Below are 58,738 nucleotides of genomic sequence, written 5' to 3'. Positions count from 1 at the left end.
GGGCTCACAATCATATTGCTTGGAACAAAAACGTAGTGAGACCTCACATCATGTATTGCATGGCTTTTAGCGCGTCCATCTCCATCAACACATAGATAGGCATAGTGTGGTTTAATCAGGCTAGCAAAAGACAAGAAGGTGGGCAATGATTTACTGAGGTGTGTTTTGCAATACATAAAAATAGAATCTACCTATTTTATTTCTATGTTGCAGTACTACACACACCAAGGCTTCTACTCTATATTCCTGAACCACCATTGAAGGCCTGCAGTTCTCTGTTTGGTCTGTGTCAAGGGAGGCAATTACTTGGCGTTATTAAATAGCTCATCAGTGTAGATGAGGCAGTGATTGAGTAGCCTGGTTCTATCTGTAGTCTACATGCTTTAGCCATTCATTGTACGCTACCACAGTGATAGTCATGGTTGCATATACAGATCTAAGACCAGGCTAATATTGACCAAGCAGAACAGAAGGTCTGATACTACAACGTTAGCAGAACAGTAGGTCTGATACTACAATGTTGCTACAACGATTTCTCATTGGTAACGCATAGTAGTTGAAAATATGAATATTCTACTGAAGGAAATAGCAAAATGGGGATATTTAAGTGCTATGCCTGTGGGATTCTTCCTCAGTAATACACAAATGATACACATTGGGTTTAACATTGGGTTACCATGACTGTATATGAAGCCGTCAACCCTGTGCACATGCATCGCAATGTCCTTCTGTTGTAAGAGTAAAGCCCTATTGTTTCTGAGGCGACTGAGCTGATGGTAGTGGATTAATAATGCACAGTTATGTCGATAAAGAGGATACATTACCCATTTTAAAAAACAACATGTTTTTCCTGTGGTGAGTTCCCATACAGTACGTACAGTAGAATATATAGTTAATGTGACATCTAGTGATATATAGGCACAAAACACATCCATATCACACAACTTTCAGACACCCTGTCTGAGCTACAGTATATGTTGAATTTCCAGGCAGACTACATTGCAGATGCATGCCAGATCTCACAACGCCTGGGTAGGTGTTTAACACATCAGCTAACCACATTATATAATATAGCAATCTGATGCCTGACTGCCCAGTTGATGACGTGACACATAACCATTGATTGATGCAATGCAACATCAGCAATGTAGTCGCCCTGGAACTCGACCTTTGACCCTGAACAAACGCTGTGATTATTAAACCTTCACAAGGACAACAGACACCAACCCATACCATGACTTTTGACTTGTGCTAGCACTGCAGAGGGCAAACTGTCTCTATACAAACTGGTTGACTTATCATAAACTGCATGTATAGATGTATATTGGTTTCAATGACTTAATACTGTAAAGTATGTGTCTACGATCCAAATCTGTATTATTATTGTACATTATTAATACAACTGCATCCATTACATTATTTTTGTATCTGCATGATCAGTAAATGACCATCGGAAATAATGTTAATGTGATTTCAGAGGAATGTGTATACATTTATGAAAGATTAAGACATCTAGACTAAAGGAATGACTTCTTCACTTCACTGGTAAGAGGCCTTAAGACAAAGGTGGTGGTCATTAACATAAAGCCAGCCCTCTATGGAAACCGGTAAACTCTTGAGTGTTCATTGGTTTTTGGCAGTGTGGAGAAGGCAGTGTGAATGTACTGAGAAGGCTGGTTATAAAATCTGAAGAAGAACAGTGTGTGTACGTGTGTGTTTCAAAGGTCAAATAGCAAGGCCATTGTTGGTATACTGGGCCACACCACCATCCATAGTATACACTACCGGTCAAAAGATTTAGAACACCTACTCATTCAAGGGTTTTTCTTTATGTTTTACTATTTTCTACATTGTAGAATAATAGTGAGGACATCAAAACTATGAAATAACACATTGAATCATGTAGTAACCAAAAATGTAGCCAATAGCCCCCCTTTGCCTTGATGACAGCTTTGCACACATTCTTGGCATTCTCTCTTTATGAGGTAGTCACCTGGAATGCATCTTTCTGTCTCTCTCTTTCTCTCTTTTCTCTCCTCTCGGAGGACCTGAGCCTGATGACTCCTTGCTATACCCAGTCCACCTGGTCGTGCTGGTGCTCCACTTTCAACTGTTCTGCCTGCGGCTACAAAACCCTGACCTGTTCACTGGACGTGCTACCTTGTCCCAGACCTGCTGTTTTTGACTCTCTCTCTACCGCACCTTCTGTCTCTAACTCTGAATTATCGGCTATGAATATCCAACTGACATTTACTCCTGAGGTGCTGACCTGTTGCACCCTATACAACCACTGTGATTATTATTATTTGACCCTGCTAGTCATCTATGAGCGTTTGAACATCTTGGCCATGTTCTGATATAATCTCCACCTGGCACAGCCAGATTTCTTCCTAGGTTCTAGCCTTTCTAGGGAGTTTTTCCTAGCCACAGTGCTTCTACATTTGCATTGCTTGCCGTTTGTGGTTTTAGGCTGGGTTTCTGTACAGCACTTTGTGACATCGGCTGATGTAATAAGGGCTTTATAAATACATTTGATTGATTGATTAACAGGTGTGCCTTCTTAAAAGTTTATTTGTGGAATTTCTTTCCTTCTTAGTGTGTTTGAGCCAATCAGTTGTGTTGTGACAAGGTAGGAGGGTATATAGAAGATAGACCTATTTGGTAAAAGTCCATATTATGGCACTTTTACCACTTTTACTATTTGGATAGTCCATATTATGGCAAAAAACAGCTCAAATAAGCAAAGAGAAATGAGAGTTCATCATTACTTTAAGACATGAAGGTCAGTCGATACGGAATATTTCAGGAACTTTGAAAGTTTCTTCAAGTGCAGTCTCAAAAACCATCAAGCGCTATGATGAAACTGGATCTCATGAGGACCGCCACAGGAATGGAAGACCCAGAGTTACCTCTGCCGCAGAGGACAAGTTCATTAGAGTTACCAGCCTCAGAAATTGCAGCCCAAATAAATGCTTCACAGAGTTCAAGTAACAGACACATCTCAACATCAACTGTTCAGAGGACTGTGTGAATCAGGTCTTCATGGTCGAATTGCTGCAAAGAAACCACTACTAAAGGACACCAGTAAGAAGAAGAGACTTGGTTGGGCCAAGAAACACGAGCAATGCGGTGTGGGTGAACAGACGATTTCCGCAAGTGTAATTCCCACTGTAAAGCATGGAGGAGGTGTTATGGTGTGGGGGTGCTTTGCTGGTGACACTGTCTGTGATTTATTTAGAATTCACACTTACCCAGAATGGCCACCACAGCATTCTGCAGCGATACGCCATCCCATCTGGTTTAGGCAAAGTGGGACTATCACTATGTATTTGTTTTTCAACAGAACAATGACCCAACACACCTCCAGACTGTGTAAGGGCTATTTTACCAAGAAGGAAAATGATGGAGTGCTGCATCAGATGACCTGGCCTCCACAATCCCCCGACCTCAACCAAATTGAGATGGTTTGGGATGAGTCCGACCGCAGAGTGAAGAAAAAGCAGCCAACAAGTGCTCAGCATATGTGGGAACTCCATCAAGACTGTTGGAAAAGCATTCCAGGTGAAGCTGGTTGAGTGAATGCCAAGCGTGTGCAAAGATGTCATCAAGGCTATTAGAAGAATCTCATTTGTTTAACACTTTTTTGGTTACTACATGATTCCATATGTGTTATTTCATAGTTTTGATATCTTCACTATTATACAATGCAGACAATAGTGAAAATAAAGAAAAACCCTTGAATGAGTAGGTGATCTAAGACTTTTGTCCGGTAGTGTATGTATACTGTATATTACAGAGTCACCTGACAACAAACAAACAGAATATTTCTCGTTCATATAGGGGGTGTATTTAAATCCCTGATGTCACTTTAACAACAAACGTAACTTTACATTCATGTAATATTATCCAGTTATTCTTTTGGGGATAAAACATGATTAGTTATGTTAATTCAAACGTCACCAAATAAAGCACTATCAAACTACTTTGAAGAGTAGATGTGTAGATGTGTATTCATCTACAAAAATACAGAATTTTCTCATTACTGATAGACATTAATAATAGACATTTACATCAACACCAGCACGCCACTGCTGTTGATTTACCCTGCAGTAAGCTTAGCTACACATACAATTCAACTTCTGACAATTTCCTCCCAGGGCGTTGACATATGAGTGTGTGTTTGTGTGCATGCGAGTGTGTGTGTCCGTGTCTCTATAGGTGTAAGAACTGTAGTCGGCTTGTTAGTCTGTGCTTCTCGTCTTTTAAATCATCAGACTGTTCATTTGTAGAGTTGATTGTCTGCCTTTAATGAAATCTTCCTCGGGTATGCAGTAAACGCACTGAGTCAACCTGGAATATTCAAAATGGCCATTTCTTTGTTTTTTTCATCAACATGATTAAAAAAAAAAAAAATCTCTTTAAAAATCTCTGGATACAATAACCTGTCAATGATAACAATTACATACCAATACCTAAGGCACCGAACCAGATCCCTCATAGGCTCTTAAAAGTATACCTTCACTGTTGCAAAAAAGAAAAGAAAAAGAAGACCGAAAAGTTATAGAACATAAAAAAACGAATATAATAACAATGACACGTGATATAAACAATTACAACAATTATAAAAAACATTTTGGAATCAAAGACAGTATTTAGTGTATTTGAAACAGAACATTCAAAGAATTCATCTGAATTTGATGGTTTTGATAAAGGAATACAGCTTTGGTGCGTTTTCAGTAAGACAAGGCAAATTCTATTCAAAATGTGGCAAAAAAGAAACAAAACACAAATGCAATGCTGATGATGAATCTGCCACAGTACAGTACGAGTACTTTAAAATGGCCAGCGCTCTCTCACTCATGGAGTGTTCAGGGAGTGTGTGGAGGAAGATGAGGAGGATGGGAAAAAAAGAGTAGTTAAGGGGGTAAATGAAAGGATTAGAGGATGAAAAGATGAGTGTGTATCTGTGAGGATGTCAGGTTGGATATGTCTTCTGCAATAAGCAGCGTTGAAAGGTGGCACACTGATGACCGGATATAGGTCTATATAGGTCTCCTCCTCCTCTCCTCTATTTGGCACAACATTGGTGATTGAAATAAAGATACAATCAGACTGGTGAACACATAAAAACCGTGTGTGTCACTAAGAGTAAGAGTCTATGAGTGTTAACTCCTCTCTCTGCCATAATGATATACCTGAAACTCTGACTCTACCTCAATAAGAGTGTGTTTCTCTGTGTCTGTGTGTGTGTGTGTGTGTGTGTGTGTGTGTGTGTGTGTGTGTGTGTGTGTGTGTTGAGGAGTTGGTGGGCGGTGGTGGTGTGTGGGGGGGGGCTATTAAAGGTGTGTGTTTAGCAGTCTGCAGACTTTTGTGTCTCCCCATCGTCTTGCGAGAGAGGAGCCTGGGACTCCTTCAGCTCCTCGCCCTCCTCCCCGTTCCCTGCTCCCTTCGTTTCCCCTGGATACACCACCACACAGAACTTCTGGCCCAGGTAGGTCATCTTGGCTGAAGAGAGAGAAGAGGAGCGGTTAGGACACTAGAGTAGACTCCAAAACTAGTCAGTGGATCCATAGTAGAAATAGAGGGAAACAAGAGGATGACAAAAGACCGCAAACGTATGTATAGTGAATGCAAAGTTGATATAGAGAGAGAGACAAAGAAGTTTATAAGTATCACATCATAAACACAGTGCAATAGAGCCTTGGCACATGTAACAGGAAAATACACAGGGTTAGATAGTTAGATTAGTAACTGTGGCCTTGTCTGAATACCCGGACTTGCGCTCTAAATAGTAGGAATTTTGGGTTTGGGAAAATAGAATGTTTTATGGTAAGTGGAATTTTGAAAATCTAGTATGCCAGGATGTCATACTCATTTTGGCTTTTCATCTAGCAGAATTCTCTGCACACTAATGAGGCAGAGAATCGTCTTTTGAGACCTCCGTGTGATTACTACACAGTACAGACTAAATGATACGCAAGTTGATTAGTGCACAGTGTGTTGTTTTAGTAAGCAGTAGGCAACACATATTTCGGACACATAGTCTATCATAACAGCCTTAACATTGCCGATTTGGTTGTGGCTACTGAGATTAGTAGTGACACGCTGTGAATCAACATGCGTAACATAACGTCAAGTGACCAGAGACAGTTGAGTTAATAAAAACAACAACGATTTTAAAGGTTGAATAATGTTGAATTCATCTGAAGGAAGTTCCAGTTTATTGTAAATACGAAGTTATTCTTAATTGACTTGCCTGGTTAAATAGAGGTTAAATAAAGAAATAAAGTTGCCGTACCAACGAAGCTGTTGAAGCATTCAGGCTTGTTGTCCCAGTAGACACCCAGGAAGTAGACCGGCACTCCAGTCAGCATGATAGCCATGCCGAGGCCACACACAATGGGCTCAGAGTACAGGGAGAAGATAAGCAGGAAGGCCCAGAACAATAGGTAGATGACCGGCCATACCAGACTGATCTGGAGGGGGAGAGAGAGAGGGAGTGGGTGAGGAAATGGGAGGGGGAGAAAGAGAGAGAGAGAGAGAGAGAGAGAGAGAGATCGGTGGAGTCATAATGCAAAAACACAATGAGAATAGGCCCTCAAATACCTAGTCAGATTTACCAAAATCTTTGCACTAGCTATAAAATTAGCCCATACTTTCAAAAGGGAATTAAACACTGTGAAACAAACTAGATGGTACTTTTACATTAAGTAAACTTGTGGGACATGATTTAGCTCTTTAAAAGTATTCTTGTGGTAGTGGAGGAAGTGTTCTGATTTCAGATTTAAATAGCAGAGAAGTAGACCAGGATGTCATAATGTGACACCCCTATGCGACACTCGTCCCTCAACTGATCTGTCTTGTAGGACGTGGAACTCGTCTCTAAAAAAAAAATCTAGATTTTTGCTCATCGATCTAACACTAGTTCCTAAATTTAAAAAAATCGCAGTAGCTATGACGCACTGGCTACTACGGCAAACTCATCATCTGAGCAAACTTGCTCTAGCTAGCAGCCTAGTGGAAGCTTGTTTGAATGGCCTTTAGGTAGCTTGTTTGCCAGCTTGTTGATGAAGTTGAACGGCACCAAAGTTATTTGACTGTAATCAGAAATCAGCACGTACAGTATCTGACTGACAGCTGGCACTGTGCCTTCGCTACTTTATAACATTTGTTATAATGATGATAATGTCGCAGAGGACAGTCAGCTGTGCTGTAGAACTGGGCGCACTATTACGGCAGAACGGATATATTGAAAACATATTTGTGCATTAGCTACATCTTCACTACACTACCTAGCTAGGAAAGGTGGTTCAGTGGACGATGTCACCTTGGTAACATTTTCGAACGTTAGAACAGCCAAATTTGTTTTTAGCTATCCTGTGAGTGCGCGTTATCAGACAGATCAGTGCAGACGGTCGTCACGCTATCTAACATGAGACAACGGGGGAAGTGGTCAATGTAGCTGATTTGTGTCAAAAAATTACAGTGTTGACAGTGAATAGAATGTTTGAAGTCACAGAAGTTTATAACAATGGGATTTTTAGAAGGTTTTAGAAATCCCATTCAAGTGGAGGATTACATTTTTTAAGGACAAAAAGCGTAATAGGTTAAAAAGTACAAATATTATCAAAAAGTTGTATGCAAGCAACTTAATCCAGACCAGTCTACACATTTTAAAGTTTGAATGTAATTTCTAGCTTAAATGGTGTAAGAGGAGTAACGTAAACTCACCCCATTCCGTACAAATGTGCTGCAACCGCAACATTCAAACGAGGCGACAAAGAAAACTGATGGGACTGTAGCGACTGTGTTGACGTCAAAATCGGGGGTGTGAACTAGGTTTCTATTCAAGCGTTGATCGACATGGTAATGGCCCTATAGTATTGGAGAAAAGTTGAAAAAACTGACCCTCTTGACGTGTCATGTCGTAACGTACAGCACGCATAAAGCATCTATTTCTGTCTTACAATCTCTCTCCACCAGGTGTAGCACTTCTGTCCTCCTTTAAAAACAAGAAATGGACAGTGACAGGGGTAATGGGGGATACCTAGTAATTTTTTTGCGTCCTCATTGCATGCGATCATCATTCTCAAAGCTGTTGGACAGATCGAGTGAAAAAAAGCAATTTTCCCACACAACATCTCTCCTTCTCACTATCACGCATTAGTTTCTCTTCCCCACCCGCCATTTTTAAAAAGACCTGACGGGGCTCATTGCCTGCTTGAATTATGCAGAAACGGGCAGCGTTTAGGTCATGTAATTGATTCTGTTGGAAAGGGGAGAAATTGTGCTTTACAATGGTATTGACAGTACAGTTGATCTGGAAGTATTACGTTTTTGGGGAGCTAAAATAAGGGCAATTGTACGGACCAAGGCGATGTACGAGTTTACATGAGTTTACGTTAGTGTACTAAACAATCATATAAATATAGATGTATGACAAAGATTTAAAGTGGGACGTCCAATTAAAAAGTATATATAAAGTGTATCCTAAATGAAGATTTGTTGGAAACGTTTAGTAAGTATAGCCTCAAGAACCCAGTGCCAAGAAAATGTCTTCTTTGAAATTCACCCTGATTGGTCGGTGCATGTCGGGTGCCTTGATGCGCAGCACGATCTGCCCGGCAACAGTGACCCCGTAGAAGAGGTAGTTGATGAAGCCCACATAGTTAATGAGGGTGTACATGTCACTGGTGCACAGCATCAACAGGGTGGACAGACACTGGGGGATGGAGGGAGAGAGGGAGAGAATGGGTCAATATGGGTACAGTATATGAAAATATAAGGTACACTACATGACCAAAAGAATGTGGACACATGCTCGTCGAACATTTCATTCCAATATCATGGGCATTAATATGGAGTTACTCCTCCCTTTGCTGCTATAACACTCTTCCACATACTTTTGTATATACAGTGGGAAGAAAAAGTATGTGAACCCTTTTAATTACCTGGATTTCTACATAAATTGGTCATAAAATTGGTCCTAAAATTTTATCTGATCTTCATCTAAGTCATAACAATAGACAAACACAGTCTGCTTAAACTAATAACACACAAACAATTCTAAATGTTAATGTCTTTATTGAATACACTGTGTAAATATTCACAGTGCAAGTTGGAAAAAGTATGTGAACCCCTGGATTTAAGAACAGGTTGACCCTTCTTTTGCAGCAATAACCTCAACCAAACGTTTTCTGTAGCTGCGGATCAGACCTGCACAACGGTCAGGAGGAATTTTGGACCTTTCCTCTTTACAAAACCGTTTCAGTTCCACAATATTCTTGGGATGTTTGGCGTGAACTGCTCTCTTGAGGTCATGCCACAGCATCTCAATCAGGTTGAGGTCAGGACTGACTAGGCCACTCCAGAAGGCGTATTTTCTTCTGTTGAAGTCATTCTGTTGTTGATTTACTTCTGTATTTTGGGTTGTTGTCCTGTTGAATCACCCAACATCTGTTGAGCTTCAATTGGCGGACATGTTGCCTTACATTCTCCTGCAAAATGTCTTGATAAATTTGGGAATTAATTTTTCAGTTGTAAGGTGTCCAGGCCCTGAGTCAGCAAAGCATCCCAAACCATGAAGCTCCCTCCACCATAGTTTAGTTGGGATGAGGTTTTAATGTTGGTGTGCTGAGCCTTTTTTCTCTCCACATATAGTGTTGTGTGTTCCTTCCAAACTACACAACTTTAGTTTAATCTGTCCACAGAATATTTTGCCAGTAGCACTGTGGAACATCCAGGTGCTCTTTTGCGAACTTTGGACAGCAGTGGCTTCTTCCGTGGTGTCCTCCCATGAACACCTTTCTTGTTTAGTGTTTCACATATTGTAGACTCGTCAACAGAGATGTTAGCATCTTCCAGAGATTTCTGTAAGTCTTTAGTTGACACTCTAGGATTCTTCTTAACCTCATTGAGCATTCTGCGCTGTGCTCTTGCAGTCATCTTTGCAGGACGGCCACTCCTAGGGAGAGTAGCAACAGTGGCGAAATTTCTCCATTTATAGACACTTTGTCTTACCGTGGACTGACTTTTAGAGATACTTTTGTAACCCTCTCCAGCTTTATGCAAGGCAACAATTCTTAATCTTAGGTCTTCTGAGATCTATTTTTGTTTAAATTATGTATTCAATATAGACAAGAAAAACACAATAATTTGTGTGTTATTAGTTTAAGCACGCCGTGTCTATTGTTGTGACTTAGATGAAGATCAGATAAAATGTTGATGTAAAATGTATGCAGAAAGCCAGGTAATTCCAAAGGGTTCAAATACTTTTTCTTGCCACTGTATAGTGTACTGTGCAGACACAGACACCTGTGTCAAAGGTAGAAAGAAAGAGGGGAAGAGAGATGGAGAGAGAGAGAGACAGAAAGGATGTAGCACTCACAGTGAAGAGCAGAGCAGGGATGGGGGTACAACGCTTCACGTGGATCATGGCCAGGAGACTGGGGAGGTGGCCCTCTCTGGCTCCAGCAAAGAACAACCTGTTCGAGAGAAAGAGAGAGAGATTGAGAGCGAGTGAGAGACGGGTTAACTACTAATACAATCTAACGCAGTACAACATTACGGAGCAAGGAACGGTTGACGTGAAGGGATAAGTACACCGATAAAAAAAAAACAAGACAGTTCACAGAGAAAGATATACAGTACCAGTCAAAAGCTTGGACACACCTACTCATTCAAGGGTTTTTCTTCATTTTTACTATTTTCTACATATAATCTTGAAAAAATTCCCACATATGCTGAGCACTTGTTGGCTGCTTTTCCTTCACTCTGCGGTCCAACTTGAAAAACAAATTATAGTCCCACTAAGTGCCAACCTTGATGGGAAGGTGTATCGCTGCAGAATGTTGTGGTAGCCATGTTGGTTAAGTGTGCTTTGAATTCTAAATAAATCGCTGACAGTGTCACCAGCAATGCACCCCCACACCATCACACCTCCTCCTCCATGCTTCATGGTGGGAACCACACATGCAGAGATCATCCGTTCACCTATTCTGCGTCTCACTGCGTCTCACAAAGACAAATCTGAAATTTGGACTGATCAGACCAAAGGACAGTCTAATGTCCATTGCACTAGTTTCTTGGCTCAAGCAAGTCTCTTCTTCTTATTGGTGTCCTTTAGTAGTGGTTTCTTTTCAGCAATTCGACCATGAAGGCCTGATTCACGCAGTCTCCTCTGAACAGTTGATGTTGAGATGTGTCTCTTACTTGAACTGTGAAGCATTTATTTGGGATACAATTTCTGAGGCTGGTAACTCTAATGAACTTATCCTCTGCAGTAGAGGATGAGAGCCAGTTTCATCATAGCGCTGGATGGTTTTTGCGACTGCACTTCAAGACACTTTCAAAGTTCTTGAAATTGATTGGCTCAAACGCATTAAGGAAAGACATTCTACAAATGAACTTTTAACAAGGCACACCTGTTAATTTAAATGCATTCCAGGTGACTACATCATGAAGCTGGTTAAGAGAATGCCCAGTGTGCAAAGCTGTCATCAAGGCAAAGGGTGGTTACTTTGAATAATCTCAAATTTTAAATATATTTTTTGTTTGTTTTAACACTTTTTTAGTTACTACATGATTCAATATGTGTTATTTCATAGTTTTGATTTCTTCACTATTATTCTACAATGTAGAAAATAGTAAAATATTAAGAAAAATATTGGAATGAGTCGGTGTGTCCAAACTTTTGACTGGTACTGTATATGGAGATAGATAAAGAAAAACAGAGATACAGGAGGCAGATAAATAATGTGGAGGAGAATACCGTGACGAGGTGAAGAGGGACCCGTTGACCCCTCCGAAGGTGGACAGAGCAACAGAGATGGGCATGATCCATGACATCACGCCTAGCAGCTTCTCACCAAACGTCTGGAGGGAGAAAGGAAGGAAGGAAGGAAGGAAGGAAGGAAGGAAGGAAGGAAGGAAGGAAGGAAGGAAGGAAGGAAGGAAGGAAGGAAGGAAGGAATAGACGGAGGAATATAGGGAGGAAGAGAGGGGACAAGAGAATATGGTGAAACACACAATTACACATTCAATGAACTGCTACATAGCTACACCACAAGGTTTGATACTTATACACTTAAAAGTTTAAATTGCAGCATCAGTTGACTGATAATATGGTACAGATATGCCACTCCACTAAGCAGAATTCAAAGTTGAATCTGAATTTAAGGACCATTAACTCTCTGTGACCGACAAGGGGGCGCCAGAGGCCTTTGTTAATACTGAGATTGAACGTGAATAAACCCAGAGCTGCTTCCTGATCCTGGCAGGACGGTGGGTGGAGCTACTCACTACAGCAACAGCGTTGGAGGCCAGCAGCTCCTGAGGACTCATGGCGGTGACGTAAGCGATGTTGGCAAACACGTACACGAACGTCACCAAGGGGATGGAGATGAAGATGGCACGTGGAAGATTCCTAGAATAGAGAGAGGAATGGAGGGATGGGGAGAAGGGATGGGGGAAGGTATATCATTCATTAGAGACATGTAGATAATAGGTATCAGTCCAGTTCAGAATTGAGAGACGGATGGGGAAAAGGGAGACCAAAAAGGTAGACCCTTCATTAAAGACATGTAGGTCTCATTCAATAGGGATCAGTCCAGTTCTCAAATATAATATCAAAATATAGAATTTGGGACACACGCGTGGACTAATTGTAGTAGGGCTTTACACATAGGGGTCAACCAGCTCCTCAGTGACGTAGTTGAGGAAGTTCCATCCTCCGTAGGCGAAGGAGCCTTGTAGGAAGGCCAGGGCTATCAGCCCCACGTCGTACTCCTGGAAGGGATCAAAGGCATTGGCTGGCTCCAGCCAAAAGTACTCCCCTGGAGGAGTAGAGAGGAACAGAGGGGAAGAAGAACGAACGAATGGGGTTTAGAATGAGGATTTTATGGTGGTGTAGGCCTAGATTTTAGAGTGGTGTAGGCCTAGATTTAGTATTTTTGTGAAATATGTATTTATAAAAATGAAAAGAAATTGAATGAGGATTTTTTTGGGGATGTGTAGAGATTTAAGCTTTGTGAAATTGGTTCACTACTACTGCCTCTGTTATAGCAATGCAGATTGACAAGGGGGCTGCCAGTTCACTCATAGGACATAACAATAAGGATGCAGTGTGTGCATGTGTGTGTGTTTGTGTGTGTGACAGACAGACAGACAGAGTACGCACTATTGGCTTGCACACCATGTCTACTTCCGACCCCGTCTATCTCTGTCCTTTCCTCCTAGTCTCATCTTTTCGTTGTCATGCCAATACGAACAGGTCATGCATCCTTAATCTCTCTTCCTGCCTCCCTCTTTCTTCCTCTCCTTCTTTCTCTGTCATTGTCTGCCTCTTCCCCACCTCTCTCCCTCAGTTTTTGCTCTTACTCTCTCTTTGTCCCCATCTCTCTCTGGTTGGTGATTCTCCCATACTCTCACCCATTGTATTCTTACACCAACACTCAGAATCCCTCTCTCCTCTCTCTGTGCCTACAGCCCTATTCTCACTGTTGTCTCTGTCTGTCTTTCTCATAACTGACCCTCATTAGTGTTATGCTAACTAACCCACAGACACGACTGGGATGAAAACCACCTTAAAACTCTATTAGCTCTGTGAGTTTTATCAGAGGCCCCAGAACTGTAATCTCTGTGAATCGGGAAGCTATGTCTGTGTCGCAAACATCACCCTATTCTCTATGTAGTGCACTACTTTCGATCAGGGCCCATAGGGCTGTGGTGAAAAGAAGGATTAGGGTGTCATTTGGGACCCAGACTTTGAGTCCACAGCGACCCAGACTTTGAGTCCACAGTGACCCAGTGATGGGATGTCAGTGGGGTTTGGTGTCTTTGTGGTGTCTCTGGACCGAGAGAGAGATGAGAGAGATGGGCAGACTCTGTGGTATGGAGTGTGACACACACACACACACACACACACACACACACACACACACACACACACACACACACACACACACACACACACACACACACACACACACACACGGTGCCTAGTCCTACCCTTGCAGATCTGCACGATGCCCATGATAATGATGAGAGCCAGGGCCAGCAGCTTGCCGGCTGTGAAGATGTCCTGGACTCTGGTGGCCCATCGCACACTGGAGCAGTTCACCCACGTCAACAAAACTGAAAGAGAGAGGGGGGGGGGGGTGGAGAGAGAGAGAGAGCGATAAGAAAGAGTGTTATAATTGATTAAATGTGTTTTTAATCATTATGCGTTTTTGCTGTGGCAATATAAGATAGGGACTTATAATGCCACGAAAGCTTGTTGAATTAAACTGAATTCAATTGTCAATAAAGCTTGGAATTATATTCAACTGAAAGGTTCAATTGTCAATAAAGCTTGAATTAAATTGAACTACAAGAAATATTACACAACAGAGATCAACACAATACAATTCACGCTGGGCGTTGTGCGCCGTTCATTCATGTCCTCCACTGCTCTCTGCTACACTACACTAGCCAGGCCAGAATAACACAGGAACACAATGGCGAATCCCAGTACAATAAACATAGTAGACTGGAGGAATTCTCACCATAGAATTCTCATCAGCTCAGCAGAGATCTGTTGCTAACAATGCACAAAGGGAGAAGTACACGACTACACTACATTTCCCTTCTGTTGTGTTTTTTTTTTGAAGGGTTTCCAACAGCGATCGGTGTGAGTGCACGGACACTAGCTAGTGGTCATAGTACTATAAACGGTGACGTAAGGAGAGAGGAATAGAGGGAGTGAGAGAGAGACTGAGAAACAGAAACAGTAGTAGCGGATGGATAGAGAATCGGAAGGAGGGAGAAGAAGGTGTGTGTGTGTGTGTGCGACGGGAGTTGCAGTAACACACATTGAGCTACAACTGGTCGTGACGTGTCACAAAAGGTGACACACGCAGCTACCTTTGCTACCGTCATTGAAATGACGTGCAAACCACGTGGATTCAACCAGTGTGTGCCCAGTGGGGCTGTACTATCACAACGAACTAGGACCCCCCCCCCCTAGTTCGTACCACACGCCAAAGGCTCATGGGTCTGAGTTCATCCACAGACACTGACTGGGGTTCAGTGTGTCTGTCCTGCACTCTGTCCCACCTCCACCTTTCTCGTGCTGCAGTACAGTACATGTCACCATGGTCCCCGCAATGGAATTGACGTCCTGTCCAGGTGGTGTACTTGTACATCAAGCTGCACTACGCTACAGAAACAGGAGATGTATGGGCTGTTCTGGCAGAGCTGCTTCCTTACTGTTGCAAGGGTAAGGAGACCTACTTACTCGGGTAATGTTAGACGTGATGGTAACAATAGGGGCAGCAGGTAGCCTAGCGGTTTTAAGAGCGCTGGGCCAGTAACTGAAAGGCCGCTAGTTCAAACTCCCCCAGCCGACTAGGTGAAAAATCTGTTGGTTATCCCGCTCTGCCAGGCACAGATGGAGAGGAGGAGAGGAACAGGGGAAGAGAGGAGGGGCTTGTTAGTAGTTGATAGTTGTGAAAGAGTGTATGATGTTTAGAGGTTTGGGGGAAGTCGAGGGGGTAGTGAGAGGAAAGGGGGTATGGGGCTGTTTGGCCTGATCTGTGGGCATGTTGTCAGCCGGTAACACATAGTTAGTCTGGTCCCAGATCTGTGTGTGCTTTATCCAACTCCTCTGAATATTGTTGTACAATGGAGCGTAAAAAGCACATAAAGTACAAATCTTGGATCAGGCTAACAAAATAACAGCTGCAACACACTGTAGACACAACAGTGGTAGTGGTGTGTGGGAGAGCCAGTGTGCGCTATGGGGAGTAAGACTGTGCTGTTTCTGCTCTCTGATTCGGTAAACAGGAAATACAGACAACCACATATGAGTTGAGCTGTGTGTGTGTGTGTGTGTGTCGAACCCCATATCTACATTTAAACAACAACTATACGTAACGAAGAACGAACCGTACAGATGTGCTCTCTCTGCCAAGCGGCAAGTGCGTTAGCAGTCATTACAGTAACAACAACATACGTAATGGAAAACATCGGTGACATTTCTGCAAAATGCCCCTGACAGTGCAGTCATATCCACTTGGCAGCACCTGTGCTGCAGGGCAGGGGCACATTTTAATCAGCCCTACTGTGGGCTGTCTCATACTCTCATTTTTCAAAACAGCATGAATCCCACTCCTCTCTGTTCTACATGTGGTCAGGCTAAGAGGAACGTATTCTGGTTAACACCTGGGAAACCGTCCGCGTTCTGAGAACCCGAGCCATTCTCAGCTGTTTGTAAGCTGAGTACACACTGGGATCTGAGGAACTCCATAACAAGGCACCAACTCCAGGCCACGGAGACAGAGAGAGGGGAGGAGCTGGCTGGTGGCACGTTTCTGAACCCGGTGAGACTTTCCTAAAGTATGCCCGTGGCTGCAGCACGAGTCCCCAGTGACCAATGAATGGTTGTGGTTGTGTGTTTACAAAAACAGGAGTGGGGGGCAGTTAATATATATATATACTGTATTGTAGTTTTTCGGTTTTTTTTGTGTATAGTAAGAATAAGTGATTGCACAGCACCATTCAGGTACTGGAAACACATAACACCCTCACAAAAAACATCCCCATACCTGCTATAGATTGTATATTGATTTTCTAGGGCATCTGTGATAGAAAACAGACAGCAAGGACGTCTGGACTCTCACGACTCTTCTTAGACACATGAAACCTCTTGTAGAACACAAACCTACAGAACATCTCGGACACCCACCCTCCCCAAGACACAGTCAGCCAGTCACAGATCCAGAGTGTACTGTACGTTCAGGGGCAGTAAGAAACAACAACAAAAAAACAGAGATGGAGGAAGGGCAGAAAAAGGGAGAGAGGGAAGAGGGGGATGAAAAAGAGGAATTGTAATAAGGGTTCAGCTATCAGAGTATACTGCTCTATGGGAAACATGGGCAACAAGATAGATACAGGTACATGACATATAAAGTGGGTACTGGTGACACTAAAGAACAGTTTCCCAAACTGTTAATCAGTCGCTCAAGTAACAATTGATCCAAGTGCAAAGATCTATTGATAAGATCTTCTTAGAAAACACTGATTTGAAGATGATTATTAAACCGTTCTTAGGGTTTTTTTGGAAAGATTTAACAGACAGAAGACAAAGGGAGGTTGTTTGCTTTTTCACAAACTAGCTTCACACTGTTCATGTTCCCTCTCTCTGTTCCCTTTGTCGCTATGACTCTCTGTCTCTCTGTCTCTCTGTCTCTCTCTCTCTCTCTCTCTCTCTCTCTCTCTCTCTCACTCCCCATCTCTCTCTCTCTCTCTCCCCATCTTTCTGTCTCTCTCTCTTTCTCCCCGTCCCGCTCTCTCCCTCTCTCTCTCCCTCTCTCTCTTTCCCTCTCTCTTTCCCTCTCTCTCTCCCGCTCTCCCTCCCCCTCTCTCTCCCTCTCTCTCTCCCTCTCTCTTACTTTTCCCACATAGGATTCACGATATGTAGCCTATTAAAACAATTGGGCACCTAAGAATCTAACGTTAGCAACAAACCAAAGACATTTCTATAAAGTGGCTTTTAGTTGCCTGGCTTGCTAGATTCAGCTATCCTAAATCCATTCTTAAATTATTTTTTTGTGTGCCCAAAATAGAGCAGGTAACGTTGCTACTTGGACCAGACTGCTATTTAAATGAGCTACATGTTTGAAATAGCTTGAAATAACAACAATAGAATGTTCATGATTTAATGCATGCCAAAGCCGGTAAGATGAAAGGGAGGGGTTGGCGGGAATTTTAAACATAATACTGCAACGATTACTAGGTCAGTTGGAGGAAATAAAAGTACAACACCTTTCAGATATAAAGAAAAGTCTGCAAAATAATTGGCAACAAAATGCCTTGTTCAGAAAGGTGTATCTGTCTCTTTCTGACTGTCTGAGCACTGCTTGTGGTATTTGGGCAGCGTGTGTGAAGTTTTCAGAGGGTTCCGGCACTACGACTCTCAGAGTGGAGCAAACACAAGTATCCGTTTGTCTTAAAACATTCTCCCACTTTGCTACCTTCTTTTACCCACTCTCTTCCTTACATGCTCTTTGACCCTGGGTGAAGAGAAAAAAGGGCAGAAGGAGGAAGTGAGAGAGAGAGAGAGAGAGAGAGAGAGAGAGAGAGAGAGAGAGAGAGAGAGAGAAAGAGAGAGAGATAGAGAGAGAGAGAAAAGGACAGATAGAACCTCACAAAGTCGTTCCCTTCTTTTTGCCCTTCACGCTCATTCACAGATCTGCTATGATTGGATGGTTGAAAGCTATAAGGCGTAAGTAAACCAGGTGTAGCTACTGCTGGCACCTATCCCATATTCTTAGATTTGTGAAAGAACAGTCTGTTGATGTTTCATTCCTCTTTCTTTCTTATGTCCTTTTCCCGCCCTTTCCACTCTTCTATCTCTCTCTCTCTTTCACATCCATGTGTGACTTTACCCATGGTCAGAGAACTCGGGTCATGGCCAAAACACCAAGTGGCGCTACTACAACACAAACAAAGAATCTTTAGCATGCAGAGAGTTGACAAAAGTGTGTCTACAGGATAACTCATTAAAGTTGTCAAAGTTTAAAGAGTTTTTCAGACTTTCAGTAATTGTTACACAGCTGAAAGTCCCTCCCTCCCTCCCCACCATCTCAACTCTCCCTCCAGGATATAGGGTACTCACGTAGGCAGACGGCGGCCAGCAGGCGCAGTCCGTTCTCCGGGGGGAAGCAGGTTGGGAAGAGGGGCTGTAGGACGTAGTTGGAGAAGGTGAGGGCGATGACTGCCTGGTTGGTGGGGTAGATCACCAGCACCGCGATCCACAGACGCAGGAACCTAGAGGAGAAGGAGGGAGGGAGAGATGGAGGGAGAGGGGTCAATTAGGGTTATGAACGGCATTTAGACACTGACGTACGTACGTATGTACGTACGTACGCACACACACACACACACACACACACACACACACACACACACACACTAGCTTCAGGTCAGAGTGTGGTAACATAATTGTATTAATGGGGCAGAGTCTACACTTAGAAGAATACAGGTTATTCACTTAGAATGTGTGTGTGTGTGTGTGTGTGTGTGTGTGTGTGTGTGTGTGTGTGTGTCTGTGTGTGTGTGTGTGTGTGTGTGTGTGTGTGTGTGTGTGTGTGTGTTAGGGAGGGGGCAATGGGGAGTTGAGATTTAGCTGACTAGAGAGGAGGCCACATTAGGACATGGTTTTTCCACAAATTCTCCACAAGCTTATGGAGAGAGCATTACGCGTCGCTGCGTCCACCTTGTTAGCCTGGTTGTCCCTCACAAAGAATGTGTGTGTGTGTTTATGCGTGTGTGTGAGCGAGTGTTGAGCTAATGTATGTCTGTGTTTCTATATGTGTGTGTGTGTGTGTGTGTGTGTGTGTGTGTGTGTGTGTGTGTGTTAACAAATGTTCACAAAGCAATAAGTCTGTAAGATTAAAGAAAAGCCCCAAAGCTGAGCCATCAGTAAAGGACTTTATTTGCTAACACTGCGAATAGCGTGTCATCACGACTGTATGTCACCACCATCACCAAGTCAGGCCCCTGGAATGCTTGGCCCTGCACCGCTGGGGTGAGTGGGCACTTACACAAACCCCTGTGGAGACCTGTGGAGAGTCTCCGTGGAAGAGTCCACTCCCCCCGGGAACACGGGGGTGTCCTTATCGACACCCTCCTCCTACTCCTATACAGTACACCATCCAAACAAACACTCCTTGATTGTAGCTTGGTATCACAGAGAGAAGGAAACAGGGAAACAGTATGCGACCCGAAAAACTTCAAACCAAAACATCTGAGGCACCTGGAGTAAACAGTTCGAGACCATTTCTAACATACCAAACAAAGCCTTCAAACAGAGAATATCAGTTGGTTCTGGGTAGAATATCATATTTCATTGTAAATTTCTCATTGATGTATTGATGTCTATAATGGGACACTAACAATAGTCTGAGGTGCTGTTTTGTCTGGGTGGATTCCTATCTGAAAATACCCATGTATCCATGAGACTGTTACAAGACAAGGTCAAAACTTAATCTGAGTGTGTTTACCGTCTGGGAGAACACTATGAACACACAGACAGTCTTCAATCAATGTGTACAAAGGTTTGATGATATGTTCTGGGTAGAAGTTGTCAGAGAAGATAAGAGGGTGAGTGAGTGAGTGACACAGAGAGAGAGAGAGAGAGAGAGAGAGAGAGAGAGAGAGAGAGAGAGAGAGAGAGAGAGAGAGAGAGAGAAAGAGAGAGAGAGAGAGAGACCTCCTCCTCCATGCTTCACGGTAGGAACCACACATGCAGAGATCATACATTCACCTACTCTGCGTCTCACAAAGACACGGCGGTTGGAACCAAACATCTCAAATTTGGACTCATCAGACCAAAGGACATTTTTCCACTGGTCTAATGTCCATTGTTCGTGTTTCTTGGCCCAAGCAAGTCTCTTCTGAACCATGAAGGTCTGATTCACGCAGTCTCCTCTGAACAGTTGATGTTGAGATGTGTCTGTTACTTGAACTTTGTGAAGCATTTATTTGGGCTGCAATTTCTGAGGCTGGTAACTCTAATGAACTTGTCCTCTGCTGCAGAGGTAATTCTCTTCCTTTCTTGTGGTGGTCCTCATGAGAGACAGTTTCATCGTAGCGCTTGATGGTTTTTGTGACTGCATTGGAAGAAACTTTCAAAGTTCTTGACATTTTCCGGATTGACTGACCTTCATGTCTTAAAGTAATAATGGACTGTCGTTTCTCTTTGCTCATTTGAGCTGTTCTTGCCACAATATGGACTTTTACCTTCTGTATACCAATCCTAACTTGTTACAAAACAACTGATTGGCTCAAACACATTAAGAAGGAAAGAAATTCCACAAATTAACTTATAACAAGGCACACCTGTTAATTGAAATGCTTTCCAGGTGACTACCTCATGAAGCTGGTTGAGAAAATGCCAAGAGTGTGCAAAGCTGTCATCAAGGCAAAGGGTGGCTACTTTGAAGTATCTAAAATATATTTTTGATGTCTTCACTATTATTCTACAATGTAGAAAATAGTAAAAATAAATGAAAACCCTGGAATGAGTAGGTGTGTCCAAACTTTTGACTGGTACTGTATGCTGTGGATTAAAGGTCACCAAACACCACAGCTCTAGTCACTCACCCTGCCAGTCCTCCGAAGATGTCCTTGACGTATGAATAGTCTCCCCCTGACTTGGGGATAGTGACACCCAGCTCGGCGTAGCACAGTGCTCCGATGGCCGTGATTATGCCGGTGACAATCCACACGATCAGTGCCAGACCCACTGAGCTAGCATTCTCCATCACGCCCTTAGGGCTGACAAAGATCCCAGAGCCGATGATATTACCTGGGATAGAGAGAAGAAGAGGGGGATGGTTATTCATGTGACACAAACAGTTATTTGAAACACTGAAGAGAAAGGGGAACGATTATTAGTGTGACACCAGTGTCATTCATAAGCTGGAAGAGCTGAAGGGGGGTTGGAACATTTTAAGTGAGAGAACATCTGACTTGCTTGGCTAAATAAATGTTAAATGAATTAAATAAAAAAATCTGTTCCACCAGCTCATGATGAGGGGAGAGGGGACCGTTATCGACGGGACACCAGCATCTGTCAGAGAATGCAATCAGGAGCTCAATTGGGGGGAGTGGAACAGAGTGAACACAATGGAGAGGGATTCTAATCAATATATGCAACAAAAGCACAGTTCCATCTCCTACAGAATCCCTATTCCAACCATGAGTGTAATCTACACTGAATATACAAAACATTTGGAACCCCTGCTCCTTCCATGACATAGACTGACCAGGTGAATCCAGGTGAAAGCTATGATCCCTTAACGATGGCTGACGTTTTACATGCTCCTAACCCCCTGTGCTATTTTGTTAGTTTTTACTTATTTTGTACATAATGTTGCTACCACCATCTCTTATGACCGAAAATAACTTCTGGACATCAGAACAGTGGTTACTAACCACGAACTGGAAGAAGCTTTTTCCTTTAACGAGTCCAACGAGAAGGATATACTGCTCTCCCTGGAACAGGCCCAAATCCCCGTCATTTGCGTGAAGAAAAGACGAAGGAAGACGAGGGGTGGGGGGGTGTGTGTGTCTTTTTGTCAATAACAGCTGGTGCGCGATGTCTAATATTAAAGAAGTCTCGAGGTATTGCTCACCTGAGGTAGAGTACCTTATGATAAGCTGTAGACCACACTATCTACCAAGAGAGTTCTCATCTATATTATTCGTAGCTGTCTATTTGCCACCATAGACCGATGCTGGCACTAAGACCGCACTCAACCAACTCTATAAGGCCATAAGCAAAACAAGAAAATGCTCATCCAGAAGCGGCGCTCCTAGTGGCCGGAGACTTCAATGCAGGCAAACTTAAATCAGTTTTACTACATTTTTACCTGTATGTCACATGTGCAACCAGAGGTGAAAAAAACTCTAGACCATCTTTACTCAAACACACAGAGATGCATACAAAGTTCTCCCCCACCCTCCATTTGGCAAATATGACGATAATTCTATCCTCCTGATTCTTGCTTACAATCAAAAACTAAAGCAGGAAATACCTGTGACTCGCTCAATACGGAAGTAGTCAGATGACGAGGATGTTTCGCTACAGGACTGTTTTGCTAGCACAGACCAATGGCATTGATGAGTATACCACCTCAGTCATCGGCTTCATCAATAAGTGCAACAACGATGTCGTCCCCACAGTGACCTACGTACATATCCCAACCAGAAGCCATGGATTACAGGCAACATCTGCATCCAGCTAAAGGCTAGAGCTTCCGCTTTCAAGGAGCGGGACACTAATCCGGACATATATAAGAAATCCCGCTATGCCCTCAGACGGACCATCTAACAAGACAAGCATCAATACAGGATTAAGATTGAATCCTACTACACCGGCTCTGACAATTGTCGGATGTGGCAGGGCTTGAAAACTATTACGGATGACAAAGGGAAACACACACACGAGCTGCCCAGCGACGTGAGCCTACCAGACGAGCTAAATGCATTTTATACTCGCTTTGAGGCAAGCAACACTGAAGCATGCACGAGAGCACCAGCTGTTCTGGATGACGGTGTGATAACGCTTTCGGTAGCTGATGTGAGCAAGACCTTTAAACAGGTCAACATTCACAAAGCCGCAGGGCCAGACAAATTACCAGGACATGTCCTCAAAGCATGCACAGACCAACTGGCAAGTGTCTTCACTGACATTCAACCTCTCCCTGATCGAGTCTGTAATACCTACATGTTTCAAGCAGACCACGAAGGTAACCTGCCTAAATGATTACCACCCCATAGCACTCACGTCGGTAGCCATGAAATGCTTTGAAAGGCTGGTCATGGCTCACATCAACAGAATCCTCCCGGATACCCTAGTACCACTCCAATTCACTTACTGCCCCAACAGATCCACAGATGACGCAATCTCAATCATACTCCACACTTCCCTTTCCCAACTGGACAAAAGGAACACCTATGTTAGAATGCTGTTCATTGACTACAGCTCAGCGTTCAACACCATAGTGCCCATGAAGCTCATCACTAAGCTAAGGACCCTGGGACTAAACACCTCCCTCTGCAACTGGATCCTGGACTTCCTGACTGTTCGCCCCCAGGTGGTAAGGGTAGGCAACAACACATCTGCCACTCTGATCCTCAACAATGGGGCACCTCAGGGGTGTGTACTTAGTCCTCTCCTGTACTCTCTGTTCACCCACGACTGCGAGGCCAAACACGACTCCAACACCATCATTACGTTTGCTGACGACACAACAGTGGTAGGCCTGATCACTGACAACGATGAGACAGCCTATAGGGATGAGGTCAAAGAACTGGCAGTGTGGTACCAAGACAACAACCTCTCCCTCAATGTGAGCAAGACAAAGGAGCAGATTGTGGACAAGAGGAAAAGGCGGGCCAAACAGGCCCCCATTAACATCGACGGGGCTGTAGTAAAGTGGGTAGAGAGTTTCAAGATCCTTGGTGTCCACATCACCAACAAACTATCATGGTCCAAACACACCAATATAGTCATGAAGAGGGCAAGACATAAACTTTTCCCCCTCAGGAGACTGAAAAGATTTGGCATGGGTCCCCAGATCCTCAAAAAGTTCTACAGCGGCACCATCGAGAGCATCGAGAGCACCACTGGTCGGATCACCGCCTGGTATGGCAACTGCTTGGCATCTGACCTTAAGACGCTACAGAGGTACGGCCCAGTACATCACTGGGGCCAAGCTTCCTGTCATCCAGGACCTATATAATAGGCGGTGTCAGAGGAAAGCCCATAAAATTGTCAGAGACTCCAGTCACCCAAGTCATAGACTGTTCTCTCTGCTACCGCATGGTAAGCAGTACCGGAGTGCCAAGTCTAGGTGGACCTAGAGGCTTCTGAACAGCTTCTACCCCCAAACCATAAGACTGCTGAACAATAAATCACTGCTGCTACTCGCTGTTAATTACTGCTGCTACTCGCTGTTAATTACTGCTGCTACTCGCTGTTAATGGGGATTGTTATATTATTGTGTTACTTTAAAATAAAAAAATATATGTTTTAATTTTTTTTACCCCTTTTTCATGGTATCCAGTTGTTTTAGTAGCTACTATCTTGTCTCATCGCTACAATTACCGTACGAGCTTGGGAGAGATGAAGGTTGAAAGTCATGCGTCCTCGCTGTTAATGACCCAACCAAGCCGCACTGCTTCTTAACACAGCGCACAGCCAACCCGGAAGCCAGCCACACCAATGTGTTGGAGGAAACACTGTTGGTTAGCGCGCACTGCACCCGGCCCGCCACAGGAGTCGCTGGTGCGTGATGAGACAGTGACATCCCTACTGGCCAAGCCCTCCCTAACCCGGACGACGCTAGGCCAATTGTGTGTTGCCCCACGGACCTCCCGGTAGCGGCCGGTTTCGACAGAGCCTGGGCCCAGAGTCTCTGATGGCACAGCTGGCGCTGCAGTACAGTGCCCTTAACCACTGCGCCACACCTTTTATTATTTTTTACTTTCGTTTATTTGGTCAATATTTTCTTAACTCTTCTTGAACTGCACTGTCGGTTAAGGGCTTGTAAGTAAGGAGTTCATGGTAAGGTCTACACTTGTATTCGGCACGTGTGACAAATAAAATTTGATTTGATTTGATAAATCCACTTCAATCAGTGTAGACAAAGGGGAGGAGACCGGTTAAAGAAGGATTTTTAAGCCATGAGACAGTTGAGAAATGGATTATATAGGTGTGCCATTCAGAGGGTGAATGGGCAAGACAAAAGATTTAAGTGCCTTTGAATGGGGTGTGGTAGTAGGTGTCAGGCGCACTGGTTTGTGCCAAGAACTCTGGGGGTGCAATGGGGGCGCAACTAAATATTAGGAAGGTATTCCTATATCACTGAGAGACCACCCACTGGGCACACACTGGTTGAATCAACATTGTTCACACGTCATTTCAATAAAAGGACGTTAAACCAATGCGGAATATACATTGAATTGACATCTGTGCCCAGTGGGAATACTGTGTTACCATACCCATGGGGAAGAATAAGCTTTGCACCAGAGGCCGTTAAGGCCCCTCATTGCTCCGCCTCTCAGTTCTAATGAGAGTGTGTGGAAAGAGGAGGAGAGAAAAACAGAACAATGGGAGATTAACATTGGTGTAGTGCAAAATGGATGAGAGGGAAAAAGAATGGTGTCAGAGAGAAAATTGGACGAAGGAGAGAGACAGACAGAGAGCGAGAGAGAGACAGCGAGACATAGAGAGATAAACAGAGAGACAGAGAGAGAGAAAATTTTGTTTTAAAAGCAATGAGCAGACCCTCCAGCAGACAGAGTGGGAACGCAATGTGCTGAGTTAGCACTGAGGATGAGGAGTCATGGAGAGAGAGACTGAGGGAGAGAGAGAGAGAGAGAGAGAGAGAGGGGGGGGGGGGTTACAGAGTACAATGAGGAACGAGAGGCCCGTGTGTATGAGTGTGTACTAGGGAGGAGCCAACACTACATCTGAACATCAGAACAATGCCCTGACAACCTCTATAAGCATCAGACTGTCAGTCAGTTTATAGAGCAAGGAAACATGAAAGAGACTGCGTGTGTGCCTGTATGCGTGTGTGTTTCTGGTTCAGACAGGTTCACTACTCGCGCCCCATCAAAGATCTGACAAAGCAGTAGGGATCAGAGGTCAGGGGTTGAGAATCAGAAAGCTGACTGATTGGCTCATAAACATTGACAGCCAATAGGGCTTCAGGGCCAAAGGTTATATGTTAGAGCTTGCAGTCGGATCTGAGTGTGGAGAATTTAAAGTTCAAAGTCAAAGATATTGATACAGATCTGTTTGAGATTTAAATGTGCTAGTGGTGTAGTTTGACAAGGGGTTGCGTGTCTCTGTGTGTGTGTGTGTGTACGCGCGCGTGTTTTAACACACATATGTTCTCTTTCACTTCAACATTTCTCTACACGTGCAGTACCAGTCAAAAGTTTGGACACACCTACTCATTCAAGGGTTTTTATTGATTTTTTTACTATTTTCTACAAACTTTGAAATAACACACATGGAATCATGTAGTAACCAAAAAAAGTGTTAAACAAATCTAAATGTATTTAAGATTTTAGATTCTTCAATGTAGCCACCCTTTTGCCTTGATGAAAGCTTTGCACACTCTTGTCATTCTCTCAACCAGCTTCATGAGGTAGTCATGAGGGCTTTATAAATACATTTGATTGATTGATTAATAGGTGTGCCTTGTTAAAAGTTAATTTGTGGAATTTCTTACCTTCTTAAATCGTTTGAGCCAGTCAGTTGTGCTGTGACATGGTTGGGGTGGTATACAGAATATAGCCCTATTTGGTAAAAGACCAAGTCCATATTACGGCAAGAACAGCTCAAATAAGCAAAGAGAAACAGCAGTTTATGACATGAAATTCAGTCAATCTAGAAAATGTCAAGAACTTTGAAAGTCTCTTCAAGTGGGCTCCCGAGTGTTGCAGCGGTCTAAAGGCACTGAATCTCAGTGCTAGCGGCGTCACTACAGACCCTGGTTTGATTCCAGGCTGTATGACAATTGTCCTTGATTGGGAGTTCCATAGGGTGGTGCACAATTTTCCCAGCAGCGTTAGGGTTTGGCCGGAGTAGCCCGTCATTGTAAATAAGAATGTCTTCTTAACTGATTTGCCTAGTTAAATAAAGGTTCAATTAAAATAAAGGTTAAATTGCAGTCACAAAAACCATCAAGAGCTGTGATGAAACTGTCTCTCATGAGGACCGCCACAGGAAAGGAAGACCCAGAGTTACCTCTGCTGCAGAGGACAAGTTCATTAGAGTTACCAGCCTCATAAATTGCAACCCAAATAAATGCTTCACAGAGTTCCAGTAACAGACACATCTCAACATCAACTGTTCAGAGGAGACAGCGTGAATCAGGCCTTCATGACACCAATAAGAAGAAGAGACTTGCTTGGGCCAAGAAACACGAGCAGTGGACATTAGATCGTTGTAAATCTGTCCTTTGGTATGATGAGTCCAAATTTGCGATTTTTGATTCCGACCCCGCCGAGTCTTTGTGAGACGCAGAGCAGGTGAACGGATGATCTCTGTATTTGTGGTTCCCACCGTAAAGCATTGAGGAGGAGGTGTGATGGTGTAATGGTGCTTTGCTGGTGACACTGTCTGTGATTTATTTAGAATTCAAGGCACACTTAACCAGAATGGCTACCACAGCATTCTGCAGCACTACGCCATCCCATCTGTTTTGCGTGTTTGTAGGACTATCATTTATTTTTCAACAGGACAATGACCCAACACACCTCCAGGTTGTGTAAGGGCTATTTGACCAAGAAGGAGAGTGTTGGAGTGCTGCATCAGATGACCTGGCCTCCACAATCACCTGACCGCAACCCAACTGAGAAGGTTTGGGATGAGTTAGACAGCAGTGACAGAAAAGTAGCCAACAATTGCTCAGCATATGTGGGAACTCATTAGAACTGGAAAAGCATTCCAGGTGAAGCTGGTTGAGAGAATGCCAAAGCTTTGACCAAAGCTTTCATCAAGGTGGCTACATTAAAGAATCACAAATATAAAATATATTTTGATATGTTTAACACTTTTTTTTGGTTACTACATGATTCCTTATGTGTTATTTCATAGTGTTGACGTCTTCACTACTATTCTACAATGTAGAAAATAGTAAAAATGAAGAAAAACCTTTGAATGAGTAGGTGTGTCCAAACTTTTGACTGGTACTGTATGTACATATCACATGTGCAGTGTCTAGCCTAAACCCCTCTCCTGTATTATTCCTTAGCAAGGTTACCTTAGTGGGTGAAAGGTAAAAGCACAATAAATCTCAACCTCGACAAAAGCAAGTGACTGCTCCAAGAAAGCTGACTCCCGTGGTCTTTGGTACTCTGCTGTATGAGCAGTGACTGTGTCTGCTTTATAATGCATCAGTTCAGCAACTTTGTGTGTAACACTGATGATAAGACAATGAGGATACTGGGTTAGGTTGTATTGTCACTGGTGAGCTGGTGAGAGCAGTGTAAAAGAGACTGGTTTAGACTGGCTAAACTACGGTACACCTTATCTGTGGGATGAGCTTCTAGTTTCCTTATTCAGACTGTGTGTGTGTCTGTGTGTGAGAGTGAAGGGTGCTGACTGAAGTGGAACACTTCGCGCACGGTGTTTCCTGTTCCTGTTCTCACTTTTGCCCTGCTTCCCCTTTGTGTGAATTGTACCGGAAAGGAACACCCCTGATGCACACACAACCATGCACACACACACTCACTCACACACATACGCACCCACACACATTTCTTGTTCTCTCTGTCTACCTGCTTCCACTTCCTGCTTCCTGTTCTCACTTTCCCCCTGGTCCCCTTTGTGTGAACTGTACGAGAAAGAAACACACTCTGACATAATGCTCCAGAACGGGTGGTTTTTCCTCTCTCCTCTTCCCTCTTTCCCTCCTCTCGTCCTACCTCTGATGCCAGGGCTGCGATTCTCCACCCTTCTCCAAAGTGGGCACTTGCACACTCCCGTGATGGATTTAAAAGTGTAGGATTGGTGCAAACGTTGGCTGGAGGTAGTTTCCGCCATTGTTAAATCTATGACGGGGAGTGTGCAACCGCACACGTTTTGAAAAGGGTGGATCATCTCTGGAAGCACCAGAGCAGGTAAGAGCCAAACCCAATGTGTGTAATCTCCAGGAGAATATAGCCAAAACATCACTGGCCTTAAAACGAAGCTACGGTAGTAGGCCTAAAGCTCAGACAAAGCCGTTCAAGTCATGGACGAGGCTTACTTACTCGGACAATGGTTGCACCCCAAATGCACCCTATTCCCTACATAGTGCACTACTTCATTTGGAATAGGGTCCCATTTGGGACGCAACCATTGACTACTTCAGCTTTCTGATCCCCTTTTCAGGAACAATGTGCTGTGCAGTGTAGTGCCTACTCAGGCTTTTGCACATGAAATGTAATGATACATAGTGTCAGCAGCAGTGTACTACTACAGTGTAGTTTCGGGGAGATCGCTGATGATTGGTGTCAAAGTTGGATGTCTAACCATGAGGACTTCAGGAAATGCCTTCGAAATCGGCCACTAGTGGCAACAGTGAGCACTATCACCATCAAGTGGGCTTGGGTTTTGCTAGGGTGTTGTGGACGGGCGTCGCGTCATCCCATGACTCTGGATCAGAAGGTTGCGTGTTCGGTCGTGGACACTGTTCTGTATTTTTATTTGACCCTATCCAAAACCTTAACCCTTGCTTTAAACATTTGGAATGACTGCCTGAACTTTACCCTTAACTTCTACATTTGATGTTCGGAGAAATAGAACAATACAGAGCAGCAGGAACAACAACAAAAAACGCTTTCAAATTTTACGTTTGGAGAACGTGGATGAACGTCTAATTCTGTAGTGAGAGCTTGTTGGTAGCTTTGCATTTTCCCCATTAATGGTTGAGTTTAGGATCGGGGCCAACTACTGCTTGGACACTGTCCAACCTCTCCGAGGACACACACACACACACACACACACACACACACACACCCTCCTCACCCACCCCAGTCTTCACCCTCCTCACACACCTGAGTCTTCACCCTCCTCGCCCACCTCACCCACCTCACCCACCTCACTCTCCTCAGTCCTCACCCACCTGCCCGTTTCCTTCCCCTTTCATCCCAGTCCAAAACACACCAACCTCACCATAGAGATGATGATGATTTCCCTTACTGTCACCCTAACTATGTCTGAAATGACACCCACAGTGCACTACCTATACTGATATAGTGCACTACTTATAACCAACCATATAGCGCACTACCATAAACGCTATGAATAGAAGCCATGGAGGCCTCACAGGCTACAAAAGCTAAGCCAGCTCAGCTAATGAAACAGCAGTATCACCTTGGGAATCTTAGTTCCTCCAAATCTGCAAAAGTTCACTTCTGATCCCAGCTTTGCGTGGAGGAGGGGAGAGGGGGTGCTGAAGAAGGGGGTGGAGGTGGACTTGAAGGAAAATAGGTGTACCTTAAAGTCATAAAGAACTCACTCAGCTCACTTTGAGGAAACTCAGCGAAGCAGACAGAGAACAAAGGGAAGAGTTTGAACATGGCAGTTTGAGTTCAGTAATCTGACGATAAGGCCTCTCACGTGAGATAGGAGGAGAGATCAGGGTCATTTTCATTTGGCACCAAACGAACAGAAGAAAACAGGGAGGGGCACTGTCTGAACCTATCCAATAAGAAACGGCCCTTTTTGTATTATGTTGCAAAACCTTTTGCTATGGTGTAAATAAAAATAACAAATAAAATGATTTCACCTTTATTTAACCAGGTAGGCCAGTTGAGAACAAGTTCTCATTTACAACTGCGACCTGCCCAAGATAAAGCAAAGCTACAAAAACTACAACACAGAGTTACACATCAACAAACGTACAGTAAATAACACAAAATAAAAGAAAAAAAGAAAGATCTATGTGCAGTGTGTAAAAATGTAGAAGAGTAGGGAGGTAAGGCAATAAATAGGCCATAGAGGCGAAAATAATTAAAATGTAGCATTAATACTGGAGTGATATATGTGCAGATAATGATGTGCAAGTAGAGATACTGGGGTGCAAAAGACGACCAGTGCAATATACCTGCTGGAGCGCTTGCTACAGGTGGGTGTTGCTATGGTGACCAGTGAGCTGAGATAAGACAAAGCTTTACCTAGCAAAGACTTATAGATGACCTGGAGCCAGTGGGTTTGGCGACGGATATGTAGTGAGGGCCAGCCAACGAGAGCATAGAGGTCGCAGTGGTGGGTAGTATATGGGGCTTGGTGATAAAACGGATGGCACTGTGATAGATTACATCCAGTTTGCTGAGTATAGTGTTGGGGGATATTTTGTAAATGACATCGCCGAAGTCAAGGATCGGTAGGGTAGTCAGTATTACGAGGGTATGTTTGGCGGCATGAGTGAAGGAGGCTTTGTTGCGGAATAGGAAGCCGATTCTAGATTTCATTTTGGATTGGAGATGCTTAATATGAGTCTGGAAGGAGAGTTTACAGTCTAACCAGACACCTAGATATTTATAGTTCACATATTATAGATATTTATAGTCCACATACTCTAGGTCAGAACCGTCCAGGGTAGTCAAATCAAATCAAAGTTTATTTGTCACTTGCGCCGAATACAACAGGTGTAGACCTTACAGTGAAATGCTTACTTACAGGCTCTAACCAATAGTGCAAAAAAGGTATTATGTGAACAATAGGTAAGTCTTAATTAACACAATTATTTTGTTAATGTTCAAACAAGTTGGCCATAATTAATAACTTTCCACTAGTGTACAGTTACTGTGCCTCCCAATACCTAGAATGTTGTATTCAAATCTGCAGCTAAAATCCTAATTGAAAGCTTTTGGAGACAGTGTCTCCTGACCCCTCCTGTCCCAGCCTCCAGTATTTATGCTGCAGTAGTTTATGTGTCGGGGGGCTAGGGTCAGTTTGTTATATCTGGAGTACTTCTCCTGTCCTATCCGGTGTCCTGTGTGAATTTAAGTATGCTCTCTCTAATTCTCTCTTTCTCTCTTTTTTTCTCTCTCTCGGGGACCTGAGCCCTAGGACCATGCCTCAAGACTACCGGGCATGATGACTCCTTGCGGTCCCCAGTCCGCCTGGCCGTGCTGCTGCTCCAGTTTCAACTGTTCTGCCTGTGATTATTATTATTTGACCATGCTGGTCATTTATGAACATTTGAACATCTTGGCCATGTTCTGTTATAATCTCCACCCGGCACAGCCAGAAGAGGACTGGCCACCCCACATAGCCTGGTTCCTCTCTAGGTTTCTTCCTAGGTTTTGGCCTTTCTAGGGAGTTTTTCCTAGCCACCATGCTTCTACACCTGCATTGCTTGCTGTTTGAGGTTTTAGGCTGGGTTTCTGTACAGCACTTTGAGATATCAGATGATTTACGAAGGGCTATATAAATACATTTGATTTGATTTGATTTAAAGAAATAAAAACAACAGTAAAAAGACAGTGAAAAATAACAGTAGCGAGGCTATATACAGTAGCGAGGCTATAAAAGTAGCGAAGCTACATACAGACACCGGTTAGTCGGGGTGACTGAGGTAGTATGTGTAGATATGGTAAAGTGACTATGCCTATATGATGAACAGAGAGTAGCAGTAGCGTAAAGTAGTGATGCTAGTCGGGCGGGAGGGTGCGGGCAGCAATCGGTTGAAGAGCCTACACTTAGTTTTACTTGCATTTAAAAGCAGTTGGAGGCCACGGAAGGAGTGTTGTAAGGCGTTGAAGCTCATTTAGAGGTTTGTTAGCACAATGTCCAAAGAAGGGCCAGATGTCTACAGAATGGTGTTGTCTGCGTAGAGGTGGATCAGAGAATCACCAGCAGCAAGAGCGACATCATTGATATATACAGAGAAAAGAGTCGGCCCAAGAATTGAACCTTCATGAGGTAGTCACCTGGAATGCATTTCAATTAACAGGTGTGCCTTGTTATAAGTTAATTTGTGAAATTTCTTTCCTTCTTAAAGCGTTTGAGCCAATCAGTTGTGTTGTGACAAGGTAGGGGTGGTATACAGAAGATAGCCCTATTTGGTAAAAGACCAAGTCCATATTATGGCAAGAAGAGCTCAACTAAGCAAAGAGAAATGACAGTCCATCATTACTTTAAGATATGAAGGTCAGTCAAAATGGCAAGAACTTTTAAAGTTTCTTCAAGTGCAGTCGCAAAACCCATTATGCTCTATGATGAAACTGGCTCTCATGAGGACTGCCACAGAAAAGGAAGACCCAGAGTTACCTCAGCCGCAGAGGATAAATTCATTAGAGTTACCAGCCTCAGAAATTGCAGCCGAAGTAAATACTTCACGGAGTTCAAGTAACAGACACATCTCAACATCAACTGTTTAGAGGAGACTGCGTGAAACATGGTTGAATTGCTGAAAAGAAGCCACTACTAAAGGACACCAATAAGAAGAAGATACTTGCTTGGGCCAAGAAACACGAGCAATGGACATTAGACAGGTGGAAATCTGTCCTTTGATCTGAACAGTCTAAATTTGAGATTTTTGGTTCCAACCGCCGTGTCTTTGTGAGATGCAGAGTAGGTGAATGGATGATCTCTGCATGTGTGGTTCCCACCGTGAAGCATGAAGGAGGAGGTGTGATGGTGTGCGGGGTGCTTTGCTGGTGACACTGTCTGTGATTTATTTTGAATTCAAGGCACACTTAACCAGCATGGCTACCACAGCATTCTGCAGCGATACGCCATCCCATCTGGTTTGCACTCAGTGGGACTATCATGTGATTTTCAACAGGACAATGAACCAACACACCTCCTGGCTGTTTAAGGGCTATTTGACCAAGAAGGAGAGTGATGGAGTGCTGCATCAGATGACCTGGCCTCCAGAATCACCTGACCTCAAACCAATTGAGATGGCTTGTGATGAGTTGGATTCCCAGAGTGAAGGAAATGCAGCCAACAAGTGCTCAGCATATGTGGGAACTCCTTCAAGACTATTGGAAAAGCATTCCAGGTGAAGCTGGTTGAGAGAATGCCAAGAGTGTAGAAAGCTGTCATCAAGGAGAAAGGGTACCTACTTTGAAGATTCATTTTGAATAATTTAACACTTTTTTGGTTACTACATGATTCCATATGTGTTATTTCATAGTGTTGATGTCTTCACTAGTATTCTACAATGTAGTAAATGACAAATAAAGAAAAACCCCTTGAATGATTAGGTGTGTCCAAACTGTTGACTGTAATGTATGTAAATGTAATGTTTCCGTTTTTTTAATAAACAAAAAAAATTAATTAGCAAACATTTCTAAAAAAAAACGTTGTCATTATGGGGTAGTGTGTGTAGATTGATGAGGAAAATATGTTAAATAGGTTTTAGAATAAGGCTGTAACCAAACAAAATGTGGAAAAAAGCCAAGGTGTAGCTCTGGTGATCAGATTAATGTTCAGATTTAGAAATTATACATAGAGTAGTTCGCTGGTTACATCGGGTTTCCAATTCTACTGGTAACATGGGTGTAAATAACTTGCATTTACAAAAAAGGTCAGTTCAGTCATCTTCATTTACAGTAATGATGGGGATAATGTCGTGACAGTTTCGGTTTGCGCTGAAGATCAAAGAGAGTTTCAAACCACCTCACAGAGAGATAAAGAATGACTGTCAACTGCTGAAGTGATGCAATAGGCATCAATGATAATTAGCCTTAATTAGAAGCTTAAAAGCCTACATTTTAAGTTGAAAGTGATCCATAACTAGTAATAGAGTAGGTGACCTTATGCTACTTAACCCAAACCTTGTTCTAGTCTTTGTGAACTCACTATATAAACCCGACTGCAAACCAACTCTCAGCAAACCTGAGCAGCAGTGGTCAGTTACATTTTCTACTAGGCCTATTCATAATTCACACACAATCAAACCTTTGCAAATATACATCAAAATTAGGACATTATCTATACCCATTTTTTTTATTTTTACTTACCAACAATAATTCCGCACGCGCTCACAAGACCGATCTCTTTCTTCAGAGTCACCCCTCCTTCTCCGGACTCTTTCCCGGACTCGGGGCCAGCATCCCCGCCAGACGCCGCTGAACATCCTCGTTGCCTTGGTCCGTCAGTCATTTTGTCGATAAGAGTTGTTCAGTCCTCGTTGACACTTGCTGCTGCAGCTGTGCCTGCGGTCGCTCTCAGTTGACAGCTAAAGAGCGCTTGGACGCAGGGGCTCAATTTGCGCGTTGGTAAGACAGCACAACACACTTCACCCAAAGTTGTCGAAGATGATCGGATACAAGTTATTTTGACTTGTTGCTGTATACTGGTATAGCTATTCAACCCTTAAAAAATCGAATGGAGATTTCAGATGTTATGGGCACCGCACTACACAAATGGTTAATTTATATATACAAAAAGTCAGTGCACTTACACTTTATGTAAACTTTGTTTTTAGCTCTGTATCATCATCATGTTTCTGTTGTCCAGAATACCAATGTATTTGTATTTATAATGTGGCACTCGTGCGCTGCTTGCGCACTAACGAATTTTGTAAAATAAAAACACATATGCCTAGTTTGCGCTGCGGGCAACCACAACAAAACATTAGATGAGATAGCTTTCTATCTCGTTTGACCGGTAATGCGACTAGCACATTTGTGATTTCATTGTGCTATAATATATTTTCACTATTTGACGTCTTATTAAACACGTCTAAGCAAACAAGTTACACGTATTCAATAGTACATTTAGTGAACAAGAATTGCGTGTTCCAGTGACATACTGCGAAAGAAACCTCCTGTCACAAAACAATAGCGGTCACTTCTTCCTTTTTTCCAGGCGAGAGCTCGAGAGACCCGACTAAAGCATCCTTTTTTTTTTTTTTACTCACAAACAAAACTGGTTGAAAACCACACGGCTGTGTCTTCCTATCCCAAAATCGACCCTCAATAAAAATGTCCTTTCTGGTCTTCAGACACGAGCTGTATCCTTGCTGCTTTGGTTTGACTCAGCAGTGAGCAAGATATTGGGTAAATATACATATCCCTTCATTTGAGTACAGTAGGACCGCCCCTTTACCGCACTAACTCTTCTCTCCACCACTATTTCCTGAGCTTGTTTTCTTCCTTCAGTTCAGCCTGTTCCATATACCCAAACCGTCCTCCCCCATATTCAAGCAATCAGCTGTTCCTCGACCCACCTTTTCGCCATACAGTACACCACCATATCCCCCCAAAAAACACACAGCAAAGTAGTACTACACTGTCTCTCCCTCTCACTCATAGGTCTTCCTCAAGGTGCAACCTGAGTCTAAGTGTAGCATGTTCACTTGCACCTCTTGTGGAGTGAATTTTTCTGACTTCAGGGTGATGAAATTCCACTATGACCTTGTCATTGCACACACAGACTACACACACCATGCACACTTTGAATGCATTTCTTATGTTTCCAGCTGGTATCTTTGGATTTGCTGACATGCTGCTCTTTGTATCCTTGATTATACGCTGTGTGTGTGTGTGTGTGTTTGTCTATCAGACCTGAGCAGAAAATAGTTGTCTTTTTCAGTTTATTTGAAAAAAAAAAAAAAAACTTTTCAAATCCTTGAGGTTGTCGAATATAGTTTATATACTGGGCTACCATCAGCTACGGCTGATGACAGGAACAAGTATAAGAAGTAAAAATCGCTATATTTATTTGATGGCTGCCAAATATTTTATGAAGAACCAAAAACTACAACAGTTAGTTGAATTAGTCTAAATATATGAGCGTAAGCACATGGTTTTGAGGGCTTTAAGATGTGAGTCTTAATATAGCCTATAGCCTAGAATTAAATACATGAGGGTCATGGAATCCCCTCGACATTAGAGTAGACCATTTACGCAGCTTCAAAATGACTAACAAATATATTTTCATAATGAGTGAGACATAAGGTAATACAGTAACGCTTGACATAAAGTTCTCATACTGTACATGTATAGTAACTTTGTGATTATTACAATAACATCATTGTAGTTATAGAGGACTTTGTAATTGCATAACAACCAAGTTATTACATAAGTGGATTAAGGAACAGTCATTATTCCTATTGTGTACAGAAGTTACAAAATCGCCCCGCTCGTTGTTATACAATTAAAATGCAATTTCCAAAGTATCATGTAACAACATGCTAATAAAACCTTGGTTCAAAAGTATTTACAGTTTTATTACAGGCACAATAACAGTTTAATGTTTTTTTATTTATGATTTTTTAATTTAACCTTTGTTTAACTAGGCAAGTCAGTTGCCTACCAAAAGGCAAATGGCCTCCTGCGGGGACGGGGGCCTGGGATAAAAAAAATAATTATTGTTACTGAGAATGCAAGCAGTACCAAAATATGGATATTAAGTTTCAAATAGAAACTAAATATTCCAAAACTGCCTTCTTGAATCAACTACAGCCAAGGTGAAAAATCACGTTAGTTTGCATGTCCTCAGGAAGATGTAGTTACTTTCTGAGATCTGTATTCAAATAGTTTTGAAAAGTAGTTACTTTCTGAGATCTGTATTCAAATAGTTTTTAAAAAGTAATCCTTTTTGGGGATCTGTATTCAAATCGTTTTAAAAAGTAATCATTTCTGGGGATCTGTATAGTTGTAGTCACCTCCAAAGTAGCTATTTGTTCCCCGGGTGAAATAGTTACTTTTCCATAAAGCATAGTTAAACCTATAGTTAACCCAGGTCGGATGTGTGTACTGTATGTCTAAAATTGAGTAAGAGATGGTGAGAGATTCTGAAAAAAATTGTTTTTTTTTAAACGATTCCATATTGTGTTATATTTTTTCTCTCACCCATCTACACACAATACCCCATAATACCCTTTGGATGGTGTATCAATACACAGAGTGACTACAACGATAAAAGCGTCCTTCCTTACTCAGTTGCCGGAGAGGAACAAAACCGCTCAGGCATTTCACCATGAGGCCAATGGTGTCTTTAAAACAGTTGCAGAGTTAAATGGCTGTGATAGGAGAAAACTGAAGATGGATCAGCAACATTGTAGTTACTCCACAATACTAACCTAATTGATAGAGGGAAAAGAAGGAAGCCTGTATCGAATACAACTATTTTAAAACATGCATCCTGTTTGCAACAAGGCACTAAAGAAGCTATGCAAAAAAAAATGTGTCAAAGCGATTCACTTTTTGCCCTGAATACAAATGTTATGTTTGGGGCAAATCCAATACAACACATTACTGAGTACCACTCTCCATATTTTCAAGCATAGTGGTGGCTGCATCATGTTATCGATATGCTTGTAATTGTTAAGGACTTGGGAGTTTTTCAGGATCAAAAAGAAACTGAATGGAGCTAAGCACAGGCAAAATCCCAGACACTGGCAGATTAATTCACCTTTCAGTAGGACAATAACCTAAAAAAGCAAGGCCACTGGAGTTGCTTACCCAGAAGACAGTGAATGTTCCTGAGTGGCCGAGCTACAGTTGTGACTTACATCTGCTTGAAAATATATGTCAGTGGTTGTCTAGCAATAATCAACAACCAATTTGACAGAGCTCGAAGAAATTAGAAAATAATAATGGGCAAATGTTGCACAATCCAGGTGTGGAAAGCTTGTAGAGACATACCCAGACAGATTCACTGCTGTAATCGCTGTTAAAGGTGCTGCTACCAAGTATTCACTCAGGGGTGTGAATAATTATGTAAATAAGATATTTCTGTATTTCATTTTCAATAAATGTTTTTTAAAACATGTCTTCGCTTTTTCATTATGGGATATTGTGTGTAGATGGGTGAGAAAATAAAAATCTATTTAATCCATTTTGAATTCAGGCTGGAACACAACAAAATCTGGAATAAGTCAAGGGGTGCGTATGTGTGTGTGTGTTTATGTGTGTGTGTGTGTGTGTCAGTGTGCAGTCACTGTAAATAAGACCTACTACACTCTAAAAAATGCTGGGTTGTTTGGAAGACCCAACTGCTGAGTTGCAGACATTGGGTCACTTAGTTGGGTTGTTTTCTTAAAATATAGCAAGGTTGAGTTGTTCATCCTGGGTCATTGATGAGTAAATGTCATTCCGGTTCATCTGTTCAGTTGTATTGTCATCACATGTTAAGGTTGAATGAGGCTTTAATGAGGCTTACACAAGTGTATGGATTCCTCAAGAGCCTATGCATATCCCAAATGTTGGGAAAGTTACCACTTTGTTACAATATGTAAATAATAATGTTATGAATTTTATATTAAAACATGTAACGTGCAAAAATATTCATGGAAAATGGAACATTGCAATGTACAATCTTAACATGAGCAGCAATGACATTAACTCTCACGAGTGGCCAAAAATAACTATCTGAAAGCCACAGTCCTAATAAGCCAAGCATCTTGAAAATAACCTGTGGATTATATTTAATAATACCCAGCTGCTGGATCAACCCAGTATGAAAGTGAATAAAGGCCCAACTGATGGTTAAATTAACCCATGTTTGGTTAATCCAAACAACCCAACTGGCTGGGTCAAAAAAACTCAGCGTGTGATCTTTCCAATATTTACCCAGCGCTGGGTTACCTAATAACCCACATTGTTTTTAAATGAGCATTTTTTTAAAGTGTAGGTGATACTTCTCGTCTGCCCCTCTCAACAGAGAGCAGGCATGCCAAATGGCACCCTATTCCCTATATAGTGCACTATTTTTGACCAGGGCACATAAGGAATAGGGTGTCATTTTGGGACACAACCTCGCTGAAGGCTATTTTAAGAAATCATTCGTCCAGGTTATGCAACTTGTTCTTTGTTCTGAGTGCTTAGAGCTCTAGTGATGAAAGGACTAAATGTGATTCTGATGTTTCAGTTTGTTCCAACACTGTATGCGAGGGTGAGGAGCTAAACCTGCTTTGCTTGTTTAAATTAGCATGACATGTTTAGTTTATTAGGATCCCCATTAGCTACCGCACATGCAGCAGATACACTTCCTGGGGTCCACATAAAATGTACAAATACATGACAAAGTACAGAACAGTAATAGACAAGAACTACATAAGATATTACATTACATTCAATTCAAAATAAAAATGTTAATAAGAGATATGTAGCAAAGACACCAAGAGACAACAAAAATACTACTTACACACGATTCATATACATCTTCATATTCTTATGTACAGTACAGTTAAAGTAGATCTTTAGAAAGAGGAGAGGCGTTGGTGATACAATAGTTTCTTATCTGTTTTTTTTAAAGCTTATTTTGTTGCCTGAGTAACCTCTGGTGGCAGAGCATTCCATGATGACATGGTTCTACACATAACTGAGCGGCATATTAAATCTGTTTTTTTTTATTGGTTACCGTGAAGAAACACACAGTGGTATGGCTGGTGGGGTATGTATGTCTGTTTGAAGTGTATGCAAATAGATTAGACAAGTGGTTAGGCATTTTCAACAGACAAATGTTTCTTAAAAAGACTAGAAGGGAAGTAGTCCATTTCTCCTCAGCCAGGAAAGACTATGATGCATGTTGTTGATGCCAGTTCTGTGTGTGCAGTTAATGGGAAGGCGTGCTGCTTGGTTTTGAGCCAGTTGCAGTTTAGCTAGGTGTGTCTTTTCTGCACCTGAACACATTACTGGACAGGTACCAAGATGGGACAAGATCAGAGCCTGAACAACTAGTATAGTTGATATTTGTGTCAAAAATAAATAACCTTTTTTTGTTTCTTCTTTTAAATAACAGACATACCTCTCCCCATCTTCACAACAACGTTGTCAGTACGACTGGACCAGGATAACTGACCATCCAATGTTCCTCCCAGGACCTCAGCTTCTTCAACTTGTTTTGTCAATAACAAATTATGATCAATAACATCAAAGGCTGCACTGAAATCGAACAATACAGCTCCAACTGTAATCATACGATCCATTTCTTTTAGCCAATCATCAGTCGTCTGAGTTAAGTGCAGTTAAAGTCCCCTTCTGTACATGCATGCTGAAGGTCAGTAGTTAACTAGTTCTTTAAAAAAATATAATTGTATTTGTTCAAAGTTAAACACAATTCGCTCCATCAATTTACTAAGAAGCAATTAGCGGTTAGAGCCAGCAAAGAGTGCTTTACTATTTTTAGGCTGTGGAATTACTTTAGCGTCCTTCCACGCCTGTGGACACACAGGCTTTGGTTCAAGACATGGCAAATGCGGGTGGCAACACCGTTTCCCATCTAGGTTGTCTATACCTGGTGGCTTATCATTATTGATGGATAACAACTGTTTTTCCACCTCTTCCACACAAACTTTCATTATTAGATCTTCATTACACACATATGATGTCATTTCACTTCTCGGTTTGCCCACTTTACCGGGTGAAATAGTCATAGAAATGATTGTCTATATCAAAAGGTTTCGTTATGAATGACTCATCAACTTCATTAAACGATGGAGATGAATTGGGTTTTCATCCCATAATATAATTTAAGGTGTTCCAAAGTTTTTTTATATGTCATTTATCTTGTTTTGGTAATATCATTTCAGTTTAGTCACATTTCTCAATTTTAATACAAATCAGATCAACATACATTTTTTAACATCTTCAACAAATGAGTCCTGGTATACTGTCACGTCTACTCCCCCTCTCCGGCGCTCAACATCGACCATCATTACGCACACCTAGCACCATCATTACGCGCACCTGCACCTCATGAGACTCACCTGAACTCCATCACTTCACTGATTACCTCCCCTATGTCTGTCACTATGTTCATTCCCCAAGCAGTACTGGTTATGTGTTTCCTGTCCAAACACTACTCTTGATTTGTATTGTTCCATGTTTCTTGTATTATTAACACTCACCCCCTGCACCTGCTTCTTGACTCCCAGCGACTCCGTTACAGAATACTGCCTCACCAAATGGAAGCAGCATTGAATCAGGACATCTCCCAGATGGTCAACAAACAGGGATACCTACTTTGTCAGCACCATGACCAGCTGGCGCAACTGGGGACGGCCATGGAGGAGGTCCTTCGCATTCTTCAACGTCTCGAACATACCGAGAGGCGTTGCCTTCAACTGGCGGAGGATACTCTACCACCATTCGACCCAGCGAGCTAGCACACCAGTCCATTCAGCCGTCTGCCTATGTCAGTGATGTCTGTTTGTCCCTACCAGACAAATATGACGGAACTCCATCTAAATGCCGTGGCTTCCTACTCTAGTGCTCCCTCAAATTTGCGCACCAGATGGGAGCTCCCACCACCAAGAGGTCCAAGGTTGCCACGGTTATTTCTCTGCTGACTAGGCGGGCATTGGAGTGGGCTACGGCTGTCTGGGAAAGAGGAGAGGAGGAGCTGGCTTCGGATGAGGGGTTCATGGCTCTGTTCAGAGGTATCTTCGATCATCCACTGGAGGGCAGAGAGGGCGGTGAGCACCTATTCCAACTATGGCAGGGTGACCAGACCTGAACAGGTATCAAGATGGGACAAGATCAGAGCCTGAACAACTAATACAGTTGATCTTTGTGTCAAAAACAAATAACCTTTTTTTTTTTTAAATAACAGATATACCTCTCCCCATCTTCACAACAACTTTGTCAGTACTACTGGACCATGATAACTCACCTTCCAGACAGTAGCAGCATCCAGGGGATGGAATGCGCCGGCGCTCCGTACACTATGCTTAAGATTTTCTTTCTTCAAGAATTTTCAACATTCATAAGAAATTACTAGAATCTGTAACGCTCGTCCTCTTCTTCTGACGAGGAGGAGTAGGAGAGATCGGACCAATGTGCAGCGTGGTAAGTGTCCATTTTAGTTTATTAAACTGAACACTACAAAATAACAAAGTGAAAGAATGAAACAAACGAAACAGTCCCGTATGGTGCAAACAGGCTACCTAAGTATGGTTCTCAATCAGGGACAACGATTGACAGCTGCCTCTGATTGAGAATCATACCAGTCCAAACACAGAAATCCCAAATCATAGAAAAAGGAACATAGACAACCCACCCAACTCACGCCCTGACCATACTAAACAAAGACATAACAAAATAACTAAGGTCAGAACGTGACAGTATCCCCCCCCAAAGGTGCGGACTCCGGCCGCAAAACCTGAACCTATAGGGTAGAGTCTGGGTGGGTGTCTGTCTGCGGTGGCGGCTCTGGCGCGGGACGTGGACCCCACTCCACCATAGTCTTTCTCCGCCTCCTTAACCGACTCCGTGGCCTCTTTAAAGCGGCTACCCTCGCCGCCGACCTCGGACTGGGGACCCTAGCAATGGGTCCCAAATGGACGGGAGATTCCGGCAGCACCGGACGAACGGGAGATTCCGGCAGCACCGGACAGGCGGGAGACTCCGGCAGCTCCAGAGTGAAGGGCGATTCCGGCAGCTCCGGAGTGACGGGCGATTCTGGCAGCTCCTGGCTGACGGACGGCTCTGGCAGCTCCTGGCTGACGGACGGCTCTGGCAGCTCCTGACTGATGGACGGCTCTGGCAGCTCCTGACTGACGGGCGGCTCTGGCAGCTCAGGACAGACGGGCGGCTCTGGCAGCTCAGGACAGACGGGCGACTCTGGCAGCTCAGGACAGACGGGCGGCTCTGGCAGCTCAGGACAGATGGGCGACTCTGGCAGCTCAGGACAGACGGGCGACTCTGGCAGCTCAGGAAAAACGGGCGACTCTGGCAGCTCAGGACAGACGGGAGACTCTGACAGCGCTGGGCAGGAGGAAGACTCTGGCAGCACTGGACAGGCGGGAGCACCTATAGGGAGGAGACGGAGAAACAGCCTGGTGCGAGGGGCTGCCACCGGAGGGCTGGTGCGTGGAGGTGGCACCGGATAGACCGGACCGTGAATGCGCACTGGAGGTCTCGAGCACCGAGCCTGCCCAACCCTACCTGGCTGAATGCTCCCGTAGCCAGGCCAGTGCGGCGAGGTGGAATAGCCCACACTGGGCTGTGCTGGCGAGGTGGAATAGTCCGCACTGGGCTGTGCTGGCGAACCGGGGACACCATGCGTAGGGCTGGTGCCATGTACCCCGGCCCAAGGAGACGCACTGGAGACCAGATGCGCTGAGCCGGCTTCATGGCACCTGGCTCGATGCCCACTCTAGCCCGGCCGATACGAGGCGCTGCTATGCACCGCACCGGGCTATACCTGCGCACCGGGGACACCGTGCGCCTCGCGACATAACACGGTGCCTGCCCGGTCCCTCTCTCTCCACGGTAAGCACGGGGAGTTGGCGCAGGTCTCCTACCTGACTTCGCCTTCCCCGTGTGCCCCCCCCCCAATAATCTTTTGGGGCTGCCTCGGGCTTCCAACTGCGCTGCCGTGCTGCCTCCTCATACCACCGCTTCTCGGCTTTCGCTGCCTCCAGCTTTGCCTTGGGGTGGCGATACTCTCCAGCCTGTGCCCATGGTCCCTTCCCGTCCAGAATCTCCTCCCATGTCCAGGAGTCCTGAGACCGCTGCTGCTGCTGCTTGGTTCTTTGGTGGTGGGTGATTCTGTAACGCTCGTCCTCTTCTTCTGACGAGGAGGAGTAGGAGAGATCGGACCAATGTGCAGCGTGGTAAGTGTCCATTTTAGTTTATTAAACTGAACACTACAAAATACAAAATAACAAAGTGAAAGAACGAAACAAACGAAACAGTCCCGTATGGTGCAAACACAGACACAGGAAAATAATCACCCACAACTCAAAAGTGAAACCAGGCTACCTAAGTATGGTTCTCAATCAGGGACAACGATTGACAGCTGCCTCTGATTGAGAACCATACCAGGCCAAACACAGAAATCCCAAATCATAGAAAAAGGAACATAGACAACCCACCCAACTCACACCCTGACCATACTAAACAAAGACATAACAAAAGAACAAAGGTCAGAACGTGACAGAATCTCCTTTTGTTGCTCCAAAATCAGTTACGACAGTCAGTAATTGATCAATACAGTCTATTTCCTTATTTTAATGCACTTACAGTAACATGCTCTGGATGAGAGTGTCTGCCAATGATAACATTGTAAATTGTTTCTCTTTTGAATAATAGCATCCTCTGATAAAACCTGATAACACTTTATCAGGTTTTTTTTTTTAAATGCCATGATTGATTAAATGCATCTGACGGGAACAGTCTTTGCTTTGAGTAGCACATGACTTTGATAAGTGGTTGAAATTAATGACAACAAGTGATTAGGGATTTAGAAATACAATGCTTTGGGAAACAGGTGATTAGCACTTAATCAAAGATCAATCAATTGATAATTTATAAAGGCATTTTCACATCAGCAGTTGTCACAAAGTGTTTTTCAATAATCCCATTTTTGGGTTCTGTTTACAAGTTTACACGTGTACTGTGCTGATCTAATCTAGTAGTCTTAAGTATCATATGTTTGTGTACTAATGTACCCTAGTGTAGACTAAAGAGTAGTCAAAGTGTTTTCCTGTTTTGATCATTGAGACAGAGCAGTGAATAGGTTAAGAAGGATCGTTCTGTTTGCACAGTTGGTTGTTGGCTCACATAACAGACCTGTGGTAGAGACAGGCTCCTACAGTATGTGTGTATATATGTGTGTGTGTGTATGTGTGTGTGTGTGTGTGTGTGTGTTGTGTGTGAGTGTGTGCGCACAGGTGTGTGTGTGTGTTTGTGTGTGTTGTGCGTGAGTGAGTGTGTGCGCACATGTGTGTGTGTGTGTGTGTGTGTGTGTGTGTGTGTGTGTGTATGGCTTGATGATCTTTCCACTGGACCATTAGGGCAACGAGATAAGGAAAGACAATGCCTGCTAACACACAGGAGACGTTGGTGAGAGAGAGAGGGAGAGACAGAGGGTCGAAATAATTGGCAGATGAGAAATGCATAGAGAGAAGAATGATAGGCGGGAAGGGGGATCCGTGCAAAAATGAGAAATGAAAACCACAAAATATCTAAGACAAAAAGATTACAGGGAGGGAGCTAGAGGTGAAGAAAGAGTATAGAAGGAGAACCATAACGAAGTGTAGGGGGGAAGAAATGAGGCTAGAAGCAAAAAGGAGCATAGAAGAAGAAGAAAAGGCAGAAGAAGAAGAAGAAGAAGAAAAGGCAGAAGAAGAAGAAGAAGAAGAAAAGGCAGAAGAAGAAGAAGAAGAAGAAAAGGCAGAAGAAGAAGAAGAAGAAGAAGAAAAGGCAGAAGAAGAAGAAGAAGAAGAAGAAAAGGCAGAAGAAGAAGAAGAAGAAGAAAAGGCAGAAGAAGAAGAAGAAAAGGCAGAAGAAGAAGAAGAAGAAGAAGAAGAAGAAGAAGAAAAGGCAGAAGAAGAAGAAGAAGAAGAAGAAGAAGAAGAAAAGGCAGAAGAGGAAGAAGAAGAAGAAAAGGCAGAATAAGAAGCAGAAGAAGAAAAGGCAGAAGAAGAAGAAGAAGAAGAAGAAAAGGCAGAAGAAGAAGAAGAAGAAGAAAAGGCAGAAGAAGAAGAAGAAGAAAAGGCAGAAGAAGAAGAAGAAGAAAAGGCAGAAGAAGCAGAAGAAGAAGAAGAAAAGGCAGAAGAAGAAGAAGAAGAAGAAAAGGCAGAAGAAGCAGAAGAAGAAGAAAAGGCAGAAGAAGAAGAAAAGGCAGAAGAAGAAGAAGAAGAAAAGGCAGAAGAAGCAGAAGAAGAAGAAGAAAAGGCAGAAGAAGAAGAAGAAGAAGAAAAGGCAGAAGAAGAAGAAGAAGAAGAAAAGGCAGAAGAAGAAGAAGAAGAAGAAAAGGCAGAAGAAGAAGAAGAAGAAAAGGCAGAAGAAGAAGAAGAAGAAGAAAAGGCAGAAGAAGAAGCAGAAGAAGAAGAAGAAGAAGAAAAGGCAGAAGAAGAAGAAGAAGAAAAGGCAGAAGAAGCAGAAGAAGAAGAAGAAGAAGAAGAAGAAAAGGCAGAAGAAGAAGAAGAAGAAGAAAAGGCAGAAGAAGAAGAAGAAGAAGAAGAAAAGGCAGAAGAAGAAGCAGAAAGGAATGTAAAATAATAATAATAAGAAGAAGAACTAGATGAAGCAGAAAAATAATAATGTAGAGTAAGGATAAAGGAGCACTGTAAAACAAATCTAAATATTATATAAATATTATTAAGTAACTGGCTCCACAGGCTTTTAATGCTCAACTTTTCTGTCAAAGTGTTACCTGAACTTAATGTTCCCAAATGGTCCCAAACTTAGCTCTAACATGAGAAAACGTATGAATTCTGACAGCCTAAAAGGATGCTCAAAAATAAATAACTAGAAATTATTATTTGGGCATCTTATCTAAAAAACAAAAAAGGCTAGTTAACATGTTTTTTTCCCGACTTACATATTTATTTATTTATTTTTGAATTTCACCCCTTTTTCTCCCCAATTTCGTAGTAGCTACTATCTTGTCTCATCGCTACAACTCCCGTACGGGCTCGGGAGAGACGAAGGTTGAAAGTCATGCGTCCTCCGATACACAACCAACCAAGCCGCTGCTTCTTTAACACAGCGCACATCCAACCCGGAAGCCAGCCGCACCAATGCGCCGGAGGAAACACCGTGCACCTGGCCACCTTGGCTAGCGTACACTGCGCCCAGCCCGCCACAGGAGTCGCTGGTGCGCGATGAGACAAGGACACCTCTACCGACCACGCCCTCCCTAACCCGGGCGACGCTAGGCCAATTGTGCGTCGCCCCACGGACCTCCCGGTCGCGGCCGGTTACGACAGAGCCTGGGCGCGAACCCAGGACTCTGATGGCACAGCTGGCGCTGCAGTACAGCGCCCTTAACCACTGCGCCACCCGGGAGGCCCCCCCCGACTTGCATATTTGACAAACTTTGACATACACGTTACATTGTGCATATTAATTTATACACTCTTAGAAAAAAAAGAGCTATCTAGAACCAAAAAGGATTCTTAGACTGACCCCATTGTCACGTCCTGACCTTAGTTCCTTTTTTATGTCTCTATTTTGGTTTGGTCAAGGCGTGAGTTGGGGTGGGCATTCTATGTTTTTCATTTCTATGTTTTGTTCTGTGTGTTGTATTTCTACGCATTTTTCCTGGTATGGTTCCCAATCAGAGGCAGCTGTCAATTGTTGTCTCTGATTGAGAACCATACTTAGGTAGCCTGTTCCCACCTGTGTTTGTGGGTCGTTGTTTTGTGTTTTGTACCTTGCAGAACTGTTTGTTTGTTGTTTTTGTTCAAGTGTTCATATTTATTAAACGCATTATTAAACGCAATACTTACCACGCTGCACCTTGGTCCTCTTCTCCTTCTCCCGACGACATTCGTTACACCCATAGAATAACCATTTGACAAATCCCTTTTGGTTCCAGGTAGAAGAACCCTTCTACCTGGAACCAAAAATGGTTCTCCTATGGGGACAACCTCAGAACCTTTTTTTCTAAGAGTGTACAGTAATTATTATTCAACATGTCCTCACCTGGGATTTGAACTCCTCTTGGATCACAGCATGCCAATCTTTCTGCTTTGCCACCAATAACTGATTTCCCCTGTTTTGATACACTTTGCAATTCAAAGTATATCTCAGCTCTGTTAAAGGTACACTCAAGAAAAACTATTTAATTGATCATAGTGATTAAGGAGTAACATTAACACAGATACATTTGCCCCACCAACATACAGAAAAACCTAAAATTGGCTAAATAAGTAAATAAAATAAATGTCCCAGGTGAGGACATGTTTGAGTAATAATGACAGTCTAAATGAACATGCACAAAGTAAGCATGTGTGTCAAATATGTAAGTTGAAAACACTATGTTAAAACCTCTTGGCGCACAGATTCCTTTAGCGGGATCATTTTCGTCAACATCCGGTGAATTGCAGAACGGCAAATTCAAATTAAATCACTAAAAATATTACATTTTCATGAAATCACAAGTGCAATATACCAAAACACAGCTTAGCTTGTTGTTAATCCACCTAGTGTGTCAGATTTCAAAAAGGCTTGACGGTGAAAGCAAACCATGCGATTATGTGAAGACAGCTCTCAGCAGACAAAACATTACAAACAGCTAACAGCAAAGTAGATTGGTCACGAAAGTCAGAAAAGCAATAAAATTAATCGCTTACCTTTGATGATCTTCGGATGTTTGCACTCAAAAGACTCCCAGTTACACAATAAATGTTTGTTTTGTTCAATAAATATTCTCTTTATAACCAAACCTCCATTTGGTTGGCGCGTTTTGTTTAGTAATCCAAAGGCTCGTGCTGTCACGACGGGCAGATGAAAATTCCAAATAGTATCCGTAAAGTTCGTAGAAACATGTCAAACGTTTTTTACAATCAATCCTCAGGTTGTTTTTACAATAAATAATCAATTATATTTCAACCGGACGGTAGCCTTTTCAATAGAAGAGAGAAAGAAAAGGTCTCGCTCCAGTAGCGCACGCATGCACAAATCTGAGGACATCTGGCTATCCACTGACGCGATGTGATCATTCTCACTCATTTTTCAGAATAAAAGCCTGAAACTATGTCTAAAGACTGTTCACACCTTGTGGAAGCCATAGGGAAAGGAATCTGGTTGATATCCCTTTAAATGGAGGATAGGCTTGCAATGGAAAAGATAGGTTTCAGAAAAACAGCACTTCCTGGATGGATTTTCCTCACACTCACAGACAGATTTTGACAGTTTTGGAAATTTTAGAGTGTTTTCTATCCTAATCTGCCAATTATATGCATATTCTAGCTTCTGGGCCTGAGAAATAGGCAGTTTACTTTGGGCACATTTTTCATCCAAACATCAAAATACTGCCCCCTAGCCTCAAGATGTTTTGAAAGCACTGTGTGTTAAACTGACTGCATTCTTGCCAAAGTTTTCTCAAGTTGGAGCTATATTTGGTGGTTCAGTTAACACTTGGACTGAAAAGTTGAATAAAAATAAGGCTGTGGAACCACTTAGTAATTAGTTGAAACATCTACATTTGTGTGGCTGTGATTCTCTTTTTACTGTGAGCGGCAGTGCTGTGGTCTGTGTCCTGAGTGTGAACTCCAAAGGCCTGTCCTGACTCAGCGGTTCCTCTGCTTTTATCACAGTGATAACATAAAAAAGTATGCTTCGGCACACACACGCGCACACGCAAACGCACACACACACACGCAAACGCACACACACACACACACACACACACACACACACACACACACACACACACACGCACACACGCACACACACACACACACACACACACACGCACACGCCTCTATGGGTGATGAAACACCAGGTAAAAGGCGGGGATATTCTCCAGATATGGAGGGTTAATGCCTAACTGTGGCTTTTCAGTTCGTTTGCTGCTCAGTGGCTGGAAAATTGGAACAATAACATGCAAACACAAAGGTAATGGCTGTGGTGCCACTGAGACCCGAGAGAATGCCAAGTAGTCAACCGAACCTCACCTAACAGGCCATTAGATTAGTTAGTTCTACAACAATCACAACCGTTCCTACCAGACCCAGCCGTAAAGCTCCAATGGCTGTATATTAGGGTTATATTTGTGGAAAAAGAGCAAGACGATTTTGTCCATCTCATCTTATCGCATTTGAAGCCATTCCCTGTACCTACCTACAATAAAAAGGAAAGAAGAAAAGAAAGCTGTTTATTGTTAAGACAAGTGTGTTTTACTACTTGCAGTAACATCCACCATCCATTATGATTGGAATGTGCATCATCTGGTCAATCTGTGGGCTGATTGAGGTGATAAAATGGATGGGCCCATTGTAAAAGTGAATGATAGTTGTTCCCCTTGGTATTTCCACCTGGAACTGCTATGATGCAATAGGCAGAGTGCTGGGGCTGGGGTGAGGAGGAGGAATGGGTGGGTGGGAGAGTCACACTCACTGTGTATAGCATAAGTACTGCTGTGGAAGTAATCATCACATGGGCCAGGAGTGTTTCCTCATCATGTGACCTAGCAGGGAAAATCTCCTGGCCCTTGTTATCACACACAGTTACACTATATATACAAAAGTATGTGGACACCACTTCAAATTAGTTGATTCGGCTATTTCAGCCACAATCGTTGCTGACAGGTGTATAAATTCAAGCACACAGTCATGCAATCTCGATAGACAAACATTTGCAGTAGAATGTTGCATCGTCATAGGATGCCACCTTTTTAACAAGTCAGTTTGTCTAATTTCTGTCCCAGTCAACTGTAAGTGCTGATATTGTGAAGTGGAAATGTTTAGAACCAGCAACGGCTCAGCCGCGAAGTGGCTCACAGAATGGGACCGCAGAGTCCAAAAATCATCTGTCCTTGGTTGCAACACTCACTACCGAGTTCTAAACTGCCCCTGGAAGCAACATCAGCACAATAACTGTTGTCGGGAGCTTCATGAAATGGGTTTCCATTGCCGAGCAGCTACACACAAGCATAAGATCACCACGCACAATGCCAAGTGTCAGCTGTACTGGTGTAAAGCCCCAGGGCATTGGACTCGCATTGGAAAATCGTTCTCTGGAGTGATAAATCACGCTTTAAGATCTGGCAGTCCGACGGACGAATCTGGGTTTGGTGGATGCCAGGAGAATGCTACCTGCCCCAATGCATAGTGTCAACTGTAAAGTTTGGTGGAGGAGGAATAATGGTCTGGGGCTGTTTTTCATGGTTCAGGCTCCTTAGTTCCAGTGAAGGTAAATCTTAACACTACAGCATTCAATGACATTCTAGACCATTCAGTGCTTCCAACATTGTGGCAACAGTTTGGGGAAGGCCCTTTCCTGTTTCAGCATGACAACGCCCCTGTGCACAAAGCGAGGGCCATACAGAAATGGTTTATCGAGATCGGTGTGGAAGAACTTGACTGGCCTGCACAGAGCCCTGACCTCAAGCCCATCGATCAACTTTCGATGAATTAGAACGCCAACTGCGAGCCAGGCCTAATTGCACAACATCAGTGCCCGACTTCATTTATGCTCTTGTGGCTGAATGGAAGCAAGTCCCCGCAGCAATGTTCCAACATCTATTGGAAAGACTTCCCAGAAGAGTGGAGGCTGTTACAGCAGCAAAGGGATTTTGGAATGAGATGTTTGACGAGCAAGTGTCCACATACTTTTGGTCTTGTAGTGTATGTTCTCAGCATGTTCTGTGATTTAAATGAAAATCAAACCATCAGGGCCCGTGTTCATAAAGTGTCTCAGAGTAAGGGTGCCGATCTCAGATCAGGTCCTTTTCTGCCCATGATATGTTGTTCATTATGATCTGAAGGCAACACCGTGTCTGGAACAGCACTCATACTTTGAGACTCTGTATGAATATGGGCCCTGAAGAAGTCAAGTGATGACTCAGTATAAATAAAATACAGCTGCTTCCATGGAAGGGCGGGTGTGTTCCCAGAACCCTGTCTACCTTTTAAGACATGGGGGGGGTTACAGCACGTGGGCTATCCACAGTATGACTAGTGACAAATAATGATTAATCACCTGGTTGTATAAATATTTTACTTGCCGAAACACAAGAGGGATCTACCACGGCCACACAGAGTTCCAATCAAATCAAATCAAACTTTATTTGTCACATGCGCCGAATACAAGTGTAGACATTACCGTGAAATGCTCACGCTCAAGCCCTTAACCAATAGTGCAGTTCAAGAAGAGTTAAGAAAATATTGACCAAATAAATTAAAGTAAAAAATAATAAAAAGTAACACAATAACGAGGCTATATACAGGGGGTACCGGTACCGAGTCAGTGTGTGGGGGTACAGGTTAGAGGTAATTTGTACATGTATGTAGGGGTGAAGGGACTATGCATAGATAATAAACAGCGAGTAGCAGCAGTGTACAAAACAAATGGGGGGGGGGGGGCAGTCTTATGGCTTGGGGGTAGAAGCTGTTAAGGAGCCTTTTGGTCCTAGACTTGGCCCTCCGGTACCGATTGCTGTGAGGTAGCAGAGAGAACAGCCTATGACTTGGGTGACTAGAGTCTCTGACAATTTTATGGGATTTTCTCTGAAACCGCCTATTATAGAGGTCCTGGATTGCAGGATGCTTGGCCCCCTTGATGTACTGGGCCGTACGCACTACCCTCTGTAGCACCTTACGGTCAGATGCCGAGCAGTTGCCATACCAGGCGGTGACGCAACCGGTCAGGAAGCTCTCGATGGTAAAGCTGTAGAACTTATTGAGGATTTGGGGACCCATGCCAAATATTTTCAGTCTCCTGCCCTCTTTTCAGTCTCCTTCCCTCTTCACGACTCTCTTGGTGTGTCTGTACCATGATAGATTGTGGGTGATGTGGACACCAAGGAACTTGAAACTCTCGACCCGATCCACTACAGCCCCGTTGATGTTAATGGGGCCTGTTCGGCCCTCCTTTTCCTGTAGTCCACGATCAGCTCCTTTGTCCTCCTCACATTGAGGGAGAGGTTGTTGTCCTGGCACCACACTGCCAGGTCTCTGACCTCCTCCCTACAGGCTGTCTCATCGTTGTCGGTGATCAGGACTACCACCGTTGTGTCGTCAGAGATAGAGAGAGAGAGAGAGAGAGAGAGAGAGAGAGAGTTGTTCCTGGACCATGTGTTCCTCAGCGTCTTGGTAAACACATGGCTCGAATTACGCTCCTACACTCCACACCTCTTACACTCCCTGTCTCCTTTATAGACCTCTTAAGGAGAGAGGGAGTGTAAGAGGTGTGTAGTGGAGGAGTGGAGGAGCGTAATTCGAGCCATGTGTTTACCATGCTGCTGAAGCACGCCAAGGTCCAGGAACAATATGTTCAAATCCTTCCTCAAACAAACGTATGGATCACATTGCCATCTTCCACTATCTGTTCATCTGCTCTGTTTTCGTTGAAAAAAAGTTCCAAAAGGGTTCTTCGGCTGTCCCAGTAGGAGAACCCTTTTTGGTTCCGGGTAGAACCTTCTGTGGAGGGTTCTACATGGAACTCAAAAGGATTTTACCTGGAACCAAACAGGGTTCTTCTTCCTATGGGGATATCCAAAGAACCCTTTTAGGTTCTAGATAGCACTTTTTTTCTAAGAAAAACTGCATGTCAGTTTTGGTGAGAGGTTGATTAAGTGAGTGAGGGGTGAGGTGTGTGTATAGTTAGTATTGTGCCTCTGCACGAAGTGAAAATGTGTTTGTCTGCCAATGCTTTTGTTTGTTTGTATGTCAGGCACCATTAGCACCTGTTTGTGTGTGTGTGTGTGTGTGTGTGTGTGTTTGTGTATTTCTGGTTAGTGGGAGGTACCATTGGCAGTGTTTGCACATGTTTATATCTTGCACATGTTTATATCTTGACACAGGGTTATTTTAATAGTATTTCACTTTTCATCTAGCTTAATTTTGGCTAGATAAAAGCCATAACACTGATCAAGCAACGTTGAAACCTCATTTCATACTGGCCAAATTAAGATCCTACACCTGTACAGTACATATTATCCAACCCACAACTGTTTTGTTTATAAGCACCATGACTCCAACCAACTGAGCCAGCTGAACTCTGAGCATATGACAAAAGGCAGTGTAGGTCTGATGCTTTTTGTCAAGCAACTAACTATAGCTGATTAAACTAAACCCACTTGTTTCTCTTTCACCTATGCAGAGGTATAATGCACCTTATACAGTACCAGGCTGAGTATGTCTGTGTGTTGCTGTGTGTGTGTGCGTGTCTCATAGTCACCCCAGATGCCCCGCCGCCTCTCCACCCCCTCCTCTGCATGTATGGGTTGATAGGAGTGTGTTCATGGAGGTCTGGCTCAATCCAGTTCCCACTTCCTTCTGCCAGGGCCCCTTCGTCTCTTCTCCGCCCCCCCCCCCCTCTCACACTCGCTATTTCTCCTTTGTAACTCCCTCTCTCTTCCTCAACCTTCGCTCTCATCCTTCCCATGTCTCTGTCCTCTTTCTCTTCCTTGACATTTCTCTTGCGCATTCTCTTCCTTCACTTCTCTCTCTCTCTCTCTCCCTCCTGACACCATGTGACCTTAGCACCTGTGTGAGGATTTCTTTAGTCAGCAAACTGACAAATTGCTCTACATGAGCGAGAAAGAGCGGAAATTGGAGAGTTAAACTGTAGAATGTGGTGAAGTGTGTGTGTGCGTGTGTGTGTGTGTGCGTGTGTGCGTGCGTGTGTGTGTGTAGGCTAGTGGAAGCTGCTGAGGGGAGGATGTATCATAATAATGGCTGGAACTGAGTAAATGGAATTGATGAAGTGTGTGTGTAATGTATCTGATGCCGTTTCACTGGTTCCGCTCGAGCCATTACAGCCACGAGCCCATCCTCAACCAATTAAGGTGCCACCAACCTTCTGTGCTATAATGTCAGGTGAATGTGAATGTTTTGATGTTTCACAATGAACGAGTGTGTACGTGTGTACGTGTCTGTGTAGTGGCACTGTAGAGATGTCATTTATCTGTGAAATGTTACACTATGCATTTGTGTGGACGTTTCCCACGATACAGCTCTCCATGCGTTCACCTGTGGGTTATTGAATGAGTGTGTGTGTGTGTGCGTGTGTGTTTGCACATGTGCTGCTTGTATGCATGGATGAAAGCAGTCTAGAAACGACATATATGGAAATTACATCATGTTACAGACAACTTGCTCATGGTGCGGCTGGCCTCATGAAATATGCATGAAATATGGCTTAAATTGAATTAATGTAACGGCGTCAAACATGTGGTTTCCATATTTCTATTATATTTTATTATTATTATATTTGAATGAAAGCAAGTTGAGGAAGAAACAAGGAGAACTCTTCAAAACAGTTTTGTAGGCCTCCTGTTTTTGTTATTTGTTATTTATTTACCTAAGCAAGTCAGTTAAGAACAAATTCTTATTTTCAATGACGGCCTGGGAACAGAAGGTTAACTGCCTTGTTCAGGGGCAGAATGACAGAGTTTTAGCTCGGGGATTTGATCTTGCTACCTTTCGGTTCCTAGGCCAACAATTTAACCACTAGGCTACCTGCCACCCCATCTTTAAACTTTAAGATTAGCAATTGCATAGCAATCATTACGAAAGTGAAACGGTAAATTCTAATCAACGCCCCAGTCAGGCGAACAGAACGTGATGTTGTGTGCTTTTCCAGCAGCTGAATAGAGAGTGTGTGTGTCTGTGATTCAGTAAGCAGAGTTAAAGGTGAAATCGCTCTCTGGCATCATTCCCCTCACTGCACCTTACTCATCTAATCTTACTTCCCTTGACACACACACACACACATGCGCACACGCACACGCACACACACACAAACATAGAAATTCCAGTGATTCATAAGAAACTTGGCCTAGCGTCGTCAATTGGCCTAGCATCGTCCGGGTTGGGGAGGGGTTGGCCGGTAGGGATATCCTTGTCTCATCGTGCACCAACGACTCCTGTGGCGGGCTGGGCGCAGTGCGCGCTAACCAAGGTTGCCAGGTGCACGGTGTTTCCTCTGACACATTGGTGCGGCTGGCTTCCGGGTTGGATGCGTGCTGTGTTAAGAAGCAGTGCGGATTCGTAGGGTTGTGTATCGGAGGACGCATGACTTTCAACCTTCGTCTCTCCCGAGCCCGCACGGAAGTTGTAGCAATGGGACAAGATAGTAGCTACTAAAACGATTGGATACCACGAAATTGGGGAGAAAAACAGGGTAAAATAAAAAAAAACGAAACAAAACAAAAAAAATAGCGTTTATTCTCGAGAGTACTGATCATGGTACAATTTACAACAGGTTATACACTAAAAATGACGTCATAGGTTTTATTCTGTCCTTCCTCCACTCCGATACAATGCTAGTATAGTTCACAAGCCTTCCCACATTGTCCATCACCTGTTAAATAATCTACTACTAGCCCAAGGTCTCTCCTCTCCCTGTGTAGAGACAGGACAGTCTGACGATAGCTCCATTAGTTTCTAACAAGGAACAGACAGTCCTTCTAATTCTGGACGAAAACTACAGACATTACATTCAGTATTATGATTATAATAAGATTCATACATCCATACAGTAACATAGTAGTATTCTGTTTAGTCATAGTTCTGATTGAAATGTATACATAATTTAGTCATTATTCATAAAAATCCCTTAACAATTACAAATAAAAAACAGAAATACTTATTTAGATAAGTATTCAGACCCTTCGGAATGATGCTTGAAATTGAGGTCAGGTGCATCCTGTTTCCATTGATCATCCTTGAGATGTTTCTTCAACTTGATTGGAGTCCACCTGTGGTAAATTCAATTGATTGGACATGATTTGGAAAGGCACACACCTGTCTATATAAGGTTCGACAGTTGACAGTGCATGTCGGAGCAAAAACCAAGCCATGAGGTCGAAGGAATTGTCCGTAGAGGTCCGATGCAGGATTGTGTCGAGGCACAGATCTGGGGAAGGGTACCAAAAAATTTCTGCAGCATTGAAGGTCCCCAAGAACAGAGTGGCTTCCATCTTTCTTAAATGGAAGAAGTTTTGAACAACCAAGACTCTTCCTGGAGTTGGCCGCCCAGCCAAATGGAACAATCTGGAAAGAAGTGCATTGGTTAGGGAGGTGATGGTCACTCTGACAGAGCTCCAGAGTTCCTCTGTGTTGATGGCAGAACCTTCCAGAAGGACAACCATCTCTGTAGCACTCCACCAATTAGGCCTTTGTGGTAGAGTGGCCAGACAGAAGCCACTCCTCAGTAAAAGGCACAAGGACTCGACGATTTTCTGGTCTGATGAAACCAAGATTGAACTCTTTGGCCTGAATGTCAAGCGTCAAGTCTGGAGGAAATCTGGCATACTGTAGGGTTGTTTTTCAGCGACAAGGACTGGGAACCTAGTCAGGATCGAGGGAAAGATGAACTGAGCAAAGAATATAGAGAAATCCTTGATGAAAAACTGCTCCAGAGCTCTCAGGGCCTCAGACTGGGGCAAAGGTTCACCTTCCAACAGGACAACAACCCTAAGCCCACAGCCAAGACAAGACAGGAGTGGCTTCGGGACAAGTCTCTGAATGTCCTTGAACAGCCCAGCCAGAGCCCGGACTTGAACCCGATCAAACATCTCTGGAGAGACCAGAAAATAGCTGCGCAGCAACGCTCCCCATCCAACCTGACAGAGCTTGAGAGGATCTACAGAGAAGAATGGTAGAAAATCCCCAAATACAGGTGTACCAAGCTTGTAGTGTCATGCCCAAGAAGACTTGATGCTGTAATTGCTGCCAAAGGTGCTTCAACAAAGTACTGAGTAAAGAGTCTGAATACTTATGTAAATGTAATATTTCATTTTTTATTTTGATATCATGGATGTCGCATCCATAGCTCTGTCTATGCACGGCCGGACTACTGCATTTGGGGCCTGTTACTTATTAGCTAACTTACTGCCTTTCAACACATTTAGCCATGGTGCTGTTTTAGAATGCCATTATACACATTTTCATGAGACTAAGAGAAAATGTTGCAGTTTCATAGCAAATTTCCTGCAATTCTACACATTTTGCAATCTACACATTTGCAATTCTACACATTTTGCAACCCCACTCCCAAAAATTACATTTATTAGTTATTATGGGGTGGGGGTGGGGGCTCCCATTCGGTAATCCGGCCCTGTGTGTATGAATTTGAGAGTGGTGACATTTCTCCAGGCCCATCACTCAGTTTGTTATCGAACAGCTGGACTCTAGCTTTAAGGCAGATACAATGAGCTTTTCTCTCAAAAGGACACTATGTCACCTACTGTATGCTGCTCTGTTTGTAACCCATTTGTTTTTTTAGACAGTTATTACTACTATGCCACCTAGTGGACATAGAGTGTGTGATTCGACAGGCATGCCTGTGCGCATCACACTCACTGTGAGTTCCA

The 58,738-nt window shown here is 43.3% G+C and overlaps 1 protein-coding gene across 2 annotated transcripts; it reads right to left on the bottom strand.

Moving 5' to 3' along the window:
• Nucleotides 1–4,282: 4,282 nt before the first annotated feature.
• Nucleotides 4,283–36,622, bottom strand: LOC110500480 (large neutral amino acids transporter small subunit 2). 2 transcript variants are annotated; one of them, XM_036957896.2, is made up of 12 exons: nt 35,472–36,357; nt 35,029–35,382; nt 21,145–21,349; nt 18,656–18,807; nt 14,008–14,133; nt 12,680–12,833; nt 12,301–12,424; nt 11,771–11,874; nt 10,388–10,484; nt 8,573–8,722; nt 6,299–6,476; nt 4,283–5,505 (listed from the first exon to the last, which is right to left on the bottom strand). In XM_036957896.2, the coding sequence occupies exons 2-12, from the start codon at nt 35,168–35,170 to the stop codon at nt 5,351–5,353; spliced, it is 1,587 nt and encodes a 528-aa protein (XP_036813791.1). In that variant the 5' UTR covers nt 35,171–35,382; nt 35,472–36,357; the 3' UTR covers nt 4,283–5,350. The 2 variants fall into 2 exon arrangements, with proteins under 2 accessions (XP_036813791.1, XP_036813790.1); XM_036957895.2 differs by having other exon boundaries at nt 35,029–36,622.
• Nucleotides 36,623–58,738: the final 22,116 nt, after the last annotated feature.

Source organism: Oncorhynchus mykiss, chromosome 21 (genome assembly GCF_057628025.1).
Source record: "Oncorhynchus mykiss isolate SJ-2025 chromosome 21, ASM5762802v1, whole genome shotgun sequence".
In the NCBI taxonomy this organism is placed as follows: Eukaryota; Metazoa; Chordata; class Actinopteri; order Salmoniformes; family Salmonidae; genus Oncorhynchus; species Oncorhynchus mykiss.
The sequence above is the reverse complement of the archived record's forward strand: the minus strand, read 5'-3'. Positions and strand labels throughout refer to the sequence as shown.

Bases quoted from the DNA above. Each gene is read 5' to 3' on its own strand.
- LOC110500480 (XM_036957895.2), bottom strand. From the start codon at position 35,170: ATGACTGACGGACCAAGGCAACGAGGATGTTCAGCGGCGTCTGGCGGG. The intron at 18,808-21,144 runs GTGAGTGACTAG...CTTCTCCTCTAG, and splicing joins ATCTTCGGAGGACTGGCAGG to GTTCCTGCGTCTGTGGATCG. The intron at 10,485-11,770 runs GTATTCTCCTCC...TCTCTCGAACAG, and splicing joins TCCCTCTTCACCTCGTCACG to GTTGTTCTTTGCTGGAGCCA.